Genomic DNA, 72089 nt, shown 5'->3' on the forward strand with positions numbered 1-72089 from the left:
AAAAAAAAAATCCCATCAAAAACTAAAAAAATACTCCCCCCAAAAATGGCAAAGCAGATCCAGAGGAGTCCATGTGGAAATCTATATTTTTGACAGGAAACATTTCTGCTTCTGCAGAGATGGTTTTTAAACACGAAAAGGAGAGCTGTTATTATTAATGCTATAAATCTCTCTTCCCCTCATACAGAATTCTGAATTTTCAAACACTCTAGGAACATCACTCTGGCCAGTTCCTGCCATTTCTTAGCCGCTTAAATGATAGCATTCCATCTTCCAAGTGAAAACAAAAGCACTTGCTCAAAATAACCCTTAGCGTTTCTGAAACTGAGTTTGGTCACACAAAATGCTAATCAATCTGAAAAATCCTGGCAATCTTAGCGGATCGTGAAAGAAACCATCAGTTGCTCCTCTTTCATGCTTAAGAGCAAATGTTCACAACATTAATTAACAAACTGCATTGTATCGCACTGAGAACTCTAAGTTGACAAGATGGTGGTGCTTGGGTGCAAAACAGGATTTAAAAATTGAGAAAAAATTAGGATCTAGCATAGAAATTGCTTCTTGAGCCTTAAAGTGATCAAATGTATAAGTCCTTTATTAGGTATAATGACACATATATTTTACATTTTGTGTCACAGTCTTTGTATTTTATGCCTAGCCATCCTCCAGAAATTTAAGTTATTCTCCAAATTTATGAAGAGCAGTAAAACTAGTAAATAGGTTTAAGGTTTTATCTGTGGAATTGTTATTTCCCAATTTCACTCGTATTACTGCTAGAAAAGTATCCTCTTATTTCTTAAGCAATATTGCCATCTCGTGGCCAAATTCATACAGTTCCCAGGAAAACTCCAGGCCTACAGGAATTAAAACCAAAAAACAAACCAAAGCCAGTGCTGTCAAGTTGATTCCGATTCATAATGATCCTATAGGACAGAGTAAACTGCCCCATAGGTTTTCCAAGATGCAGCTGGTGGATTTGAACTGCTGACCTTTATGGTTAGCAGCCAAGCTCCTAACCACTGTGTCACCAGGGCTCCACAGGAACTAAAAAAAAAAAAAAAAGACCCCCAATAGCACCAAAGATTGGAATTCACTTATGTCTAGACTTTCCTCCAATTCTGGATCAAGTTGCTTAGGGAGGGAGAGGTCATCCCAGGAAATCATATTATAATTTTGCTCTCCAATACTCAATATCAGTTCTTCTTACATTACTGCTTTGGCTATTCAATGAAGAAAAGCTGATTTCACGGTAGGAAAACAGTACGAAAAAAATCTGTCATTTCCACCAATGAAATGATCTTTATTAGAACTATTAGCCTTGTATTTCAAATCCTGCACACTCAACCATGGATTACATTTGGCCTTTCTCTAGCAATATTTCTTTCCTAGAGATTTTCAGATGGAACCTTTTTTCAACACTTAGACTGCAGTGGTGAGAGATTATATTTGGCTCTTTCTCTTAAAAAAAAAAAAAAAAGAAGAGGAAGGAAAAGGGAAAAGAGAAGGGAAAGGAGAAGGAGGACGAAAACAGCTTCAGGTTTCCTGAATGGAAATTGAAACAGGTTCATTTCCAGTCTTCTCTTTGGGACATTTGGTACTTGGCCAGGTAAACAAAAAAAGCCCAATTTTTCTCCTGTATTCCAACATTTGGGAAAATTCCAGTGGAAACAGGCTACCTGTGAGGTCTAATATTTGGATGTCAGCTTCACTCTAGAATTTTCTCTAGAGACTTATAATCATAAGACGTTTCCAAATCATCCAGGTGACTCCACCTCCCTTTGGCGGATGACAGTGACTATGCAAACTATGGCTGGTGGGGATTCATTATTCCTGAGTCTAACTATCACTCCATCTTTCAGTCATACACAGTGAACAAAGATCTACAGAGTGGAAGAAAAATGATTTATGAGTTTAGTAAGAAATACATATTTGACAGCTCGATAAAGAAGCTGTCCAAATACGAAACCAAACCGTCCAAATACGAAACCAAACCAAACCCCTTGATGTTGACTTGATTTCAACTCATAACGATCCTACAGGACAAAGTAGACCTGCCCAATAGGGTTTCCAAGGATCAGCTAGGGGATTCAAACTCCCAACCTTTTGATTATCAGGCCACCGGGGCTCTAAATAAGATAGATACACAAGAGAAAAATTTTAATCTCTAGAGAAAAGAAATAAAATTGTTATTCTTTAGTTTTTCATCTTTCTGTTTCTTACATTAACAATTTAATGACATAACCCACCATCAGCCAAATATTTATATGTATGTATGCAGATAAAGACTACGTATACTAAATATACTAAATTTTCGGTAATTCAGCCGTGTTTGGATTTTAGAAGATAATTTAATATTTCCAGAGGTTTTAAAATTAATACATCATTTTCCATTTAGAAATTTAGGGGAATGATTATAGAAGTAATCAATTATTTCTTTGATATTCTTTTTGTGGGTCTTTATGTCCACGGTCTAGGCCAGTATTTTCCAGGTTTGTCTGATGAGTTAAAAATATAGATGCTCCTGGAGGTTCTGACTCAGTACACTTGGGGTGGGGGGGTCCAAGAATCTATCTCTGATAAACATGCCAACTGATTTTCATCACCAAACAATTTGGGGAAATACTTGTCTAGGTATCCTACTGAAGTGGCTTAAGATGTAAATATAATCTGGCAATCAACTTCTGAAAAATCAGCCCCTGAAAGAAAACCTATGGAGCAGAGTTCTATTCTGACGCACATGGGGTCACCATGAGTTAAAATCAACTTGACTGCAGTTTGTTTTTGGTTTTCTAAAGGTGAATGTAAAGTCCCTTGTGCCTTGCTTTCCGTTTTCAGCCCAGTATTTAAGCTGCATACTGGATTGTTTTTGTGTTTTCTCTGATTCATTCTCATTGTATGTTACACTGAGCTGAGAAAACTGTATGAAACCCCAAATGAGTTATCACGGGATGCTAAGTCTGGGTGACGGTGCTGTGGGAGACCTGGTTCAACCTACCATTAACCAGATGGACTTAAAATTATCTCCTTAACAAGAGCTCGGTAACCATTAATCACTACCCCATCTTTCAGAGAGATCACAGACTCACAGATAGACACTGCCAAGGAGTGCTGAGAGTTTTCTTGCCAAATTGAAAATTTTGCATCCCCAGCACCTAACCCAGTGCCTGGAACATCATTTTAAAAGCATTAATAAATGCTTGTTAGATGAATGAATGAATGGACAAATAGCTTTCTTCCATTCTCACTTCAACTTGTGACCCACAGAGCTGGGCCAATCCTGAAGTTTATCATTCTAAGGGATGGCTTTGAAACTTGCTCCGTGGTCTGTGAAGATGAGAAGTAGGAGGGGAGCACCATGTCCCATCCCCAGCATCTCAACAGCAGAAATCAATTGCCAAGGGTCTAACTCATCAAATGGTGCTCCAAGCTCTCTGACAAATGTCCAATTGCTCCACTTTTTAAAAATACAGTTCACAGATTTTAATGCATTATTTCAGTTCTATTACTAAATTCATGGCTAAAACTATACAGAAATCAGCTTGTAATTTACCCACTTGTCATATTCATTTATTGCTCACTCAACAAAAAATAGAAATAGCCATCCAATTTTGATATGCAATGCCTGTGATACTATGGAAACTATGATGTTCATGCTGGCACCCAGCGGACATTTTTTAAAGAGCAAAATTGTCTCGTCACGTTTTGTTTTGAAAATAGAAAAGTAATTCATGGTTCATTTTCGAGGCCCCAGCTCACTCATTTTCCAAGGTCAACACACTTCACAGGTTTGGTATTTAAATGTCATTTATTCATATGGTTCCTGGCCTCACATTTCCATGACCTAATGCAGTTTGTAATAACACCAGCTTCTTAACAGCTCCAAAACACTTTACCCCTAATTACAGGCATAAATTTGCTCAAAGAAATACTTCTAATACTACTTGGGTACTATTTAACCCAGACTTTACAGAATGCTATTGGCAGCAATCCCTGCCTTACAAAAAAGAATTTGTGGGGTGCCTAAAAGAGTAGAATGGTCTGAAAATTACCCTGTCACTTAGGAACATAGCAGGTAGAACACACGGCTGTGGGAATGGTACCTGTTAGAATTGATCTCAGGAGCATTTCCCCTGCACTCCTTTTATTATTAGTGACCCTTGGATTACAAGCTCAGCAGATATTTGTGAAAGGACTGAGTAGTTCACCGGCGACTGAGATAACTGAATTACATTCTCATGTGTAGTTCAGGACACTTCCTCTATCGACTTTCATAGCTTTCTTATATACAGATATTTGCCCCATAAATCAATGTACTTAAATTCTTCGACTGTATGTGATATTCTCTTTTTAAATTGGCCGTACTCCATTTTTTCCTCTTTCTTCGTCATATCTTCTCTGTACGACAGGAAAATCGCTAAGGAGTGCAAGTGGACATGACATTAAACTCCTCAAGAGCTGGAACCCTGTTTACTACTATATCCCTAGGAGTGTGTACTGTGTCTAGCACAGAAGAGGTCCTTACTAAGTAATTAGTTAGTATATGAACAAATGAATGAACTCAGGAAAAAATAAATAAATAAACAAAAGAACTGGGGAGTCCCTGGGTGATGAAAATGGTTAATGTGCTCGGCTGCTAACCAAAAGGTTGGAGGTTTGAGTCCACCCAGAGGCACCTCAGAAGAAAGGCCTGGTGAACTACTTCTAAAAAATCAGCCATTGAAAACACTCTGGGGCAAAGATCTACTCTGACACAGATCGTGTCGCTATGAGTCAGAATCAAGTCAAAGGCAACTGGTGCTATATGCCATGAAGGATAGAATATTATTGTGAAATAGAAGACTGTACAATGTATTAGACAAATAGGTCCTTTACCAATATAACATGGGAGACTCTTTCTAGATTTGTCATTAGGAGCAACTGAAACAAAAGAAATGAAAGCTCCTTGAAAACGGTAAAGCTCTACTCAGAGAAAGCATCTTGAATGTGATGACAATGAATTGCAGACAAATTAAAGCTAACCCATTAAGCTAGAGCATGGAATTGCAGCAATCACAAGGTCAAGTCCAGAGCAGGACACAGTCAATATTCACTGCATGAATGTGTGGTCCTGGTTCAGGCCTCACAGAATCAAAATGGGTGAAGGACATCATTGAACTTGGGAATCTGAAAGAACCAACGGTTACAGAAGCACTCTTTTTCTTGATTTTATTATTAGATGTTAAATTCAATAATACAGAAACTAACATTTATCCAAGTTACAAAGTAAGAGCTTTTCATTTTTCAAAGTCTCTAAAGTTAAGATATATGCCCAGATAAAATAATTATACGCCAGCCTCCTTTGGTTGCATGGATTCTTTCCAAAAATTATTCTAGATGATTGAGCTTTCCCTGTGTGGTTCACTCCAAAACTCAAAAAATGACAAGCAGTCAAACAGGGTACAGAGCAGATGAACTGAGGTACGTGTGACCTTTCCCCAAATCAGGGCATGCATTTAGCCCTGATTCAAGAAATTCTGATAGGAAGGCTTTCTCATTACTCAGTGAGATGCAGAAAAGGCCTATTTCAGTTGCTAATTGTCAGAATTTTAGAGCTAAGGAGATCTAGTTCAGTGTGTCTCAATGGGAGTGGTACTATACTCCTAGAGAGCATTTTGGAAATCTGTGAGGGTGTCTTTCAGTCCCACAGGTTCAGAGGTCCTTCTGGCACTTAGAAGGCAAGGGCCACGGTTGCCAGACATCCTACAAGGCTCAGGACAGACTTGCACAGTGACGAATGTTCACTTCTATCATGGGACTTTCATATAGGTTTAAAAAAACAAAAACAAAAACTATGGATAATTATCTGAGCCTAGAACCTAACACCATCTAACATGTAACACAAAGTAATTGTTGCATGGTTTCAATATATGCTGAATTTTCCATGAGCGCCATTACTGTGTAAATCGAGGCAAGACTAAGTTTTTTGCTTGAAACTTTACCAGGCATTATCCGCCATTTCCGAAAAACATATCCAATGACAACGCTGTTTGCGATTTTATGTTGCCAATACAACACATGTTGATTTGTATTTGCAGCTGGTGATTCTACATACAAGCATAAACATCTAATTACTTAAGTTTATCTTCTAGGGTGGTTATGCTCAAGCTTTTTTACTTAAATACATTTTATTTTATTAAAAATTGCTCTTTTTTTCAGCTTTCTATTAGAGATATGGCACTATACTCATTATTTAAAATTACATGTGCATATAGGTTATATTAACTTTGAATTTCATTTCAGATTATCCAGAATAATATATTTATTATAAAAAGGCATATTGAGTCAGGTAGGGTTGAGAGAACCGTTAACCTCATTCAAACTCCTCACTCTCTAGTGAGGAAACAGGCTCAGAGAGGTGAAGTAACTTGCTCAAGGCCACAAAGCAAGCTGATGACAGAGCCGGGGCTAGAAGTAACCACTAGAAGTGGTCACCTAGTGTTCCTTCCAGCACACAGCCTTGCCTCAAAGTGATGACTAAATAAATGTGCAAAGAGGAGAAAAATTAACTTTACACTTCAGAATGAGTTGGTGAACGTTAGATTCCAGGGGCAAGGACTGATGAGGTCTTTCTTTCCATCTCTGCCGCCTACCACAAGGGGCGAGACACTTGAGGGAAGTATTTTTTTCACCTGAAAAGCACCAGGTGCTGGTGTTAGCACTGAGCTTATGTAACTTGAGCTACAGCCAATTCAGAGCTTTTCTCGGAAAGGTACATGGATAGATCAGTCATTTCTGAGGCTTGTGTGTTAAGGCTGACGTTAAAGTAAGAATGGGCAGAAAGAGCTGCATTAAGAAAGCACCATTCCATTATTATCCTGAACTTGAACTTCCAACAGTACTTCACAGTGAATAAATCAAGGGATATGCACTCCACTTCAAATCAATAAATGGTGCCCCTAGTTTTAGGCCTTGAGCTTAGTTATTACTAGTTAGATGGAGTTTATAGGAAGTCTGGATTTGCAAACAACTAGGTGGAATAAAACCAAAAACCAAAACTCATTGCCGTTGAGTTGATTCTGACTCACAGCGACCCTATTGGATAGAGCAGAATTGCCCCATTGGGTTTCCAAGGAGCATCCAGTAGATTTGAACTGCCGATCTTTCGGTTAGCAACCGAACACTTAACCACTGTGCCACCTGGATTCCAGGTAGAATAGGTAAAGGGCATATCCAGGTAGGTTTATATTTAACATGTGCATTAAAACAATATGGAACACTTGCAAAAGATAAACATGAGGTAATTAACATTTATCTCAAAGCTGGATTCTACCTAAAACATTGCTCTGCATTCAAGAAGCAAGAAAATTCTCTCACTTATGGCTCTAGGCTCACCTACTGGCTTCAACATATGGTACTCAACTAAGCCAAACTGGGGACTCTGAAAATGGGAACACAGAAGCAAGCCAACTACCTTCTCTTAAGTCATCATCTTTCTACATTTAGCCTTAAACCACTGCTACTGGTTTATGAGTTCCCCAACCTGAGATTAGGGCTATCTTTCAAATCTTAAAAAAAGAAAAAGTGAAAGCATCCAATATTGTTTTCAAAATTAAGCTAATACCAACACTGATGATCAATCTTCAAACTAAATTGACCTGTTTTATCTTTTGGACTCTGTGTAGTAAAGATTTTCCACTTCTGTTCATATAGTTTGCTGTAAAACAGCCTAGTATTTCAGAATGGAAATCCTGAACCTGTATAATGGACTTTGCTTTGAATGAATATGATCCTAAATGCCTATGTAATCGTTTTTATCAAATTAATAGAATCTGTATCTATAAAATAAAGTAAAATGCAGTACATCTAAAGTTACAAATGCGCTCAGCCAAAACATTTAACTCTGTGTGGAGTGATACACAGAATTGCCTTTTCACATTATCTTAAGTGAGGTCTGAGGGAGGCAGACACAGGAGGCAGATGGAAGCACTGGGGAAGTTGGCTCTTGCAGATGTTCTGTGGCAGAGGAGCTTGTCTGGTCGTTTTAAAACCCTAGGGAGAAAAACACTCCGTTAATATGGTCACTTTCTTAGAATGTGTTTTGGAAGGGCCTAAATCAAAGCAGGGGGTTCATCTAGGTTTGTAGCAATATGACCTCTCTATTGGAGGCACCTCCTATGGAATCCATGGGGCCTGGCAAATGACTGTCTGCTAGGGTACCATCAGTCAGAGGGCCCAGAAGCAAGAGGCTAGAGGTGGAGGGAAAAAATGTTCCTCGGGAAACCCCAGTGGTGTAGTGGTTAAGAGTTCCGCCGCTAACCAAAACGTCGGCAGTTTGAATCCACCAGGAGCTCTTTGGAAACCCTACCAGGCAGTTTCACCCTGTTCTCTAGGGTTGCTATGAGTCGGAATCGACTCCACAGCAGTGGGTTTGGGTTTTTTCGTTTTTAGGAAGCAAAACAATCATTTTGCTGCACAATGCTGAATACTAAAAAGAGCATTAAAAAGCAGAAAGTGTTTTTGTGATCCATTTAAAACATTTCACTTACTTGGCAATCCACACCTTATTGGAGAAGGGCTGCGACTTCGAGACAGCTGTAAAATATAAAAATGTAAAACGAGTTACACAGTAGATGGAGCTCAGGGGCTGAATCCTTCCAGCATGGTTTTTTGTCCTAATACCAGCTAAATGGTTTCTCTTAGGCGCTTTAGAACTACGCTCCCTCCTCCCGCCCCCTGCCGCCACCCCCAAGTCTGACTATTGTGATGCCTTTGATACTTCCTGAAATAAACAGGAATTCAATATGGTTTAAATTATATTATTAATTAAAAGTTGGGCTCAATGGCCTAAGAGCAGCCATGTTGAATTCAATGCCTTCCAGAAACTAATTATAATTATTATAATAATAAATGCTAAAATTATAAAATACTCTCTGGCAGACATTTTCTGTATGCATTATCTCATGAGTCCCAAACCCCATCCTATTAAGGAGGGCCACGAGGCAGCCAGAGAAGAATCATTGTCCAATTGTCACCTTTACTTTCACTGAACAAAAGCGACCACAGCATAACCACAATTCTGTCAGGGCTCAGAAATAACTGATAACAAGCCTCATTCTTGCACTGAGCTTTCCACCACTTTAGGAAGTAGATGCTAACAAAGATAGAAGCTGTTCTGGATATACTAAAGCCTCAAATAAGCCAGAAACACAGATTAACCAAAACTGTTGGTAATTGACTTTAGAAGCCTACAGAGTCATCTAGGAAGACAATGAAGAGACAGAAAGTTGGCAGCCGTTTCACCTCTGAGAATATACTTTATTCTAGTCTAAAATTTAAATTACTTTGTTCTCCCTGAGCGCAATGTGGGAAAGAGTGAAGTAGTTCAAACATGTACAGTGGCTAGTGATACAGCGACATTGCCACGGATAAGCCTTCTAATGAGAGCCAAGAGCAGAAATTGTCCATGGATGTAAGAACGACAGGTGCCTTACATGGCTCTTCCTTCTGATATGCTGTCTCCCCTTGGAATGGGAAGAACTGTGATTCTCCTAGTATAAAACGCTCAAGATTTCCTTTTTATTTATCAGTCCACTAAATGCACTACCCTTTTGCTTTTACCTATTGTAAATATTTATTCATGAAAAAGGATAGCTGAGTCATATTAAATCTCCAGAAGTGAAGGGACGGTGTCAGATAGCTAGCTGCCTTTACCAGACAGTTCTTTATTTTCCACTTCCCCAATATCTCTCAGGCCATTTCCTTTACCTGGAATATTCCCCCTGAATTTCCCAGCCCACTGAAATTTCGCCCATTCTAAAAGGCCAGATCAAATACCACCTCTCCCATGAAGCTCCTCCTCACCACCAAATTTAGAAGTAATCCCTATCTCCTCTGCTGGCTCTAGCCCTTTGTGCTTCTTTTATGGACTGTAGCATAAGCCACATACCGTCAATCTATTTAAATCATATTGATTTTGCTTTATTGAAATCCATTTAGGGAGGAGGCAATATTTTAGTCATTTTTGTTTTCATCCCAAATCTAGCACCCATCAGAACCAAAAGGAATACTTGATAAGGAACATGCTGGAGTAACAATAAACCCATTGCCGTCAAGTCCATTCCGACTTATAGCAACCTTATAGGACAGAGTAGAACTGCTCCGTAGGGTTTCCAAGGCTGTAATCTTTACAGAAGCAGATTGCCACTTCTCCCTCAGAGCAGCTGGTGGGTTCAAACTGCCAACCTTTCAGTTAGCAGCCAAGTGCTTAGCCACTTGGAGTAACAATTGAGCTCACTAATCTCAATAAGACATTGGTGGTTCAGTGGTAGTACCATATTTTTATGCAAATAACACACATCTTCTATATCTGTTTGCCAGCCACGCCATCCCTGCCACCCCTGCACAAGGTATTTTCATAAGCATGCTATGCTATTTTTTTTTTTTTTACAGCAACATGTATTCTCGCCTTCCATGTGGGAGACCTGGGTTCAAGTCCCAGCCAATGCACTTTATGTGCAGCCACCGCCCATCTGCCAGTAGAGGTTTGTGTGTTGCTATGGTGCTAAACAGTTTTCAGCAGAGCTTCCAGACTAAGACAAAGGAGAAAGAAAGTTCTGGCGATATATTTCTGAAAATGAGCCCATGAAAACCCTATGGATCACAATGGTCCAACCTGCAAACCAATTATAGGGATGGCACAGTACCAGACAGCATTTAGTTCACTTGTTCAGTTGCACATGGGGTCACCATCAGCCAGGGGCCAACTCCGAGGCAGCTAACAACAACAAACTCAGTAAGAAGGGTGTCTTGGTAACTGCAGGGTTTTTTTGTTTGCTTTTTTTTTTTGCTGAGGGGTTTTGCAAGTTTAGGGCTAAGGCTGCTTTCCTAGAAATAATTTTGGAGAAGTGGAGCATTGCCTGACGTGGTTCTCCTTCTCCACCACTCTGCCTCTCTTCTAAAACAAGGTTGGAGAAAATATTTAAAGGATACTGACTTGAAGAAACAGCAAATTACTAGTCTCTCTGGCACTCACGTGTCTTGGTCCAACCCTGTATTCAAAAGTCATTGACCAAATATTGATTGAATCAATGAACAGTGGTAAATCATATGATGTTTTTTAGGGATGTCGTCTCCATAGTTTTCAGAGATATTTTCCCTGTTGTTAATTTTTTCTTTAACAGAATTATTAGTAAACCTCCCAAGAGCTAATAAACAAACAGATTAGCCTTTTTCTTCGTGCTTTGAAGTTGGGGAAAAATTGATACCCGCAATGTCCTTTATAAAGTACGGAAATCCAGACCATCTGAGCAATCTCTCCAAACTCGTACAAGAAGTTCTAGAGGAACCAAGGACCTGGTCCCAGGTTTGTTGACTAAATTGTCCCTTTCTCTGTTCAGGGGACTAACTGATCTCTAGCAGTCTGTTTTCATTGAAAGATAAAAATTAAACTATGAAGTAAATAAAAGTGTAAGATTTAAAAAAGAATCTATGCTTCCTTCTTTCTGAAATGATGAATTCCTTGGCCCACCAAAAAAAAACCCTGTTGCCGTAGAATCGATTCCCACTCATAGTGACCCTATAGAACAGAGTAGAAAACTGCCCCATAGGGTTTCCAAGGAGGAGATGGTGGATTCAAACTGCCAGCCTTTTGGTTAGCAGCCCAGCTCTTAACCACTGCACCACCAGGGCTTCCCTTGGCCCACAGTAGTATAAAAATTAATTTGCGGTTAGTGTTGTTGAAACAGGTTCTCTTTCTACCTATATACTTGTAACCACCTCTTTTATAGGCGAATTTTGAAACAAAGAAAGTGTCAACCATAGGATGATTTTGTGTAATAAATGATTAGACAGATATGTACCGTGCTTAAACAAATACGGCTACGAGGGTAAACAGGACTTAAACTCCGGCTTCGACATCGAGTTACAGGCCGCACCGAATTCCACTAAACAAAAGAGAAATAAATAGTCATTTGTGAAAGTTATCATGGCTAAAAACAAAGTGTATATCTCATATAAAGAGAAGTTTTACTAATATGATTACCCCTGGCCATTATATCGGAATGAGGTACCCTCCTTTCATTTCATACTTGCCCCATATTTGACAATAACTTTAGAGTATTTCTCAAAATCCCATTACAATGAACTTTGGGACATAAAAATCCTTGGTGCTATTTTAATTTTGTTTTGATGAGCAAGCTGTTGGAAATTACATTCCGAATTTGCCAAGAGTTGGAAAACATAGTAAGTTTAATGAGGGTAGGCATTTGTGTCTGTTTTGTTCAATGAGGAATTCCCAGCACCTTAGTAAGTGAACCAATGAATGAAACTGCAGCTGCTCATCTACTCCAACAAAACTAATATACAATTAAACCATACTCACTATAATGAGATTTTACCAGTAAAACCCTTCTTATAAATTCCCTTTCATTTGCCCCTTTCCTTTTCCAAGCTCCTCTTTTTAGGGTATGTTATTTTAAGTGTTTAAGCTTGGGCAAATGTTGGTGCTATACTTGATGGGAGAGGAAAAGGAAGTTAAAAGGCTATTGTTATTTGATGTTAGAACGTTGGAATAATGGCTATTTCTTCTCTCTCACTCCAAAACTGCACTTCAGACAGTATAAAATAGTTTTCCTTAACAGGGATTGGCTGTTGTAGGGGCAAGAAGGATGTTTTATAAGATCATTCACTATAGAGCGTCTGTTATTGTCAGAACAACAAAACCCAGTTTCTACGAGCTCAACTTCCACAGCACAAAACACTTTATTGAGATAGTGCTCACTCTAATGGGATTTTTGACCTGCAAAAACCCTTAAGGTCTTTTAAAATAAACTACTCCCCCCCCTTCTTTATGTGCAAAAAGCTACCACAAAGCACTTCCCCTATTCTCTTGGTGAAAGAGAACAGGAACAGAGACCACCCAGATGGTGGCTTTGCTCTAAAGAGTTTCACCTCACAATTTGCTTAACGCTTTCTAGGAAAAGGGAAGGGGTAAAAACTACGTAATGTGAACTATAAATATCTAAGCACCTGCGGCCACCAGTTCCAACACCCGATCCCCACCTCAGTACACGTGTGCACACACACACACACTTCCTTGTGTACCTAAGATTCCAATTTGAAGGCTGCCCAACTCCTAAAACTAAGCACATGTTTAAAACATCCTACCACCTATATCCCAGAGAAATAAGAGCCTTTACATGAACAGATATATGCACACCCATGTTCACTGCAGCACTGTTTACAATAGCAAAAAGATGAAAGCAACCAAGGTGCCCATAAACGGATGAATGGATAAATAAATTATGGTATATTCACACAATGGAATATTATGCATTCATAAAGAACAATGATGAATCCGTGAAACATTTCATAACATGCAGGAATCTGGAAGGCATTACGCTTAGTGAAATTAGTTAGCTGTAAAATGACAAATAGTGGTATAAGACCACTATTATAAGAACTCAAGAAATAGTTTAAACAGAGAAGAAAATATTCTTTGATGGTTATGAGAAGGGGGAGGGAGGGAAGGAGGAAGAAGGGTTCTCACTAACTAGATAGTAGATAAGAGCTATTTTAGTATTTTAGGGAAGGGAAAGACAACACCCAATACAGGAGAGGTCAGCACAACTGGACTAAACCAAAAGCAAAGAAGTTTCCTGAATAAACTGAACACTTCGAAGGCCAGCATAGCAGGGGTTAGGGGGCTTGGGGATGATGGTTTCAAGGGACATCTAAGTCAACTGGCATAATAAAATCTATTACAAAAACATTCTGCATCCCACTTTGGAGAGTGGCATCTGGGGTCTTAATTGCTGGCAAACAGCCATCTAAGATGTATCAGTTGGTCTCAACCCACCTGGAGCAAAGGAGAATGAAGAGCACCAAAGACACAAGGTAATTTTGAGCCCAAGAGGCAGAAAGGGCCACATAAAGCAGAGACTATATTAGTTTGAGGCCAGAAGAACTAGATGATATCCCCGCTACAACTGATGACTGTCCTGGCAGGCAACACAACAGAGAATCCCTGAGGGAGCAGGAGAGCAGTTGGATGCAGGCCCCAAATTCTTGTAAAAAGACCAGACTTAATGGTCTGATTGAGACTAGAATGACCCCGGAGGTCATGGTCCCCAGACCTTCTGTTAGCCCAAGACAGAGCCATTCCCAAAGCCAACTCTTCAGACAGGGATTGGACTGGTTTATGGGATAGACAATGATACTGGTGAAGAGTGAGCTTTTTGGATCAAGTAGACACATGAGACTATGTTGGCATCTCCTATCTGAAGCGGAGATGAGAGGGTAGAGGGGGTCAGAAGCTGGCCGAGTGGACACGAAAAGAGAGAGTGGAGGGAAGGAGTGTGCTGTCTCATTAGTGCGAGAGCAATTAGGAGTATACAGCAAGGTGTTTATATATTTTTGTATGACAGTCTGACTTGATTTGTAAACTTTCACTTAAAGCACAATAAATATTTAAAAAAAAAATCCTACCACCAGTGTACATAGGAAGCAACCTTCCAAACTTGTTGGCTCCTCTCTCCCCACCTCCTCTGTCCTTTGTTTCTCCATTCCTCCCCTCCCCCACACATACAAAGGAGAGAAACACAGGGTACATTCATAGTTTCCAAAAATGGAGAATTTTCAGTAAAAAATTTTCCAAAATGTTTCCAGAAAGTTAATCGATCATTTTGAAATGCTTAGAACTATGGAGGGCCACCAATAAAATGAGTTCAAAGGGCTTTGCCCTTATAATATTGCAAGTTTTCTAAGATGGAGGAGGCAAATATGACTAGTTCCATCTTATAAATGAAGAAACAGGCAAAGACACCACTGCCAGGAAATTATAAAATATCAAACAGAAAAAAAAAAAAAAGAAGGCCTGTTCTTTCCCAGCCAGGCCCATGTACAACACACTTCCTCCCCTTTGTATGGAATCTTAACAAACAACTCTTTATAGACTTCTTTTACAGAATCTTTGGGTTTATAAATGTTCTCGAACTTGTGAAGCAAACACTTGGGATGAATGGTCACTATGCAAGGCCACCGTACAAAAGCCCCTCTCTTGGTGACAGCTTCTCCCTTCATAATGACACAATCATTCTCCATGAGAGCAGGCCACACGTGGTAGAAGACCAAGGGAGCGGTGAAATCGGAGTCATAGCTGCGACGGTACCTATTTTAAACACACAAAAGAACAAGAAAGAGAAGTTACGCCATTCTGTAGCATCTCTGCGGCGGGGGGCGGGGTGGGTAACATTTCTTATCTGGACAAAGAGCAATCCTGATTCTGTTATTAAAGAGACGATTGTGGCTCTTAAAACAGGGGCCATCGATAACTTGGACCTAGCACAGGCTCATGAAGAATAAGTCATGTCAGGCTAATCCTGTTTCCTTTCTGCTCAGGATTACAAGAGTTAAAATTCAGGAAAATGCTAGAGATGTGTCACATATAGCTTCTTATGAGATTTCTCATCATATTTTTGTGGACAAAGTAAGAGAACTATGACCAATAGCCAGCTGCCATTGAGTTTACACAGATTCATGGGGACCGCCAGTGTGTAAGAGTAGAGCCATGCTTCATAGGGTTTTCAATGGCTAATTTTTCAGAAGTAAATCACCACACAACCCAAAAATACGGGTGTGGTATGTGAGTAAACGCACATGCGAGTAAATGCACATGCAAGTATAGGTGTATCTGCAGGCATATCTATATACATGTTGGTGTGTGTTGCATATATATCTACATATATAACAAACCACATGGGGAGAGTTATGGAGGCTTCCTAGACATATCCAAACAACTCAAGGAATTGGTTTACTGGGTTAAAAGGCTTAGGACCGTAGTCTCAGAGGACAACTTAGTCAATTGGCATCACACAGTTCACAAAGATGATAATGTTCTACATCCTAGTTTGAGTAGCATCTGGGATCTTAAAAGCTTGCAAGCAGCCATCTAAGATACAACTATTGGTCTCTACTCACAGGGAGCAAAAGAGAATGAAGGAAATCAAAGGCTTGAAGAAGAAACTAGCCCACAGGACTAAGAGCCTGCACAAACCACAGCCTCTTCTAACCTGCGACCAGAACTAGATAGAAGGTCCCAGGTAGAATGGAAGAAAAATGTAGAACAAAACTCAAATTCCTAAAAAAGACTAGACCTACTAGACCAATAGATACTGGAGGAAACCCCAAGACTATTGCCCTAAGATACCCTTTGAACTTGAAACTTGGAATTGAAGCTATTTCTGCAGGTCACCCTTCAGCCAAATCATAGATTGACTTCTAAAATAAGCAATATCACATGTAGGCAATGTGCTCCTTTAAACGATTAACTATATGAGACCAAACAGTCAACATTTACCCAAAAGCAAAGATGAGAAGGCAAGGAAGGTAAGCTAGATCAATGGAAACAGAACAAACAGAATGGAAATATTGAGAAATCTGACACATTGTAAAAATTGTAACCAATGGCACAGGACAATTTGTATAAAAATCGTTAAAGGGGAACCTAATTTCCTGGGTAAACTTTCACCTAAAACACAATAAAATATTAAAAAGAAAAAGAAGAAGATCACCACATCGCTCTTCCAAGGCACCTCTGGGTACCCTCGAACTTCCAACCTTCTAGTTAGCAGCGAAGGGCTTTAACTATTTGCATCACCCAGGAACTCCAAGGTTAACAAGCTAGGCTGCTAACCAAAGGCTGGAGGTTGAGGTTTACCAAGAGGGGCCTCAGAAAAAAAGCCTAACAGTCTACTTCTGAAAAATCGGCCATTGAAAACCCTATGGAGCACAGTTCTACTCTCACATACACGGGGGGTCTTTGTGAGTCAATGTTGGCTTGACAGCAACTGGTTATAGATGGATGATAACTTAATTAGGTGAACTGGAAACTTGTTGAATGACCATATCCAAAGTCAGGGTGGAGGAGGTAATTAATGGATCAATGAGAAGCTGAATTTACGTGCTGAGGGCTCTCTCTCGATCTTGTGATAAGTCATGATTTTTATCAATGACTTATAAGAAATATAGGGAACATGCTCAAAGGTATGGGGTGAGTAGTAAAAAAAAAGCACTAGATGACGATATTTAAAATAACTCAGGATACTTCTTAGGCATAACCAATCACCTCATGGGATTAGTTTTCTTGGTTTGAAGACTTAGGACCCTAGTCTCAAGGGACAATTCAGTCAATGAGTATAGTATAGTTCATAAAGCTTATGTTCTATATCCTAGTTCGGTGAGAAGTGTCTTTTGCAAGTGGCCATCTAAGACACAACTATTTGTCTCCATTCATCTGGAGCAAAAGATAAAGAAGAAAACCCAAGAATCAGAGAAGCAACTGGACTACAGGAATAATTATTTCCATGAACCATGGCCTCCTGTACTTTGAGACCAGAAGAACTAAATGGTGCCAGGCTACTGCTACTGAACATTTTTATCAGGGTCACAATAGATGGACCCTGATAAAAAGAGAAAAATGAGGAACAGAAATTCAAATTCTCAAAGAATCTAGACTTACTGGACCCATTGAGACTACAGGAATCCCTGAGACTATTGTCCTGAGAAACTCTTTAAACCTTGAATCAAAACTATTACCTGAAGTCACCTTTTAACTAAATAGCAGGTTAGCACAAAAAGTAAAGAATGCCACCCTTGAGTACAGCGCTCTTAAAAAATTATCTATACGAGATCCAATGGATAACAGTTACTCCGAAGCATAGTTGGGGGGCAGTAAGACTAAGTCAATGGGAATGGATGAACTAGAACAGAAATAATGACAGTGTTGACAAAATGTGAAGAATGTAACCAATATCACCGAATATTATGTGTAGAAATTATTGAGTAGGAACCTGTTTTGCTGTGTATACTTTCACCAAAAATACAATATAATACTTAAAATATATATACATATATATATATATGAAAATGTTGGATAACTGTATTATACAACTGTAACAGGTTTTTGGTTTTTTTCCCAGAACAAATCAAAACTGGCTAGCATAAATGAAAAAAGAAATGTATAATCTGGTTAATAAAATTGCAGCCACAAGAAGAGATTCAATTCCTCTTGGCCAAATTTCAATTGCTCATTAGATAAAAAGCTTGAGCTAAAGCCAAACAGCACATGATGTGGTAGAAAAAGAGTTCCTCTAAGATAAAGAAAATTGATTAATAAAAAAAAATAACTCAGGAGGTTGGAATGATAAGCTGAATTTAATAAGATAAAATGCAATGTATACACATATATCCTGCAAATTAGTCTAAAAACTCAATTTAACTGCACAAAGAGAGGCGATATATGAAAAAATAACAACAGGTGTTAGTTGAACTCAAAATGAGTCAACAATGTTATAAGGCTGGGGGGAAAATTACTACAAATTAGATGAATTAATAGAGAATAAGAATGAAAAAAGGGTGTTAGTCTCTCTAAGCAGGTCAGTTCAAACCAGAGACCTACATTCAGTTCTAGATACTTTCTTTAAAAAGAATATTCAGAAGAACATGGAGCACAGGTCAGGGGAAAGGAGCCACTTGTTACTAAGTCTCAGACTACCTTCATATGAAAATAATGTAAGGTCATCAGACCAGAAGAAGGAGGATTCAAATAAAAAATGTGCTGCTGTCGAACCAATTCCAACTCATAGCGACCCCACACAATAGAGTAGAACTGCCCCATAGAGTTTCCAAGGAGCAGATGGCGGATTTGAACTGCTGACCTTTGGGTTAGTAGCCAAGCTCTTAACCACTGTGCAACTGCCTTTGAAAGACTGCCACGGTAAAAGAAGGTTAGACTTGTTCTGTGACATCCTGGAAGTAGAACCAAATTTGATCATTATTAGGCATTCTGGTTTTAGCTCCACAGCCATTCAAGAGTGCAGGCCATAGGATGCCCCAAGAAGCAGAAGGTTCCCTCTGGTTAAAGGGACTTGCCAGAGATCTCCCTCCATGGGTCCCTTCCTACTGTGAAATGTACAGATTCTATAACACTAAAACAGGTGAACATTTCTGAGTATTACTATGACTCCTCTAATGGAAAAAGGAATAAAGGAAGAGGTATGAATATACTATATTCTATTAAGGGAATCAAAAAGACCCAACTGGAGTGTAATGTCCTAATACCCAACTTTTCCATGAGTGGACACATGCTGTGAGCAGTGATTTGAAAGAAACTAAAACTAGAACAAGGACAAGAAAATACAACCCATTAAAAGGCAATTCCACCACCAAGTCTGTCGGTTTGTCATATAGTGGTGGCTTGTGTTTTGCTATGATGCTGGAAGATATGCCACCAGTATTTCAAATCCAGCAGGGTCACTCATGGTGGACAGGTTTTAGCAGAGCTTCCAGAGTAAGACAAAGAAGAAAGGCCTGGCAATCTACTTGCAAAAATTAGCCAGTGGAAACCCAATGAATCACAACAGAATATTGTCTGATACAGTGCTGGAGGATGAGTCCCTAGGTTGGAAGACACTCAAAATACAAAGTGGTCACAATAATGGGCTTGATCATACCAATGATCATGAAAATGGCATAGGACCAGGCAACATTTTACTCTGTTGTAGATGGGGTCACCGTGAATTATAGCCAACTTGAAATCAACTAACAACAACATAAGGCAATTTGAAACCCCATCACTGCTTTGACTTGCATAAGTGAACGATATACGGTCTCTGTTATCAACAAGTTTGCAGGGGTATTGGGCCACCACCAACCCATAACTCTACAGCCTGAACAAAGACCTGAAGCTAATGTTTTCTGAACACTCACAACACACCAGACAGCATTTTAAGTGCTTTATCTGAATTATCTAACCTCCTACGGCCCTAGGAAGTAGTACAATAGAGAAAAAACCAAGGCACAAAAAAATTAACATGCCCAAGATTATACAGCTAACAGTGATGGAGTCACGAATCAAACCTAGGCAGCTTGACACCAGAGTCTGGGTTCTTAATCACTAGCTTGGCCTCTTCCCAGAAAATCTCCAGCTATACATAGGGTCCCATGAAATTCTCAATAAAATGTTTAATATTAATTTCCTCTAATTAATAAGAGAAATATTTACCACTTAAAACTTGGTAGAAACCAATGGTCCTAGACAGAAGAGTAGAGCAGTAGTTACCAACCATTAGCTTGCATAAAGAACATCTGGGAGTTTGTTAAATTATCAATGTCAGAGACCTACTACATAAAATACCATGGAGTGGGGTCCAGAAATCTGCATTTTTAACAAGCACTCTGAGTAATTCTGATGCAGGTGATCCACACACCTTACTTTGAGAAAACTGGCCTGGATAATGTGATACAAACCCAAAAAAAAGTCATATGCATTTGTATTTATATAGTACCTTTCTTTAAAAGTACTCCAGGCAGGCTTCAGGCACTCATTAATCCCTTCCAAAGACCAATATGCCCAATGGAAATCATAATGTGACCTCTGATTTACACTTTGCCTAGAAGGAAAATGACTCTGGGAGACAGCTCTGCCCTGTAGCATGGAGAAGCATACGGCAGGGCCTGGAAATCAGATAGTGTCTGTTGATTTCCCCACCCAGGATTCTTTAGCCACTAGTACACTTTCTCCTAAATTGTTCCCAGCAAATATGGAATCCCTAAACTTCTGCTCCAGTGTCTCTTACTTGCAATCATTGAAAATTTCTCCATCAGCCCCAAATGCAATATCTAGAGGTGGGTCTAAGGTTTGCATTGCAAAGGCAATGCAGCATATCTCCTGGATGAAGTCACTGAGGAGGCAAAAGTCAACTTCAGGAGGGAACGAGATCTTGGGGTTGACGTTCATGGCTCGGATCACATCCTGAAAAACAAAAAGATAGCGTCACCTTATTACCAACTCAACTCTGACATCCTAAGAGCGTTGTGACTGATGAGAGGTGGGAAAAGAGCAGGTAAGTGAAAGTCGGCTAAATCAGAAAAGCTAAAACATGGGCTAAAAGGAGAAAGACCGTATCACTCATAATAGAGGAGGAAAGATGACACCAAGTACAAATGATATATACTCGAGGCCAAGAGAGTGCCCCAAAAATCTAAGGAAAGAAACTTCAGTGACTTTTATTTATTGGTTCTGTTATTTTTCTATTTGTGTGATGTGCCAACACAGAATTAACTTGTTCATAGTCTATAATAATTATTCTAATAGCTTGCTTTTATTGAGTGTTCACTACGTGCCAAGTTTCGTATTAAGCAAATTACGTGCCTTCTTTCATTTAATCCTCTCAGTAACTGTATGGGTTAATGACCACTGTTGCTCCCATTTAAAGATGAGGAAACTAAAGCACAGAGAGGCTAAGTAAATGTGCAAAGTTACACAGCTAGGCAGTGGCACAGCCAGGTGGCAAATCCGTACCTACATTTCCCAAAGCCGTCGCTCTGAAGCACCATGATATTATATCTCCCTACCTTAAAGGCCTATCTAAAGAATAGAATGACAAAGCTCAGAACCTTTATTTCCCATAAAATGTCCAAAAAATAAACAGCCAATAAAGACTGGTGCTACAAAGTCAACTGGATACTGTGCATTTCTGAAGCAATACTCAGCACTGGATGGATTTCTGAGTTACCAGTATTCAATGTAAAGAGTATCATCAGCGAACCAGTCCCCATAGAAGGACTCCAGCACTTACGTTAACACTGCTTTGGGCATCGTAGAGATCGAGATGACAAATGATATAATCCGAGACCACATCTTCAAAGTTATTTGACCCTGAGTGAGACGGTGTCAACGTTTTCCTCACACGGATCTTGAAGTGTCTGAATGCCATTTTAGCTACATGGAATGCCTCCTGCACATAAAAATGCAGCAAATTTATTTGATGGAAGGAGAGGGGTAAAGAAATCCAAAGCAAGGAATTAGCAAGATGTCCAAAAATTCAGCACCTTATCCATCTTCTGATAAATAAACATTGATCAAAAGTATTTCTAATCTGGGAGAAAACACATCTCTATAAAATTTTGAAAAGTACATAAATATTTATAAGACTATCCATGTCCATGAATTCCAAGACAGTCGATCCTTGTTCTGGTAATCTTGAGAGCAGGAAGCAGAAAAATACAGAGGCTCAAGGAAATAAGCCATCTGCAGTCACACAAATACTTGAAAAGTGCTCATTGATGCTATGAAGCCATAAAAAAACCCAAACCCACTGCCATCCAGTCAATTCCAACTTACAGAGACCCTACAGGACAGAGTGGAACTGCCCCATAGGGTTTCCAAGGCTGTAAATCTTTACAAGAGCAGATGGGCACATCTTTCCTCCCGCGGAGCAGCTGGTGGGTCCAAATGGCCAACCTTTCAGTTAGTAGCTTAGCACTTTAACCACTGTGCCACCAGGGCTCCTTATGAACCCGTAGCAATATTATTATATTATATTACATTACATTAATTATATTATATTAATTTATTATATTACATTACATTAATTATATTATACTATACTATACTATACTATACTATACTATACTATACTATACTATACTATACTATACTATACTATACTATACTATACTATACTATACTATACTATACTATACTATACTATACTATACTATACTATACTATACTATACTATACTATACTATACTATACTATACTATACTATACTATACTATACTATACTATACTATACTATACTATACTATTACTATACTATTACTATGCTATGCTATGCTATGCTATGCTATACTATACTATACTATATTACTAGTAAAGAAATAAGAGAAAATTATCAGTTTAGTGTTTACCACAGAGCAACAGTCATGTTTCCTGGCATGTATTAATTACATAAATATTTACTGAATGTCTGCTATGTAGTTGGGACTAGGAAAACTCAGTTATGCAAAAGAGAAATGGTCTCTACCCTTCCAGAGCTTTAACCAACTCAGTAAGTGATTCTCAATTATCTAAATCAGAAGAGTTGGAAAACTTTTTCTGTAAAGAGCCAGACAGAAAATATTTTAGGTTGTGCAGGCCATATACAGTTTCTGTCACAGACTCTTTTTTGTTTTTTACAGTTCTTCAAAATGCAAAAGGATTCTTACATTCTTAGCTCTCAGATGGTAGAAAAACAGGCTGGGGTTAGATATGACCCACAGGTCAAAAGTTCAGTAGATTAACTAATTTTTTTTTTTTTAATTTAACTACTCTCATAATGTGTCTCAGAATGGTAGCCATAGAACAAACCTATTTGCTTTGGGAATTAAGGATTATATATATGTGCCTTTTTAAAATTTTCATACTCGGTAGCTCATTTGTTAGCAGGTTCAGTAACTGTTGTTCTTAGTCGCTGTTGGCTGAATTCCAACTCATGGCAAACCCATGTGTTGCAGAATAAAATTGCCCCATAGGGTTTTCAAGGCTGTGAGCTTTCGAGAGCAGATTGCCAGGCCTGTCTCCCAAGGTGTCTCTGGGTAAGTTCGAACCACCAACCTTTCAGCTAATAATTGGGCGCTTAACTAGTAGTCAACACAATCACAACCTTCTGATGGAAACCAACAGAATGATTGCCATTAGCACTACCATATCCACACCGTGTGTGCACAGACCCACATTAGGCAGAAAATACAGTGCAAATCAACTTAGCATAGACCCATTTGAGACAGTCCTGCAGTTAGGAATACTTCTTCAACAAACATCTGGACAACATAAACATTAACATGTATGAATAGTTGACTGTGAAAATGCTTCATTCTAAATATTTGTAATGAAAGGAAGGAAAGAAGAAACAGAGGGAAGGAGGGACAGATGGGGAGATAAAGGAGCGCCCCCTTCAGTAACCTCAGGATCCACAAGTCTTTTAAAGCTGTGCCCTTCTGTTGACGAAACTACTGCCCCAAGGACCTCCTCTTAAGTCCAGCCCACATGCGTGCACATACCACCGTGGCGATGTATACGATCCGCTGCACCATCTCAGCTTTGTCTATGCAGCGCCGGAGCAGGCACTGTGCATCCAGGCGGGCCTGGGAATAGGCGTCACTGAACCGGGACAGGAGGGCAGCTTTGCGCGCCACGCTGGACAGCTTGGAGCGATTCGGGGACGGGGTTCTAATTTTTGCAACTGCAGTCGAGGGGCTGGCAGACCGGCTGGCAGCCCGGCTGGCCGGCCGGCTTCGAGGGGCAGGGCTAGGAGACCGGCTCCTTAGGGACCTGTTGGGAAGTAAGAATCAGCCAAGGAAACACCTTTATTGACCTCCCCCCGTTGTTCCTAGACTCTGGTTCTTCTCTCCTCATAAACTGCCAATGATACCCAGGAACCACGGGCTTTTTAGATAGGGTAAGCAGCTGCTTTCATGACCTTTCCAGTAGACCTTCAATACTACCACAGCCAAGAAACAATACTCTGTATTTGCATAAGGAGATAGACTTTACAGAGCACTTTCACTCATTCAGCGCCTCAATTTATCCTTTAAACAGCCATGTTTGGTCATGATTGTTAGCCATTTTACAGATGAGGAACGGGAAGCTTACCAAAGTTAACAGGACCATCCTTAGAGTAACACAGCTAGCAAGAGCCAGAGTTACAGAAGTCAGATTTTCAGGATTTTTTACCCCAAATTTGCTTCATAAAAGAGCTAACACCTCATACATGCCTTATGGTATAAAATGGAATGAACACCTATGGAGCAATGAGAAAGATCTGTGTTCTCATCCAGCAACACCATCTCATCTCAGTTGGACCTTTGCAGTAATTTCTCCTCTCCAAAGCTTCAGTTATCACCTACATAATTTTTAACCTTTCTCAGGAGTGGGAATAAAAAAAAAAAGCCATTGCCATCGAGTTGATTCTGACTCAGAGCAACCCTATAGGACAGAGTAGGACTGGCCCCATAGGTTTCCAAAGCTGTAATCTTTACAGAAGCTGACTACCACATCTTTCTCCCTCGGAGTAGCTGGGGGATTTGAACTACCAACCTTCTAGTTAGTGGCCAACACTTAACCACTGTGCCACCAGGGCTCCTTGGGAGTGGGAATAAGGTCTGGAAAACCAGATAAGGTAATACATGTGAAAGTACTCGGTAAACTATAAACCACTGTATCAGTCAAAGTATATTACTACCAAGTACAATGTAAATGATCGGACTGGCTAATCCAAAAGAAATAGGTCACAAAAAAAGAAGTTTTATAGAAGAAACTATGCGGCAAAAAGTAGATAGCACTGAGTACAGTGGTATGCTGATAAGCAGACTCTCTGAATAGGGGGAGCCCTGATATGCAGTTCGCCAATCTTCATGGTGAAAATCCTCCCCACACCCCCCCCCCACCCCACCGTGGCCAATGTCAAGCTACCGATGTGATGTCACTGGAGGAGATGCACAGAATCAGCTCTTGGGAGTGCAAGCCGGCACCAACACAACATGAATGGAGTGATTCCCAAAAATGCAAGACTAAGGTGACACTTAGGGGAATGGGAAGGGGAGGAAGTGGAGGACGGTGGCTTTGATAGACTGAATCAGAGCATGTGGGGGGCGGTGCTAGAGCAGGGAAAATGGAGACTCTAAAGACAAACATCTTACTTTGTCCTCACTAAACTCTCTTAATGACCTCTCTTCACAAGCACACTTACTTGCACATTCCACCAAACAAAGTCAGATCTAAAAACAAATGCCTTACAGTAATATGGACCAGTAATATAGTCACCCTGGAGAGAGAACCCTTAGGTCTCAGAGAAAAGGAGCCTACTATTATAAAACATTCTTGCAAGATGGCTACCGCCATTTGCATTGTATACCCACCCAAATCTGGTTTTAATTAATCTGATTCATTCCTTTCACTTCAGTGTAAGCCCAAAATTAGTAAGTGCCCAAGTACTGACAATCTAGGAGGTGTTTTCTCTCTCTGGGATGGTGCAGTCAGAGAAAACAATCCCTTTACAATTCAAGGTTTCCATATTGTTTGGGTTTTGGTTCTAGGTATCATTTTACTTTTTTTCTCCAAGCCAGGCTTTTACCACTAACTCAACCAATTAGGCATCAAAAGGAGCTTAAATAAAAAGATTTGAGAGTTTGTCAGACCTTCCTTGGAGCACATTCTTTTCAGCAGACAGAACAGCTATCTCATCCTTGAGCGTTCGGAGTTGTTTCTCATAGTCAGATATCACTTCTGGGTTCCGCTGGTCCGTGCTCCGTCTGTCTAAGTTCTTCAGGTCCATGGACCGTGGCTCTGAGCCTCGGGGTTCTGAGCCCCGTAATTCTAAGCCCCATGGCTCCGAGCCCCGTGGCTCCGAGCCCCGTGGCTCCGACCCCCGTGGCTCCGAGCCCCGTGGCTCCGACCCCCGTGGCTCCGAGCCCCGTAGCTCTGCTCCCCTCAGGTCTACACTCCGCAGGTCCACACTCCGTAGGTCCACACTCCGCAGGTCCACACTCCTGTGGTCTATGCTCCTACCCCGCTCTCCACCCCGGTAGTCTGAGTAGTAGTCTGAGTTCCTGTGGCGGGACTCCTCTTGGGATTGAAGAGATTTAAGACTGAACAGTAAAAGACAGAGGGAGAGAGAGAAGGAGGGAGGGAAAAAGAAGGAAGGAGGGAGGGAGAAAAAGGTCAGGAGGGAGAGAAGAAAGAAGGAGATAAATAAGCAACAATTGGCATGTTTGTTTAACAACAAAGACCACTCTACTATGCCATTATTGAACTGGAAAACTCTGATGGGGACACACATGAACAAATGCAAATTAGCAAAACAGAACTGACAGACTGCCATGAGACCAAAATTGGATGGTGCCCAGCTACCATTACTGAATGTTTTGATCAAAGATTCTATAGACGAATCATGATCAAAAGGGGGTGGGAGGAATGCAGAACAGAATTTCCAATTCTCATGGAATTCAGACTTTCTGGAGCCGTTGAGGATGGATAAACCCCCAAAAATATTGCCCTGAAATAATCTTTAAATTTTAAACCAAAACTATACCCTGAAGTCTTCTTTGAACCAATCAATTGTTCAGCTTAATTAGTAAAGTACGTCGTCCTTGAGGATTGAGCTTTTTTAAAGAATTATCTACATGGAATTAAACTGACAACAGCAACTTGAAAAGTTAGATGAAAAGCTTAGAGGGCAGTGAGTTTATGTTAATGGTGGTAGACTAATGTAGAAAAGGATAGCCAGAATGGTTACACAACTTGAAGAATGTAATCAGTGTCACTGAATTGTACATGTAGAAATTGCTGAAATGCTGTACCTTTTGCTGTGTATATTTCACTGAAAAAAAAAAGTAAATTAATTAAAAAAAAAAAAAATGCCAGAAGGTTAGGGTGCCCTGCAGGTCAGCAGCTTTCATGGAAAATGGTTCCTGAAAAAAGAATGCTCATGCAGATCTTCTAGAAAAAGCAGAGTAGGCCTCTAGTCATAATAGTCTAGTCTATTGTACTGATGGTAACTGCCCAAAAAACTAAAAGCAATTGGCCTCCAAAACTCAGTCCAGAAGCTGGCCTAAGATACGGTCTTCTACCCTCGCTAGCTCTTTGATTCTCTGAACAAATGGAATATGGGGAAAATTACAATGGAAACTGAATAATATCCACAAGACTAGATGAAAGTGTGGACCTCTGAAAATAATGTAGTACAAATACAAGCAAAAATAACTTTAGAAATAAAGTTGGCATCTTCATCTATGATTTAAAAAAAAAAGAAAAAGAAGGCATGGCCACCATAAAACAGGAGCAAAAAGGTTTAAGAGGAGAATATGCTGCAATGAAAATAACAACGGTGTAAGACGAAAAGGTAAAGGGTAAAATTAAGAAGAATGTACAGAAGCTAAAAATGCAATAGCAGAATTAAAAGTGGCACTAGAAACAGTAAAGAACAGGATCGGTGCTATAGGAAATCAATAAGTAATATGAACGAACAATGAATTTGAAAAGATACACCAAAAAGGAAATAAGAAATTAAAATGATGAGAGGGAGGACAGACGCGGAAAACAGAACAGAGCTGTAAGCTAAGATTTACAGTTGTTCCCTAAAGATATCAGAACAAGGGGAACATGTACGAAGGCAACAGAAAGGCATTTTCAGGTGATTTTTTTTTTTTGCCAAAAAATACACCTCCACCTGCTCTTTTTTTTGGAGAAACAATCAAAATTAAGAAAAAATAAATTATAACCTGCTTCTTTCACCTTCTAGAAATTTATCTTTAGGGCATAATCTGACATTTGAACTAAGATTTGCCACAAAAATAATTATCACAGTGTTATTTTAATGTTTAAAATGAGTATCAAACTAAATATTCATCATTAGGGAAATCCCTAAGTGATGGCATATTATGCACCTATTTAAAACTAAGCTCTGCAGTATTTTTCCTTAGTGATAGAAGAAAACAATGTTAAGTGAAAAAGTAGGGCCCAAAACTGCATCCTTATATACTTCATTCTGTAGTCTTAACTTTTTTTTTTATTGTGCTTTAGGTGAAAGTTTACAGAGAAAATTAGTTTCGCCTCCAATAATTAATACACAAAGTGCTCTGTGACATTAGTTGCAATCCCCGCAAAGTATTGGCACTCTCCCCATTTCTACTCTGAGTTCTCTGTTTCCATTTGTCTGGTTTTTCTGCCCCTTTCTGCCTTCTCATCTTTGCTTTTGGGCAACTGTTGCCCTTTTGGTTTCGTATAGTTGGTCATTCTAAGGAGCACTTTCCTCACAGGTATTATTGTTTATTTTATAGGCCCGTCTATTATTTGGCTGAAAGGTAGTCTGTCTGAACTTTATTTTGAATATATGTATTGGAAGAAATATCAACATGGCAACTGGTCCTGGAATTTTGAGATGGCTTTTGGATTCCTTTATACTATGTTGTACTTTGAAAATTTTGTACAACCTAGGTAATGTTTTTATAGTAAGAAAATAAATATTACAAAACATTAATAAAAATACTGCTGCCTTTCCTTTTTGCACGTGAACAGGATCTTTTGTATTGCAATGGAGCACCAAAAAAGCTAAATTCAAAGATTAATCAGCAGGCTGCAATAATTTTGCCATTTTTTTTCCTTACTGCTTTCTTAGCTGATTTATTTCCTCCTCTGCAGCCAAAAGGGATATGGCCGATCTGTTCTTGGTTTCTTCAAGAGTCTTTTCAGTTTCAGTCAGACTGTAAGAGAAATCAGTAACTAAAGACAGATTTTTCAAAATTGGCAGGCTTTCTAAATCAAGGCACAGGCTCTCTAAGGCACTTGTGGCATATGACATGATATATTGACACATGATATAAAAGCAACATTTGCCTCCCCTTCTCCTGAGTTCCTCCAGCACTTGGCTCACATTTTTAGTCTCATTAGAAACACACTGTGAGCCGCTTGAGGGCAAGGATTCAACATAAACAAGATCAAATCATTAGACATCTGTATTCAATCGTATGATATTGCAAATATAACAGAGGACTTGAATGCAAAAACATGCTAGCATCCTTTGCTCAGTCTCAAACTCTTACAAGAAATTACAGAATTACTATCCCTAATAGACTATAAAAATCATTACTATTAGAAAGTAAAGAACAACGAAGCTTGTTTGTCTTTCTTTTCACCCTCTAAATTCATCCACTCTAATTACACCAAATCCCAGATTGTCTCTCTCTATAAAATCTACATTTTTCTGCAACATACCAATATCTGTTCTCATGACTTTGCACTGTGGGGCTGCATTTAATTTTCCAAGACTTCCTAAACATAAAAAGCTTATTTTTCCACCTATAAAGAAAGTCCTCCACAATTACACTCGACTACCAGGTTTTTTTACCAGGTAGTTCGTGTCTTGTCTCTGACTTCCACCACCTCTTAAGCACAATTTTCCTGAATTTTCAACAAAGCTCAGTCACCATCAGTTTCAAGGGCTCTCTTCATCGTAGGCAAATTGTAACAAATCATGCTCTTTCTTTAGGTCTATCTAAATTTTAAAAGAAATGAGAATGGGATGGATGAAACTGGATGAAGAGCAATGGTTCAGAATTAAGTTCCCCTAGTTTTTTTTTTTAGTACCATGAGAGATCATGGATTGGCAAAGGTGTCATGACTTCTCCGACTCTGCCTCCCTGAAATATCCAGACGCTTTAAAAAAAAAAAAAATTGCTTTTTGCTTTCATCACAGTAGTCCTGAGGCTAAGAGTGCAATTGCTATTGAGACTCACGCCAGTCTTCTTCTTTACCTTTAGATGGAGGAACTGAGGGTAGGACACTGGGATCCTCACCTAGAGAGTGAAGCAGACTAAGGAATAGCAAGATAAACCCATTGCAGTTGAGTTGATTCCAACTCATAGCGACCCTACAGGACAGGAGAGAACTGCCCCATATGGTTTCCAAGGCTGCAAATCTTTATGGGAGCAGACTGCCACAGCTTTATCCCACAGTGCAGCTGGTGAGTTCAAACTGTCGATCTTTCGGTTAGCAGCCGTGCAGTTTGACCGCTGCACTACCAGGACTCCAAGATATAACGAGCTAACAAGACTTCTATCAAATCCCAACAACAAATGCCAACTAATCAGATACTTACAGGAGGTGGTGAAAGTTACCCAAAGTTCCATCCCGTCCCCTCCTCCTCCTCTAACAAATGCTCACTCACCCAAGTGGCACTCCAAATGATCCCCCCGACTCTCTCAAGCAACATTTGCCTCACCTTCTCCTGAGCTCCTCCAGCACATGGTTCACATTTATAATTTCATTAGAAACACACTGTGAACCACTCGAGGACATGGATTTTGTCTATTCCTCTCTTTGTCCCTAGCACCTAAAGTAATGCCTGTCACATAGTGGACATTAAAAAAAAAAAAAAAAAAAAACAAGGAATGCATGCATGAATGAAATGCTTTAAGAAAGCAAAAGTTGCAATAACTTCTCAATGGGGTTACTGGAGGTTGAAAAGAAATTACTGTGAATATGTTAACTGTTTTAAAAAGAATATATGGGAAAACAAGCATTGTAATCAAAAGAACACTGGAGAAGGTTAAAAGAAGAAAATGGACAAAGAAAGGAAGGGGAGTATAAAAAAGAATAAAGAAGGGGATATTTTTTTTTCTCAACACAGCATGCATGTGTGAGACATGCACATAAAAGAGAACACATGCTAATTTGGCAAGCGTGGATGACACACAGAGAGAAGGATGGGAGGGACATTCACATACCAAGCATTGTTTTCAGCAGGTTAGCATATTTTATTTAACATTTTGTTAGGGCTTTATTCATTTATTGAGCAAATTGTTGAGCACTTAATATGTACCAAGCACGGTACTGGGTGCTGGAGATACAATAGTGTCAAAATAGCAATACAAGAGAATAACCCTTTGGAGTTCCAGTCTAGTGGAGGAGATAGATCCTCAATATGCAAACAAATCAAATTCTAAAAATCTCATAAGTGCTATTATGAGAATAAACAAATCATGGTGAAAAAGTATTAAGGGAAGAGCTTTCACCAAATGGCAGTCAGAGAAGGATTCTGAGAAGGTGACATTTAAGCCGAAGTATGAAGGAGACTAAAGATGCAGGCAAGCAAAGAACCAGTGGAAGGCTGTTCCAAGGAAATGGAAAAGCCGAGGCAAAGGCTGCAAGATGAGAAGTGGACAGTAGGACAGTAAAACTGAAAGAAGCCCACTGTGGCTGGAGGAGGCTAGGTGAGCGGAGACTAGCATAAAATGAGGGTAGAGAGAGAGGGAGGGCTAGACCACTCAGAGCCTTGAAAGTCTTGGTGATTCATCTGGAATTTTTCTCTCAGAATAAAAAGAGGCTACTTAGCTGTTTTTAAGCAGGGAGATGACTTGATACAATAAAAACAAAAATTGGTGTTATGTGGGAAATGGATTGTAGTAGCACAAGAAAAGATGGAAGGAAGCCAGTTGGAAGGCAACTGGTCCAGGCAAGAGATGTCAGAGGCATGAACTAGGGCAGTGGTAGTGGAATACAAAGAAAAGAACAAGTGTAAGATGTTTAGGAGGTAGATTTAACAGGACACACTAATAGACTGGATATAGAAGATGAGGGAAAGAGATTCATGACCAGAATCCAGGCATAAAATCTAATGGTTTTCCTTTGTCTAGGTTTCCCTCAACTTGCGACTCTGGAACTGAATCAAACCAGCCTCCACGAGATTAGAAATGGGGAACATCCTGGGGTGAGCCATTCATTCTATGGTATATAACACCCTGGCCCTAGAGACACGTAGGCAGACTAAGTGAAGGAAGAAGAGAGCTGGCTACCATGTTGTTGTTATCATTATTGTTGTTGCCATTAGGTGCCATCGAGTCAGTTCCGACTCATAATGACCCTGGTGTATAACAGAACCAAACACTGCTGGGTCCTGCACCATCCTGACAATCGTTGCTATGTTTGAGCCCATCGCTGCAGTCACTGTGTCAATCCATCTAGTTGAGGGTCTTCCTCTTTTTTGCTGACTCTCTACTTTTACCAAGCCATAGAATACAGGAAATATACTACATTATTTTTTAATGCCTTAAATTAAACAAAATAGAATAAGACACGGGTAGGTTAAAAAAAATTAGGAAATCCAATGGAAAGCAGAAAGCAGCTTCATTTATACAACTTTCAAATGGTTCTGGGGGTTAGGGAGAAGCATGTATACAGAGGGAAGAAAGAGGGAAAGAGCACAAATAGGGCAAAGGGTATGTGAAACAGTATGTGGGTGTTCATGGTACTATCCTCAGTTTGATATTATTTCCAAATAAGGTGAAAAAAGTAGGAACCCATAAAGTTTTGCAGTCCATGATGCCTCTCATGGGTAACAACAGAACCGCAGAAGCAAGAAAACCAAAAAACAAAGCAAAACCCATCGCTATCAAGTCAGCTCTGACTCATGGCAATCCTGTGTGTTATGGAATAGGGTTTTCTTGGATGTAATCTTTTTATGGAAGCAGATCACCAGGCCTTTCTTCTGTGGCACTTCTGGGTGGGTCCGAACTGCCAACTTTTAGGTTAGTAGTTGAAAGCAAAACATTATGCCACCCAGGACCTTTAGTAGCAAGATGGGGAAGTGGGAAACCCTGGCATTCACTGGTGCTGAACCAGGCAGAGCCTGGAGTCTTGAAGCACTGACTCACCACCAGGGGCAAAAGGAGGGGCCTGGTCATCAGCAGTGATTGCCTGCTAATGCCCCAGGAGACCTAACTCTGACCAGCCACAACTCAGCATCCATCCGCTCAAGACACTAGTGCCCAGAGGGAATCAAGGCCAGCCAGAGCCCACAAGGCAGTACAGGACCACAAGCTTCTCTCCTCCAGCACCAGGAAAGCATGCAAGCGTCCCTCTGCCCCTAGATGCCAATCTAAAAAGGAGAAAGGAAGAGATCCCTTGAGGGGGCAGAGCCGGCCCTTAACAGGCAGCTTGAACTTGGAATTAACTGAATATTTGCACAAAAGGGACTACAATAAACCAGCAAATCCTGAGTTACCTTAAAACTGCAAATTTAAGATCCCCCTCACTCCATCATCATCAGTTGACATTAACTGAAATAAGTTGTAGAAATTTAGGGAAATCATGGTTTTTGCACATTTGTAAATTTTGATTGCTACCGCTATAAAACGGCTCACTATGATTTCAATTGCAAAAATGAGTAGGTATGCGTGGAAGGGTGCGTGTGTGTGCACACATGTGTGCACGCACATGCATACAAACATGTATACAGAGTAACATATACCAAAATGTTAACAGGATTGGAATACAAGGTAATTTTTCACTTTCATGTTTATATTGAGAGGGAGGCTTGAATTACTGAATGACAAAATTAAATCAGTAGGGGTTTTTTCCCTTAGGGTATAAAGAAGGAAATCTCACCAGAGAAAAAGGCAGGGTCAGAGACTATGCCATCAGCAGCCTTAACTAGTTAAAAATAGGATTCCTTGCTATTGCAAACACGTCAGCCACGGAGCAAAGCGGTAGTAGGAGAAACACCTCATTGACGGGTGTTTGTTAGGTATGCTGAATACAGTTTCATACACAACTGTCTATCTTCCTCGAGTACAAACCCAAAGTCTGCAATGTTCTTTGCAGGGATTCCTGAGCCCATCCTGGCTGTGCACATAGCATATATCTGAGAAATGTTTTTGCTTAGCATCGCTTAACTTTTTTACAATGTATTTTTATACTTACTAGTTATTCCAAAATCTTGAGTTGTTCATTCTTTAAGACTCTGACTTAGTCAGGCATATATGCCTCCACCAACCCCAACGAGTACAACTGGCAGATGAATGCAGCCGGCTCCCTTTTACTTTTGCCCTTACTTGTAATTTTCCACTTTACCTGATCTTGCACCCTTCCCTTTCTGTGTCTTTTTCTGTTTTCCTCTCATCTAACAATAATGGGCCTATGGAGAGGAAGGTACTCCAGGACTGAAGCTGAGGGGACTCCAGTCTCGGGGACCATAATATAGATATCCTGTCCCCAAATTGAGAGACATAGACTCTCAACTCCATCCCACACCCATAGACACAAAATCATATGACTTATTTGCAAATGTCCACATTGTACAAAAGCCGTTATTCCTTTTTCAAACTTAATTGAGAGCAAATAATTCTTTTTGGAAAAAGATAACTTGCATTCCTCTTACTCGTCTTGAACCTGTTTGGGTTGATTACGAATTGAGCCCAATTCAGAATCTAATTGTAGGTCCTGATCCCGAAAAAGAGAATTTCTCTCCTTATCAAATGTGTCCTGAAATTTAAAAAAAAAAAAAAAAAAAGTCAGAATACATGAAAACAACATGGATGAACTGCAAAAATATTATGCTGAACTAATGAAGCCAGGCACAAAAGAACACATAGTGCTGGCTCCATTTATATGACATCCTGATCCTGGCAAATTAGTCTATGGTGATGAAAATCTGAAGAGTGGTTGCCCTGGGGGTGAGAGGGGGTGCCTGGGAAGTGGCAGAGGGGAATGATCTGGAGTGATGGAAATGTTCTCTATCTTGATAAGGGCATAAGTCACATGGGTATACGCATGTATCAAAACTCATCAACCCGTGGATTTCACTGTGTGCAAATTGTATCTCAATTACACACACACATAAAGACTTTGAGACATCATTTTACATCTCTTTACCCACAATAACACCCACTGGGGTCGGGGGGTAATCTGAGAAGTATACAAAAATCTTCAGGAAAAAATATTGCTTAATTATGGCTGACATCCATTGAGTACTTACTAATGTGCTAGGCCCCGTGCAAATTGTCTCGAGTGCTTATCATGTCTAATTGTCACAAGGACCCTATTAGGTCAGTAAAATCATTGTCCCCATTCAGCATGTGAGGAAACTGAGACATAAGACGTTAGATAATTTACCCAGGGCCACACAAGAGAGACTGGAATTCTTCCCCGTGATCTCCAACCAGGAAGCCTTCAACCACTATCTCAGACGGCCCTCTTGCTTAGAACAGCATTTTCTAAATGCTTCAACTTTAGAAAGGAATTTATGTATCCATAAAAATGTTTAAAAGTGAGATTACTAGTATGTCAGCCTTGAGCGGTGTGCTCTTTTAAAGAATTACCTAGTGAGCTAAAACTGACAACAGCAACTTGCAATGTAAGATGAGAAGCTTAGGGAGCAGTGAGTTTCAGTCAATGGTGGGTGAACAATTTGGAGGAGGACGGTGAGAATGTGTGCACAACTTCAGGAATGTAATCAATGTCATTGATTGGACATGTAGAAATTTTTCAAATACTGTATATTGTTGTTAGGTGTTGTCAAGTCAGTTCTGACTCATAACGACCCTGTGTACAACAGAATGAAACGCTGCCCAGTCCATTGGTTGAAACCACTGTGTAAATCCATGTCATTGAGGGTCTTCCTCTTTTTTGCTGACCCTCTACTTTACCAAGCATGATGTCCTTCTCCAGGGACTGGTCTCTCCTGATAGCATGTCCAAAGTACATGAGTCGAAGTCTCACCATCTTCACTTCTAAGGAGCATTCTGGCTGTACTTCTTCCAAGACAGATTTGTTTGTTCTTCTGGCAATCCACGGTACTTTCAATAATTCAAGGGCATCAGTTCCTCTTCAGTCTTTGTTATTCATTGTGCAGCTTTCGAATGCATGTGAGGCGATTAAAAATACCATGCCTTGGGTCAGGTGCACCTTAGACCTCAAAGTGGTATCTTTGCTTTTTAACACTTTAAAGAGGTCTTTTGTAGGATCCAAATAAAATGAAATCCTTGACAACTTCAATATTTTCTCTGTTCATTATAATGTGGCTCATTGGTCCAGTTATGAGGGTTTTTGTTTTATGTTGAGGTATAACCCATACTGAAGGCTGTAGTCTTTGATTTTCATCAGTAAGTGCTTCAAGTCCTCTTCACTTTCAGCAGGCAAGGTTATGTCATCTGCATAATGCAGGTCATTAATGAGTCTTCCTCCAATCCTGATGCCCTGTTCTTCGTATAGTCCAGCTTCTTGGACTATTTGCTCAGCATACAGATTGAGTAAGTATGGTGAAAGGATACAACCCTGACACACATCTTTCCTGATTTTAAACCACAAAGTATCCCCTTGTTCTGTTCAGTTGGTCTATGTACAGGTTCCACACGAGCACAATTAAGTGTTCTGGAATTCCCATTCTTCACAATGTTATCCACACTTTGTTGGGAGCCACACAGTTGAATGCCTTTGCATAGTCAATAAAACACAGGTAAACATCTTTCTGGTACTCTCTGCTTTCAGCCATGATCCATCTGACATCAGCAATGATACCGCTCATTCCACACTCTCTTCTGAATCTGGCTTGAATTTCTAGCAGTTCCCTGTTGATACCCTGCTACAACCATTTTTTAATTAATATTAAGCAAAATTTTACTTCCATGTGATATGAATGATATTGTTTGACAATTTCCACATTCTGTTGGGTCACCTTTCTTTGGAATGGGCACAAATATGGATCTCTTCCAGTCAGCTGACCAGGTAGCTGTCTTCCAGATTTCTTGGCATAGACAAGTGGGTGCTTCCAGCATTGCATTCTTTTGTTAAAATATCTCAGTTGGTATATGGTTAATTACTGGAGGCTCGTTTCTCACCGATGCCTTCAGTGCAGCTTGACCTTCTTTCTTCAGTACCACTGGTTCTTGATCACATGCTACCTCCTGAGATGGTTGAACATCGACCACTTCTTTTTGGTACAGTGATTCTGTGTATTGCTTCCATCTTCTTTTGATGCTTCCTGCTTTGTTCCATATTTTGCCCATCGAATCCTTCAAAATTGCAACTCGAGGTTTGAATTTTTTCTTCAGTTCCCTCAGCTTGAGGAACGCTGAGCGTGTTCCTCCCTTTTAGCTTTCTAACAATTTACTTTGTCTTCTCAAGCCACCCTTTGAAATCTTCTGTTCAGCTCTTTTACTTCACCATTTCTTCCATCCACTTTAGCTACTCTGTGTTCAAGAGCAAGTTTCAGAGTCTTTTCTGACGTCCATTTTAGTCATTTATTTCTTTCCTGTCTTTTTAATGACCTCTTGCTTTCTTCATGTATGATGTCCTTGGTGTCATTCTACAACTCATCTGGTCTTTGGTCATTAGTGTTCAATGCATCAAATCTATTCTTGAGATGGTCTCTAAATTCAGGTGGGATATACTCAAGGTCATACTGTGGCTCCCGAGGCTTGTTTAAACTTTCCTCAGCCTGAACGTGAACTGGAATATGAGCAATTGATTGTTTGTTCCACAGTCAGCCCTTGGCCTTGTTCTGACTGATGATTTTGAGCTTCTCTATCATCTCTTTGATTTCATTTCTGTGTTTTCCATTTGGCGGGGTCCACGTGTATAGTTCCTGTATATTTTATTGATGAAAGGTATTTGCAACGAACAAGTCATTGGTCTTACAAAATTCTACCGTGCGATATCTGGCATCATCTCTATCACCAAGACCATATTTTCCAACTACTAATCCTTCTTCTTTGTTTCTCACTTTTGCATTCCAATCACCAATAACTATCAATGCATCCTGATTGCATGTTTGATCAATTTCAGACTGCAGAAGTTGGTAAAAATCTTCAACTTCTTCATCTTTGGCATTAACGTTTGCTGTATAAATTTGAATAATACACATTAATGCTTGGTCCATAAATTTGGATAATAGACCTATTAACGTGTCTTTTTTGTAGGCATATGGATACTATCCTCTACTGAGGCCCTTGTTGTTGTTGTCATTGTTGTTAGCTGCTGTCAAGTCAGCTCTACTCTTGGTGACCTTATATACAACAGAATGAAACGTTGCCCAGTCCTATGGGATCTTCAGAGTCTTTGATATGCTTGAGCCCATTGTTGTGTCTATTATGTCAACCCATCTCTTCGAGGGTTTCCCTTATTTTCACTGACCCTCTAACTTACCAATATGATGCCTTTTCTAGCTATTGGTCTTTCTTGATGGTGTGTCTAAAGTAAGCAAGACAGAGTTTCACCACCCTCACTTTTAAGGAGCATTCTGGTTGTATTTCTTCGTAGACTGATTTTTCATTGTCCATGGCATAGTCAATATTCTTCGCCAACACCACAATTCAAATACATCAATTCTTCTTTTTTTTTTTTTCATTGTCCAGCTCTCACATGCTTATGGGGAAATCTGCTGTAAAAGACCTCTTCAAAGTTCTGAAAGGCAAAGATGTCACTTTATTTCTTGACTGCTGCTTCCATGGGCACTGACTGTGGATCCAAACAGAATGAAATCCTTGACAACTTCAATTTTTTTCTCCATTTATCATGATGTTGTTTATGGGTCCAGTTGTAAAATTTTTCATTTTCTTCGAGTTCCAGTATAATCCATACCAAAGGCTGTGGTCTTTTACCTTCATCAGTAAGCACTTCAAGTCATCCTCATTTCTGGCAAGCAAGGTTGTACCACCTGCGTGTCACAGGTTGTTAATGAGCTTTCTCCCAATCCTGATGCTGCAATCTTCATATCGTCTGGTTTCACACCTTATTTGTTCAGCATACAAATTGGATAAGTAAGGTGAAAGGATACAACTCTGGCACGCTTTTTCTGAAGCTCTAATTTTCTGGGTAACTAATCTGTCACTTAGAAGTTACTATTTAGTGTCTATTGTGTGCCAAGCAGTGTCCCAGATGTAGATCACTACCATGTCCATTTTACAGCTAAGGAGGCAGAGGCTCACTGATTTGCCTGAAGTCACACCACTAATAAGTAGGCAAAGCAGAGATCTGAATGCAGCTGTCTTAAGAGCAAACTCAACCCATTATGCTACATTATACAGAAACTCACCAGTCATACCTGTGCCCCAATTCCCCAACTAGAGTTGAGTCCTTCACTAGTTAGAAGCCATATGTTACATGTGTTTGAGTTCCCAGAGCCGGGTTAGGATGCTGAAAGCCAAGGGTTATCCCTTAACATCATACCTGTAGAGAGGGGACTGTGCTGTCAACAGGCTTTCCCATGGAAGCAGCTGTAAAAGAAGCCTCCAGCCAAGGCAAAAGGCGCGATTTGATTATTTCCACACCAGCATAATGTCCTCCTAAAAGAATACATAAATCAGGTCAGCAGGAGAAATCCAACCACACCAACTGAGTCACAGAGCACAGAGGCTAAAAGAAAGGGGGAAAAAAAGAAGGGAGAGAGCCAGATGCGAAAGCACAGGCCATGCTCACCCTCTTGGGCTGCTGTAGACAGGATTCCAAAGAGTTGTCCCTGCAGCTTGGCAACTTGCTCAATGAGTTCGAGGCAAATATTTAGATTTTGGTCACATGAGTTTGCCTGCAAAGCCAAAATAGCAGGCATTAAAGCAATTCCTTCACTAAATTGTTTTTTTTTTTTATGACCCAATGCAGACAGGCAAGGGCCTTACAAGGACTGACTGGCTCCAGTATGCCCCCAGTGGCAGACCCTGCTATGTGTTCACCAAAACCTAGGTCCCTGCCCTCCTGGGCACAGCACTAGACTACTTCCCTGTTTTCCCAGGAGTTCATGTGGCCATGTAACTGAGTTCCTGTCAATGGGATGGGAAGTGAGGTGTGCCACTTCCAGGCCTGGCCTAGAAGAAAGCTTCTTGAGACAGTCTCCTCTTTGTCTTTCCCCATCTGCCTGCTAAATGCAGACAATCCAGCAGAGGGCCCGAGGACATAAAGTTGGTGGGACCACAAGAATTGGAAGGCTACTCACTGAACACCTGCGTTGAACTGTTTGTTGAGAACTAAAGTGTGTGTGTGCTAAGCCACTGAGATTTTGGAGTTGTTTGTTATAGCAACAACCCTGACTCCCTACTCTGTGGAACTCTGCAAAAAACTCTTTTTTTAAGTGAATAGACGTTTTGTAATACAATACCAAACCAAATAAAGAAATAAGTTGCTGTCAAGTCTATGTGTTGCAGAGTAGAGCTGCACGCCATAGGGTTTTGATGGCTGTGAACTTTGAGAAGCACACCAGGATTGCCTTCCTAGCTGCCGCTGCCTGGGTTCAAACCACAAACTTTTTGGCTAGTAGTTGATCATTAGCCATTTATACCACCCAGGGACTGTGTAATACGATACACTACATACTAATTTATCTGTTTTATTAGTTCTCATTCTTTACATAAGTTCAATGTTTACATTACATGTGCATAAAGAATACTACTTGTTAACAGTAATAAGGCATTGCTGGGTTGAGAATACAATGGAAAATCAGACAAAAAAAGACAGGGCCTAGGAATTTATGGAACTTCCAGACTCTTAGAGAAGACAGGAAAGTAGACAGTTAACCTGCAGTGAAATAGTAAGTCCAGTGGCGTAGTGGTTAAGAGTTCGGCTGCTAACCAAAAGGTCAGGAGTTCAAATCCACCAGCCGCTCCTTGGAAACCCTATGGGGCAGTTCTACTCTGTCCTAGACGGTTGCTATGAGTTGGAATCAACTCAAGGGCACACAACAACAACAATAACGTGCACGAGGTATTGTCAGTGCTTTACATATAGAAACTCATTTAATCCTTATATATATGTGAGGATTAATCCTTATGTAATACATGAGGATGAAATGAGCTTATATATGTAAAGCACTATGAGATAGGAGTACTAGCATTCTCATCTCCATTTTCAGATGAGAAAACTGAGGCACACAAAGATTAAGTAACTTGCCCACGGTTACCCAGCTAGAAAATGTCACCTGAAATTTGAACTCATGGCCTGGTTCCAGAGCCGATGTTCCTAACTACTGAACTACACTGATTTCAGATTAGTGCAGGGAGCAGAGGGAGAGCTGGATGATGTGATAGTGAACCATGAGGGCAGTCAGGGAAGGCTTCTCTGAGGAGGTGATATTTGAGCTAAGTCCTGGATGATAGGATTCAGTAATGCAAAGTACTAGGGGAAGGGCTGGCTGCAGCGGAACAGCAAGGGCAAAAGCTCTGAGGCAGAAACAAGTCTGGCATCCTCGAGGACTAAAAGTAGGTCAGTGTAGCAGAGAGGTTGGCAGGACTGGCCTGGAAAGGGGTCTGGATGGGATGGCCTTGTTGCCATGGAGAGGACAGCTATTTGCTCTCCATCCTTGGCAAATAGTAGGTGCTTACTGCTCTGCTGTAGCCATTTGTTTCTATGCATCACCCTTCTATCCCCTCCTCCCAAAAAAGGCCAAAGGACTGCCTTTCTCATGTTTGTATCTATTCTCACTAGTATCCATAACAAATTAAAGGGTCCGAACATTGATGAATGAATGAGTAGTTTAATAGCATAATGCTTATATGGTCCAACATTTGGAAACCCAGAGCCTTAACAGGCATCTGCACTCCTTCCTCACTGAACCAGTAGCCCTTTGCCCCTGCCGTTTTATTCCTGCCCTTATCACCAAAAAACAAAACAAAATAAAACAGTTGCCGTCAAGCCGATTCCAACTCATGGCAACCCCACGTGTGACAGAGTAGAACTGCGTTCTATGGAATTTTCAATGGCTGGTTTTTCAGACGTAAATCTCCAGGCCTTTCTTCAGAGGCACCTCTGGGTGGACTCAAACCTCCAATCCTTAGGTTAGCAGCTGAGTGTATTAATCATTTGTACCACCCAGGGGCACTTATCATGTTGAACTTCGATCCTCAGACTTTTGCCCTCTGGCTAGATCATGCCAAGTGCTAAGTAGATAGAAGGGCTTGGGAGTCAAGCAGCCCTGAGTGAGCGATCTTTTTTTTTTTTTTAATTTATTTTATTGTGTTTTAGATGAAAGAGTGAGTTATCTTTGCTCAGCTACTTGCCACAGTTCTGTGTGATCCTGTACAAGTTACTTAACCTCTCTGAGCCCATTTCCTCTCTAGTAAAATGAGGATAATAATGCCTTGTAGGGTATTAGGAGAATTAAGTCAAAATAATGTATGGGTATCACCTCAGAGGCAAAAGGCATAAAATAATTGATACTTATGAGTTTTTTTTTTTTTTTTATGAGGTGGTATGCAGTACTGAAAGAAGCAAGGGGCTTAGGCATGAGATAGCCCTTGGTTCAAATCTGGTTTTGCCATGTATTAACTCAAAAAAAGTGTTTGTTTCCTCTTATGTAGGATGTGGTTAGCACCTGTTTCACGAGCTAACTCAGGTGCAAAGACTAGCATAGAAGAGGCACACAGTAATTAGACGTACAATATTGTTGTAGTATTATTGCTATCTGCTCCCATGTCTTGCCCAATGCTTGGTACATATTGGGGGCCTAAAGTAATGTCTGTCAAACAAGAAAGTGTACATAATTTAAATGACAGTAGAGGATATACTGTGTCACATAGTTCCTTTTCCCAGGAAATGTCACAACATGCTGAAACTTCCAACACAAAGCACTGTACCAGATACTCAAATTGCAACAAGGTCACATTGTTCTACTAAACACAAGACAGATACATCAAAGATAGGAATTAACTATACCGTCTCTTAGTTCCAAAGCACAGATTCTCCAGATTCATTCATTCAGGAAACACTGAATTCTTATTTCCGGTGGCCCTGGAAACAAAGCTACATGAAAAAAAAAAAAAAAAAACAGCTGCCTGCTGTCAATGAGCTCAGTGCTGGGGAAGTAGGACAGAGAATGGGAAACAGTGGGTAATGACTAATTACCTTAGAGTGTATTAAGTGTTCTGTTCGGATAGTGTGCTGTCAAACCTGTTGCCATCAAGTCAGTTCCAACTCATAGCCACCCTATAGCGACCCTATAGGACAGAGTAGAACTGCCCCATAGGGTTTCCAAGGAGTGGCTGGTGGATTCGAACTCCCAGACTTTTGGTTAGCAGCCGTAGCTCTTAGCCACTACACTACCAGGGCTCCAGTGTGCTGTAGAAGCAGCAAAAACTCTCTGGTGAAGGACATTTCAAGAGGCAAGAACAGCAAGTACCAAGGGCAAGAAGCAACAAGGCATATCAGGGCAAAGTGAGTACAAGGTTCAGATATCAAATAATGAAGTACTTTATTTGCCACATTCAAGATTTCAGGCTTTATTACCTCATCATCAAAGGATTTAACAGGGCAGATGGGGGAGCATGGCTATGACATGGTCAGACTTGATTTGCTTTTTATAAAAATCACTCTGGCAGGAGCAGATCAGATACGGTTTGGATTAGAGGGCGAGTCTGGTTGGGAGGTACAGGGTTGCTAACAGTCTGTCATAGAGATGTTAAGGGCTGTGCAGACATGAAGGGTCCATTAAAGCTCCTTCCCAGCCCCAAATCACACCTGTGTCAGCCAAGCTCCTACTGCTGCTAGGTTAAGTAATTGGGAAGAGACAAAGGTTGAACTGGGACCTAAACCCATTCCCGCAGCCTCCAGCACTGGAGCCGGAGCTCTGAAACATGCTATACCCAAAAGCAAATGGAAAATAAGTCGGAGCTCAGAAGAAAGATGGGATTGAACGTGTGGCTTTGGAGGTCTTCAGCAGATGGGAAAGAATAGACATCGTATGTGTAGATGAGGTCATCAGAGAGAGTGTAGAGTAGAATAGGGAGAGGGCTGAAGGCAGAGTGGAAGGCAATCTTGCTGTTCCAGAAGTGGGCTGAGGATGAAGGGCCAAGGAATGAAAAACAAAACATTAAAACAAGAGCAGCAAGAAGTGAGAGGGCAACCAGGAAGAAAGACAAAGAATCAGGAAGCCAAAGAAAGATGGTTTTAAGAAGCAGGAGAGAATGGTTTACTCTCGGCTTTGCTCATGCATTATGGTCTCAACAAATCTCTATGGAGAGGAGAGATTTGAGAAAGATTTAAAAGGTTGAATCCTCAAGGCTTAATGAACCCATCGTGAGGTGTGACAGAGATGGAAAAGAAGGAGTCCCAGATCTCTGACTTGGGCTGCAGGGTGGATTGTGATGCAGTTGCCCAGCCAGGAGCCACAGTAGAAGAACAAGACTGTAGAAGTGATAACCAGTTCCATTCTCTGGGTTAAAAGGGTCTTGGAACAGCCACATGTCAGGAGCTCTGGAGAAAGCCCAAGCTGGAGACAGATTTGGGAGTCACCAGCATCTGGAAAGTAGCTGAAACCATAAAATTTGACCGTATTGCTGCAGAGAAATCAAGCAGATAAGAACTGGAAAAAAAAAAAAAGAAAGAAAGATGTGACCTACTACCAGGTGGCCTCTAGTGATCATTACAGGAGCAGTTGTAACAGAATGGTGTGGAGAGAACTTGAGGCATCTCCAGATTGCGCTGGGTTGAGGAACAAATGGGAGTTGAAGCAAAGGCAATGAAGACAGACTACTCTTTCAAGAAGTTTAGTAGTTTGAGTAAGGAAAGCAACAGGATAGTGGCCTTGTTCCCATCCCCTCAATGTCACCACTCACTTGCCCAAACCAAAGCTCCTAATCTGTTTTCCCCTCTGCTCTGCTAGAGTGACTCTCTCCACACCAGTCACTATTCTGCTCTGCTTTGTACTCCTGGGGCGCCTATCCAGAGTGAACACCAATCCTTTGGACCCTTTCATTTCCTGTTACTTCTGAGCATTCTCCACCTTATTAACAGGCTCTTTCCCCTCATGAGAGCCTGATCAACCAAAACTCTCCACCCAATGGTTCTCTTATTCGTATCATTCTATTCTTACCTTGAGTCTTCTCCACTGGATTGACCCTTTAATTAAGGATCTTGACCCTTAATTAAAATTCCTATTAGACTTCCTTTTTCCATAGCTCATTGCCTATTCTCCTTAAATAGAAAACAATGATGTTGTTTACATTAATATAAAAATAAGAAAAGTCAAATTTAAAAAGTTGGTAGTCTCTCTCTTAAAAAGAAAACAACTCCCCTTAATCACTTGTCAATTTCTTTCATTGTCATGAGTTCCAACTTCTAAGCTAGTAGTTTAACGTTGAACCTTTGCCACCACCCAGGGACTCCTTAAAGTTAGATAGGTGCTGTGTAACAAATTCTGGCCAAGGGAAAATGAGTGGAAGTGATACGTGTATTTTAAGAGCAGTACAAATTCTTTGCTCTTTGTCTGTCTTCCTCTGCAGCTAAGCCCTTAAAGCTCAAGTGATGAGATAGCTGCTCCACAGAGGGCACCTGGAAGCAACTCGCTGAATGAGAGCTGCCGTCAGACTTTACATGAATGAGAAAGAACTTGTTATGTTAAGATACTGAGATTTGGGTTTAATTCATTACTGCAGCATAGCCTGCCTAGTAAAGAGATAAAGAAAATCATTCTCTATAAATTTACTAGTTAGATTAAACCCTCAAGAATGTAGAAGTACGTTGACGAAGGGAGGAGGAGTGAAGGTGGGCAGAGAGTCTGTTTGAACACACCATAGCAACTACAACAACCCTTTGGAATCAGATATATTTTGGCATAGAGGTAGCATTTACTTCAGCCACAAAGATTTCCTAAGACAAACAGAAGAGATACCTCTTTAGGGTCTCATTTTATGTGTTGGTTTTAATACGTTGTTTTCACTTGTTAGTGCAAATTTCTGTAACACAAGAGCAGAATAATGCAAGAGGAAGCAGTACCAGTCCTTCCTACCATGCCCACTCGCATACTGAGCAATCAAAAGCTTCGAGATTGTAATGTCCTGGCGTCTATTATTTTACCTTAAGAAATGCAATCTTATCCTAGGTTAAGGATAGAATTTTAAGGGTATAGAAAATTCATACCATTTACTACTGTAACTACGGAGCCCTGGTGGCGCAGCGGTTAAGAGCTCGGCTGCTAACCAAAAGGCTGACAATTCAAATCCACCAGCCGCTCCTTGGATATCCTATGGGGCAATTCTACTTTGACCTATAGGGTTGCTACAAGTCAGGACTGACTCAACAACACCTAACAACAACAACTGTAACTACACAGAGTATACATTTAAAAAAAAAATCTCAGCGCACGTGACCCAGGTTAACTCCCTACTCCACAGGGCCCTGAGGGCACACAAAAGCATCTCAGAGGGAGGAGAGTTTTGGCCAGAGTTGAACTACTCCAGGCATTGCCAACATGTTAACATCTTAACATCTCTGTGGAGTTACTAGGTGATCAGAATCCAGTTCTGCAAATAACCAAGCTCCAAGAAGGTTATTTGACCCCTTTACACCCCTTTGTTGATCAACAAAGTCATACGGATGTTGCCTGATAAATTTAAGAATCTGGGGCAGCATGATCTTACATAAACCTCAAAGTTTTTTACTTTGTTTACCAAATGTGCCAGAGTAGCTTACAAGAGGTTGACATAGTCTTTTGGCTAAAGTATGGTCCAACCTTGTCTGTTCTCCAGTTTCCTGGTTATGCTACAGCTAATGTTGTTGTTGTTGTTGTTGTCAGGTACTGTCGAGTGGGTTCTGACTCATAGCAACCCTATGTACAACAGAAGAAAACACTGCCCGGTCCTGTGCCATATGCACAATCGTTGTTATGCTTGATCCCATTGTTGTAGCCACCGTGTCAATCCATCTCATTGAGGGTCTTCCTCTTTTTACTGACCCTCTACTTTACCAAGCATGATGTCCTTCTAAAGAGACTGATCCCTCCTGACAACATGTCCAAACTTGCTTCTAAGGAGCATTTCTGGTTGTACTTCTTCCAAGACAGATTTGTTCATTCTTTTAGTATTCTTTGGTATATTCAATACTCTTTGCCAATACCACAATTCAACATGACACAGCTAAGGTAAACTTTCTAAAATGTAATCCAAACATGTCTCTTCCCTGCATAATGCTTTTAGTTTCTCCCCCTTGCACTCAGGATAAAGTCCAAACTCCTTAACACACCATTCCCAAGGCCCATCGCCATCTGGCCCTAACCACCCAACCTAATCTCACTTCCACTCCCTGCACTGAACCATTCACAAAAACCCAAAACCTGTTGCTGCCGAGTCAATTTCGACTCATAGCAACCCTATGGGACAGTGGAACTGCCCCATAGGGTTTCCAAGGAGCAGCTGGTGGATTTGAACTACTGATCCCTTGCTTAGCAGCCGAGCTCTTAACCACTGTGCCACCAGGGCTCCTGAACCATTCACAGGCCCTCCCAAATATGACAGCTTTTTCATGCCACCCTGCTTTTTTTTTTTTTTTTTTGGAATATGCTGTTTCCTCTATCTCCCCCAGTTGGAAATTCAGCTTTAAGAGGCCCAGAACCCTCCTCCCCACCCAGAGGTCAGGGCGACAACTCGCCTCTAGAAAAGCAAGAGCTATTCTCAGCAGCTAGCATAGACATAGGCATACAGTAAGCTCTGAAAAAAATTTTTTTGAATGAATAAATGCAGAAAGCTAAAAACTGTCAATAAAGGCAGAGTGCCTAATCCAGGGTTTTATACAGAGTAGAAGCTTAATAATCATTTGTTGACTAGATTGTTAAGCTCTTGATAATTGGCTTGATTCCTGGTTGAAAAAGAGGGGATGCTCTATGGTGCTTTCACCCACAGTCTCAACCACAAAAGAAGAAAACAAATTCTGAAAGTATGTGTTCAAACCAAGCTGTCCCTTACATCCAGTAAAACTAAGGTTTAAGGGAAAGCCCTCATCAAAACTTGGGACGGTCTTGCACTTGAGTGCAAGAAATTGAGCCAGCAATGTCTGCTACTATTTTATTATTTGTTTCTCTAGGGGTTTTTAGAAAATATCCCTTCTCGGAAATTTAAAAATAATCAAGCAAGGAGTGTTTCTGAGGGCTTAGGACCCAGGAGGGAGTTCCTGGGTGGCACATATGGTTAAGCACTAGGCTACTAACTGAAAGACTGGAGGTTCAAGTCCACCCAGAGACTTGAACTAGGAAGAAAGGCCTGGCAATCTACTTCTGAAAAATCAGCCACTGAAAACCCTATGGAGCACAGTTCTATTCTAACATACATGGGGTCGCCATCGCGTTGGAGTCCATTCAAAGGCAACCAGTTTATTCTACTCGAATTAATTAGAACTAAATCAATGTAGTCACAGCCAGCAGGTTAACCATTCTAGGACTGTTGAGTAAAATCAACCTTCCGTGGCAAACATCATTTACGGCTTTTAATAGTTCTTCACAACATTTTTACAAATTCATTTTGCTACAACGAATAGTCTTCCTCTTATGGTTTCAAGTCGAAAGTCCTTAGAACTAATAAAACGAACCTTGTAGTATTACAGGAAAGCTCTCAGCAATTCAGTTGAAACCAAACAATAGATAAGAAGATACATAATAAGTTTAGATTTAAGTTAACTTTTACAGTAGATGGCATATATTTTCTCATCTTTTTAGAGAGAACAAGACTAATTGTAAATCAAAAGCATTTGCATCCTCTCACTTGTGGCCCTAATTGGAAACTGCAATTTCCATTTTCAATTATAATAAAGACTGAAGCTATCTTGGGGATTTGAAATTCTAGACTGGATATAAAGGTTAAAGAAGATACATGAATCAAAGAAACTGTGTGTCTGGGAAAAGGTGGTGGCAATCATTCAATCAATATTTGTTGAGCAATTACTAGGTGTCAAGCTTTGTTCTAAGTGCTAGGAATACAGCAGTGAGCAGAACAAGACAGAAATCCCTGCCCTCTGGAATTTACATTCTAGTGGGGTGAGGGTGGAGAAATGCTGACAGTAAAAATAGATGAGTAAGTAAAAATTAGGTGTGGGTATTAGGGAAGAAATAGAGCAGGGAAGGAGACAGTGAGTACTAGGGATGAGGGTATTGTTTGGTATGCCACCGATGCCAACTCATGGCAACCCCATACTGTCTTGCAGAGTAGAACCGCCCCATAGGGTTTCCTTCTTTATGGTAGCAAATTGCCAGGTCTTTTCTCCCTTCGAGTGGCTGGTGGGTTCAAACCGATGGCCTTCTGGTTAGCAGACAAGCTCTTAACCATTGTGCCACTCAGGGCTCCTTAGGGATGAAGGTAGGAGATTGTAAATAGGATGGTCAAGGTGGGACTCTCTGAAAGGATGACATTTAAGCAAAGACTTGAAGGAGGTGAGGAAGCTAGGAAAAGCCTTCCCAGGCAGAGGGTGCAATGAGTGCAAGTGTCCTGAAGCAAGAGCTTGTCTGGCATGCTCTAAAACTATGCTGTCCAGTATAGCAGCCACTAACCATATGTGACTATTTCAATGTTAATTAATTAAACTTAAATAAAATTAAAAACTCAGTTCTGTGGTTGCACTTGCCACATTTCAAATGCTCAGTAGCTACCATATTGGACAGAGTAGATATAGAACATGGCCATTGTCATAGAAAGTTCTATTGACAGCATTCTTCTAGAAAGAGCAAGGAAGCCAGTGTTACCGGAGCAGACTGAGCAAGTAATGGACAGAGTAACAGATGAGGTTAGAGAGGTTAAAGGGGCACAGTTGTGTAGGATCTTGAAGACCATTGTAGAAACTCTGGCTTTTATTCTAAGGAAGCAGAGGGTTTTGGCAGGAGAGTAACTCGATCCAATTTTACAATTAAAAGAATTACTTTGGATTTTTTTTTTTTTAAATAATCTAGGAGGAAGGTAGACAAGGGTGATAGCAGTGGAGGTGGTATAAAGTGTTCAGATTCCATGTGAATTTTGAAGTTGGCACCAATAGACTAGGCTGATGAAAAGGATATAGAGTATATTATCAGGAAGACAATTAAAAGAGGTCTGTGGCTGGGTGTGGGAAACGGTGAGTTCGATTTTAGACTGATTTGACTTTGAGATTACAACAGCACTCACAACTGAAAATGTCCAGTGGGGCAATTGGAGAAATGAGAGCTAAGAAAAAATCAGGCCCTGAATACAGATTTGAGATTCATCGGGATACATGTAAGAGTCGAAACAAGAGTAGAGGTTGAGGAGAAGACTCCTAAAGTCTGGCCCTTGAATTTGAAGAACAGTCACAAGAGAAGGGTGGGTCGGGCAGAGAGACAAAAAGTATCAGAGCCTTAGGAGAAATGGGGTGTCGATAGATAGCCAAAAGCAACAGAATGCCCAAGAGCTCAAGAAGATTGATGTTGCCTGGGAAATGGCCACAAGATTTGGAAAGTGAAGTCTCTACTGTAGAGGGTGAGGAGACAAGACAGTGAGTACAGAGGGACCACAGGTACTGAAAGTAAAAGTGTAATAAACTGTGGCATTTCTCAAGACTTACTGGTATTTTCTAAAACTATCGTTGAAATTTGGTCCCATCAAAAGCTAGCGTCATTTTTGTTAAATGTTATCCTGTGACCATTTGAACATATATATATATATTTTTTTTAGTTCAAAGTTTATGTAAGACCCAGGGTAGAGAGGTAGTTTTAAGAAGGGTGAATGCATATATTAGCATTTGTTGTTCTCAGTCTTCTGAGACTGAGTAGTAATTATGAAGTTTTAAGGGTGATGAGGAGTTCCTGGACAGTGCAAATGGTTAAGGTGCCCAACTGCTAACTGAAAAGTTGGAGGTTCGAGTGTACCCAGAGGCACCTCAGAAAAAAGGCCTGGTGATCTACTTCTGGAAAATCAGCCATTATGGAGCACAGTAATACTCTGACAGACATGGAGTTGCCATGAGTCTGAATCGGATGGCAACTGTTGGTAAGGATGGTGGGAAGACCCAGTCTTTTTTGTGATAAAGACATTAATTTTCCTGCAATCTTGATGAGGAAGAAAGAGTCAATGCTAATGGTATAAAAGGGGTGGGCTGGGGGGTACACATTAAACACTAGAAGTGAAGGCTGAGGAGAAAGCTGCAGCTGTCCTTGAGCTCCTCTCCACCTCAGGAACCCAGATTAAAGGGTGAAGAGGAAACCCTCCGGACTCACGACACCAGAAAGTTGCACTCTTCCTAATAAACTGTTGCTGTCGAGTGGATTGTGACTTATAGCAACCCTATAGATCAGAGCAGAACTGCCCCATACGGTTTCCAAGAAGCAGCTGGTAGATTCCAACTGCCAACTTTTTGGTTAGCAGCCAAACACTTAACCACTGGGTTCTTCCAGTAGGATTTCAGAACAAAGCTGATCTAGATTTTAAAAAAACTGGTATCTGAAAAGGAACTTTCCATATCATCTAGTCCAATCCCTCCCATTTTACAAAGGAGGTGACTGAGACCCAGAGAGGTTAAATGTATTGCCCAAGGTCATACAGCTGGTCCTGTGCGGAGCCAGACCAAGAAGGAGGGAGGCAGGATCTGATTCCTAGTCCATAGGTCTTTCACCTGTCGTCTTTATTTGCTATGTAAGAATGGGAACCTCCTTTTTAAGGTGGATGGAATGTAAAGTAAATTTGACACTCAGATTCTACTTTTAGTGTGTAGGAGGTTACTGGGAGCAGAGGCGAGGGTGGGGATTAATGGGACTTGAAATTTGATGACAGAATATTGGTTTATTACAGACGTAATCAGCCTTGGTATTGAAACACTGCCTTACTTTCCACGCTAATCAGTACATATGTGAAACCCGCAACGCTGACAAGTGTGTTTCACTGACACTTGGATGTATTTTTATAAAAATCCACTCTGAGGTTTACCTGCAACCCCTGGGTACCCTCAGAGTGGTACACTTGCAGAAAGGAAGGGGCAGGGGTGTAGCAGGAAGGCGTGGAATGAACACACGGAGGTGGGGAATGAACGGCGGACTAGATCTCAGACCCAAAACGGACTGCCGGGCGCCTTGTTGCTAGGACCGCCAGCGTCCTTGGTTACCGCTCCGGCAAACGCGTTCTCTCCTAGCGGAGGAGTTCCAGCCCCGCCCAGCCCAGCGGAGAGAAAAGCGCACAGACTGACACTTGAGGTAGCGTCCCGGCGACCAGCGTCGGAGGCCGCGATCCCCTTTAGGAATCACAACCGCCCGGGCTTTGCAAAGCAGCCACCCCACGCCAGCCCTAAAAAAATCCCGCCTAGGAAGAGAAAATGGGGAAGGGGGTTATTGCTTAAGCTGTACAGAGTTTTTGCTTAAGGGTGATAAAAAAAAATCGGAAACGTAGTAGTGATTGTTGCACAACATGGTGAATGTAGTTAATGGCACTGAATTGTACACGTAAGAATGGCTGAAACGTTTTGTTATAGATATTTCACAACAAGTTTCTTTTTCTTAAAAATAATAATAAAAAGAAACCGCCGCCCAGGACTGCGCGGGAAACTGGACAGAAGGCGGGCCCAGGGGATGCCCCACCCAAACTCACGTTGTACTCCCTCAGCCAGGAGTCGAGCTTCTCCGGCAGTGATCGTAAAAATTCGTTGGAGACTATTTTCCTCAGATTTTCTGCCATCGCTCGCTTTTCCGCTGGCCCGGCTCTGAGAGACTGGGAGGGGCCGAGCCGGGGGCTTCCGCGGGAGCGCAGGGTGGAATGGCGGAAAGGGTGTTATCTTCCTGGGAGGCTCAGAGCGCGGCTGCTGTTTCCATCCTCCCCCTCGGGTCGGACGGGGCAGGGTTCGGGAAGCCGGGGGGAGGTGCCCTGGGCCGCAGCCGCCGCGCCTCATCCGCTGCCCCGCGCGCTCACTGTGCTCCCCGGCGGCCGCCCGCTAGCCCCGGCCATAAATACCCCGCGATGATTAAACAAACCCTGACGTGGGCGGCGGCTGCCAGGGACGCGCGCGTCCCGAGTGCCGCGTCCTAGCAACGCTCTCGCCCTCCCCTCCCGCGGGCCCTCCCGGAGCCCTCCCACGGCCTCCCCTGCCCCGGGCACCCGCTCGAGCGTGCCATGTGGTTGCTGCTGCTGCCGCTGCTCCTCTTCCTCCTGCTGCTGTTGGTACTGCTGGTGATTGAAGGCGAGGGCGCCCGAAGCCACTGAGACTCTGGGCTGGGTGGGGGCCGGAGGGTGCCGAGACCCCAGACGCCGGCGGCAGCGGGTCTGGGGGAGCCGGAGGCCCAGAACCCTCCTCCCCACCCGGAGTTCAGGGCGACAACTCGCCTCTAGAAAAGCAAGAGTTATTTCTCCATAGAAGTTTTTGGTTGGGCTCTTAGGAAAGTTCCTGTTTGGATCCTTTCTTTATTCTTTCCTCTCTCACACTTTTAATTAAATCTTCATTTGTAGCACCCAAGGGCTTACTTGTATGAAACTTATTTAACTAAAAATTTCAGTTCTTCCAGCTTCTATCTTTTGCCTTGTTCCTTGGTCCTGGGTGGGAACAAGTGGATTTTAGCTCCAGGATGTTCACAGATGAATGTCAATTCTTTTGGCAGGACTTGATGGTACATTTTTTAAATTATTGAGCTCTATAAAGCTTTTTTTTTTATAAAGCTTCATTAAATTTTCAATTCTGTAATTAAAACTGAAAGTTCCAGCCCGGTTTGTCACTGTTTAAAAAGGGTGTATTAAAGCACAGTGATAACTTGAATTAAAATGAAACCATTTCAACCATCCTTAAGAACTTTAGAAGCCCTTGTTTTGAATACCTTGATTGATACCCTGATTGCAAATCATTGCTATCTACTCATTAAACCATTGTGGGTGGAACAGGGTCTGGTTTATCTGGTTAGCTCGTTTAACTCAGGTTTATTTTGGGGGGTACTTGAAGATATATGAACATTGCATATATGTGAGTACTGTAAAGTTTAGAATTTTCAACTCTTTATTTCTCTGAATTACAGTGGTTTTATTGTCCTTTTATGAAAACAAAAGGTTCATTTCTAAAGCCTGCGTTTCTGCTATTTTTTTTATAGATCACAAAATAAGGGCTATAAGGATACATAATTGTTATTGTCATAGTAAAAGATTACTAAAGTAAAAAAAAGAAAAGGAGCCCTGGTGGCACAGTGGTTAAAAGCTGCTGCTGTTTATCAAAAGGTCAGCAGTTTGAATTCACCAACTGCTCCTTGGAAACCCTAAGGGGCAGCTCTACTCTGGAATCGACTTGAGGGCAATGGATTTTTTACAGTAATGGATTTATCAAAAAAAAAAAATCTGCTAAACAATCATTAGATGTCTTCTTCCTCTTAAAAAAAGAAAGGGAAGAAGAAATGGGAGGGGGAAAAACCTCACAGATTTCTTAATTTGGAGCCAACAAGTGCCTACAACAATTGTGATCTTCCAACAGTGCTAATTTACTTACTCGTGGAAAACAAATTGGAGCATTTGTTTATGTTACAAAAATTTGAGGTTAAATCTTGATTAATGTCTCCCAGTGCTTATTCTAGGAGCCATGGTGGCACAGTAGTTAAGCACTCAGCTGCTAACTGAAAGGTCAGCTGTTTGAACCTACCAGCCACTCTGTGGAGAAAGATGTGGCAGTCTGCTTCTATAAAGATTTACAGCCTTGGACCCTGTGGGGTAGTGCTACTCTGTCCTATAGGGTCACTATGAGTCCAGATCAATTCGATAACAACAGGATTTGTTTAGGTTAGTGCTTATTCTTAGCTGTAGACACCTTAGTTAGCTTCTAAGCCTTGGTTTCCTCATCTGTTAGAGACAATAGTTCCTACTTCATAGAAATATTGTGAGAATAAATAAGATACTTCATGTAAAGTACTTAACACAGTGCCTGAAGAATACTATGATCACCATTACTAAGAATGTCGATCGCGGTATTATATTTAATAGAGAAAACTTGGAAACAGTCTAAATCTCCAACAACAGGGGTGAGCAAATCATTCAAGGAAATGTTGCACAATGAAATTCTTGTTACTGAAGAATATCTAGGCTATAGAAATTCTCATATAATGTTAGGTGAAAAAAATAGGACACTAAGTTGTGTATATTGTGTTATGTTGTACTATATGAATCCAAGGCATAATTATTGATGATTTTAATTTGCCCCTTTACACTTGCCTGATTTTCTAAATTTCTACCATGAACATGAATTGCATTTATACAAATTCATTCAGAAAAAAAAGTGACAAAAATGGCAAACCCAAAAACTTTACCACCTTAGAAAAGCGTTTGCCAAAATATCAATATTTAAACTGCTGATCAAAAACAATATGCTCTGACCAAATTTCTACACTACTAATTTAGTAATTAGACTCATAGTCTTAGGGTAGAATGGGCCTTTGAAATCACCTTAGACTGTAACATCTGATATATCTACATATGTCCTAACCCTACAATTACATCCAAGACCCTTCAGGCCTCTAGTCATTTCGTAAACCTCTTAGTTTCTGTAGAAACCAGGAGCATGTCTTCTTCATAGCAGCAACTTTGTGTTGATTGATAACAAAGAAGCATTGGGTGTCTACTCAGTGACTAAAAACAAAGCAAATGTTTTATGTATTTATTCATTATGTATCCCCACTACTTCCAAAAAGTAGTAGGAAGATCACCTAGGAAGAAAGGCCTGGCACTCCTGAAAATCAACTAATGAAAACTCTATACGTCACAAACCATTCTGGGGATGGTGCAGGACCAGGCAGCATTTTCGATCAGTTGTGCACAGGGTCGCCATGAGTAGGGGGCCAGTGAGGGCAGCTAACAACACCAACTTCTAAGAAAGGATCTGAGATGGCTTGGAGTAAAAGATTTGTTAGAATAGGATTTTTTTTTTTTTTTTTTGAGAGAGAGAGACAACACAAATAAGCCCCAAATTTAAGCTTGTGTGTATGTACTAAGAGTGAACTTCCTTTTACACTCGTCTTTGGGCTTTGTGGAAGCCAAGGCAGAAAGGAAAAGGAGTTTTATGATTATTATTTTTCATTAGATTTTAGAAGTACACATGTCAGTTCTTTGGAAGATATTAAATAAGTAAAGATTCTGTTTAGAGGATATTTCGATGTTCTAATTTTGTCCCGGGGGCAGTGGCAGTTCAGTGGTTGAATTCTCACCTTCCATGCAGGAGACCCTGATTCAATTCCTGGCCTCGTGCTCAGCCACCACCCGTCTGTCATTGGAGGCTTGCGTGTAGCTATGATGCTGAACGAGCTTTAGTGGGGCTTCCAGACTAACAAGAAAGGCCTGATGATCTACTTCTGAAAATCAACCAATGAAAACCCTACAGATCACTAACGGTCTGATCCTGTTGTGCTTGGGATCGCCATGAGTCAGAGACCAACTCAATGGCAGCTAACAACAACAACAATTTTGTCCCAATATGATGATTTTAGGATACTCTCAACTAGATGATTTTTTGGAAAGAAAAAAATAAAAATAAAACCTTTCATTTGTGCTACACCATCAGCTATTCTTGGATAAGCTGAAAGAACACTAAACTTGGGATGGGAACACCATTGCTTTATCTCACACTCTGCAGTTTGTGTTTTCTCATGATATTACATGAGTCTTTAATCCCTCTGAGCCTCATTTTTTCCATCTATAAAACAAAAAATGTGTGCTAGATCTCTTGCAGTTCTGACATTCCTTAATACTGTTTTTAAACACGACTAGGTTCAGGGTTGAGCAAATCTTGCCCTTTGTTTCCATTTCTGGCTCACAGTTCAGTTCAGGTCAAGATCTGATTCCAAGTGATTAGAGCCCTGGTGGTGAAGTGGTTAAGAGCTCAGGTTCTTAATCAAAAGGTCAGCGATTTGAATCCACCAGCCACTCCTTGGAAACCCTGTGGGGCAGTTCTCCTCTGTCCTAAAGGGTCACTTTGGGTCGGAATCGACTTGTTGGCACACAACAACAACAAAATTCCAGCACCTTTCTTGAGTACAATTTTTCCAAAGTATTGCTGGAATAACTAATATTCCTAACCTCCAGTCAATAAACAAGGACTTCTCTGCAATTGCACTTTAAATACATTAAACTTAGCTTAAACTGACAAACTTTCCCTAACTCTCCTAACCCCTCACAGCTCTTCACACTCTTCATGTTCTCAATCTCTCTCTTTAACTTTTGGACACGTTAATATTGTTGCTCCTGGTGGCGAAGTGGTTAACCAAGAGGCTGGCAGTTCTAAACCACCAGTGGCTCTCAGGGAGAAAGATGTGGCAGCCGGCTTCCGTAGAGATTTACAGCTTTCTAAACCCTATGGGGTTGCTATGAGTCAGAATCGACTCTTCTGCAGTGGGTTTTTGCAGATATCACACTATATTATACATACTATTGTTGCAGTTATCACACTACATTATACATACGTATCTGCCCCCTTTATAAGCTTGTGAGCTTCTCGAAGGAAAGGACAGAGGTTTATTTGGTTTTATACTTTCAGCACAGCACCTGACACATACTAGGCCTTCTATAAAAGTTAGCTAAACTGAATTGTTAAAAAGAAAGAGATGAAGGAAGGGAAAGAGGGAGGGAGTAAGAAAGGGAGGGAGTAAGAGAGGGAGGGGGAAGGGAGGAAGGGAATGACTGGCTGCTTTATATCTGATGTCATAATCCACTGAAGTAAAAGAAAGCAAATTTAACAGCCAGTTAGTTGTTCTCTTGGTGTTATAATTCTACCAACCAGCCAGGAGCCCTTTGTTCTAGAAAAGTGCAATTCCAGATGGAATAGGCTTTCTGAATTGCTTAATTTTGCCCCCTCTAAATTTTACCTATATCAGTCAAGGGAGAGATTTTTTTTTTCATTTGGGATTTTAAGAAGCCAACAAAGATTGAGCAAATCCACTCAGTGAAGTATGTATGTAGTTCACATTACACTAAACAAAAATATACGCGATAAGCTATGAGGATATATGGTGGGATCCTCATTGTCATTTCCAGGCCATCCTCACTCAGGACAGTTGCAAACCCTTAGCCAGCGTAGCTAAAGGAATAGTCTGTGCTCTGCTCTGGCCTGGATTCCTTTTCAGACGCCTTAATCCTCTTCTGCGTGTGCCAGGCTATTCTTGCCCCACAGCTGTCTGCGTTAACATCTTGAGTCTTTGGATCAGGGCCTATATTATTATTTAAGGAAGTCTTTTAGCCTTTGCTGACCCACTTGCATGGAAAAAAAGAAAAAAAGCATCGCGGTCAAGTCTGACTCATAGCATCCCTATAGGGAAGAGTTGGCCTGCCCCATAGGATTTCCAAGGAGTGCCTGATGGATTCAAACTGCCACCCTTTTGGTTAGCAGCTGTAGCTTTTAATCACTATGCCACCAGGGTTTCATTTAAATACAGTCTCTATCAGTGGTGTTGCTAAGGTACTTTGTCTGCACTTGTCAGGAGCAAAATGCTAGCTGCTTGATGAGTACCCCAAAACAGCTTCTTTGTCCGTTTACTCAATGTTGTCTAAACCCAGTGCTGTATGCTCTCATTTTATGAGCTTCATTTTGTCCTTTGTTTTGTTCAGGACTTGGCACAAACACAGAAATAGTAACATATGTTCCCTGCTTTGTAAAGAACTTGAAGCCTAATCAGGAGTAAAGTATATGTGCATGAAAAATAAAATAACACAAGGTAGTGTGTAATTCGCCATCTGCTTCTGAAAGGTCACGGCCTTGAAAGCCGTATGGAGCAGTTCATTATCAAATGGGTGTCAAATCAAATCAGTGTAATAACAGGTGAAAAGAGAGAGTAAGAACAAGTTATAATGATCAGGAGGAGATGGGACTGAAATTGGTTCTTAAAGATTGGTAGAATTTGGAGAGATGAATTCGCAGACATGTAAGGCAGATGAGCAAGTAAATAAACAATTTCAGTGTAGTGTGATACATATGATCCTCATGCAAAATGTGCTTGAGAATCACAGAGAGGGGCGCAGAAGCCAGAAATCTGTGATATGGAGAAGGATCAAGAAAGACTTCTCAGTGGAGATATCCCTTGAATGAGTTGTTAGTGGACAAGCAGGAGAATAGCTGGATTAAAAAAGGAAACGTTATCCACATAATGCCTGCAAAGTTACAGAGGCATTATGAACTCGATGGGTTCAGGCAAAAAGATGGGAACTGCGAATTTTGCACATGGCTAGAATGAAGGATAAATTCGTGTGAGGGGCCGGGAAAACATGGCTTAAAGGATGTAGACTGGAACCAGAAGGTAAAGGGCCTTATGTGCTAATATAAGGAATTTGAATTTTATCCTGGAAAGGATTGGAGAATTTTAAGTATCAGGATGGTGAATGACATGATCAGATTTGTATTTTAGAAAGATTACAGTAGAAACTGAGGAAACAATGTAGGGTGCCTGAGAGGTTTCTGGCTGGGTGATGTATGATTCACTGAGGGAACACATGAGAAGCAGACTGGGAGTAGAGTCTGAGTTCGATTTTTTGATGTGTTGAGCTTGAAGTGAATGAAAGTCTTCGTAATCTGACTAGTACTCCAGTCTTGGAGGCTCTGCTTTGTACTTCTAAGTGCTAATGATATGCAACAGGCAAAAGGAAGTGGAGAATTAAAGATTATGCCATATGGTAGAAAGAGCAAAGACTTTAATCAGATGGACTTAGGTTCACTCTTGGTTTTTTGTTCGTTGAAAACTTTGTCAACTATTTAACCTCTGTTAGCCTTGATTTCTTCATTTGTCAAAAGGGGTAATATGACCTATTTTATAAGACTGTTGGGAGAATTAAAGACACATTGCCAGGCATGCAGCGGACTCTAAATATCATTATTTTAGAAAACAAGTTTGAAGATAATACATTTGGGAATGATCCACAATAGACAGTCACGTAAGTTTTTTTTGAAGAGTACGCTAAACGGCATCAAGGAGAATAATGGGGTGTCCTCTTAGAGAGACGGAAACCAGCTATGGGTTATCCAGGAGAAGGTGATAGCCAGGACCATTTGACTTCAGGAAAATCAGTTACCAGGTATCTCACCACTTAAGTGGGAGGGAAGTTGGCAAAATCAAAGGCGAGGCTTCTCTTCCTAGAAACTGTGGTATCAGGCAGATTTCTAAGACATTTATGAAGTCTCACTACTGTGCCAAGCATTGGAGATAAAACAATGAGCAAGATACAGACCTTCCAAATAGAGCTCATTATCTTTTAGATGAAGTCAGATAGGTAAACAGATAAAATGTGGTTCCAACATTGGGGAAAGAAGATATGCAGGTTAAGGTTCAGCTAGGTACTGATGTTAGCCAAAATCAGGGAAGAGAAAAGATTACTAGGGGTTTTGGGTTTTTACTAAGTGCCAAACGAAAACGAACCCGTTGTGTCCAGTCAATTCTAACTCATAGTGACCCTGTAGAACAGAGCAGAACTGCCCCCATGGGGTTTCCTAAGCTGTAATCTCTACAGAGCAGACCGACACATCTTTCTCCCTCGGAGCAGCTGGTGGGTTCCAGCTGTCAACCTTCGGGTTAGCAGCAGAGTGCCTTAACCACTGTGTCACTAGGGCTCCTTTACTATGTGCCAGATTATCCAGTTTAAGCTTCACAGCAATCCTCTGACATAAAGTAGGCAGAGTAGCGAGAAAACTGTTTCAGTTACCAAAAAGCGACACCTAGTTCCTAGAGAAAGGAAATCTTGGCCAGCTGGTCCCCTTGGTGCTTCCGGCGGACTTGGACAGCTCTAGGGCCCATAGGGGAAACCCTGATGGAGGAGTGGTTAAGTGCAACGGCTGCTCACCAAGGGGTTGGCAGTTCAAATCCGCCAGGCGCTCCTTGGAAACTCTACGGGGCAGTTCTACTCTGTTCTGTAGGGTCGCTATGAGTCGGAATCGACTCCACGGCACTGGGTTTGGTTTAGGGCCCATAGGTGTTTACTAGGAGTGATTTCAGCTCGATGAGGAACACTAGCACCTTGGTTGCTACTGCCTTCACTGCATTTTTTTTTTTTTTAAAAAGAAGATTAGTCTATTGTATTGACGACAAGCAGCAACTAAGCTGTATTCGAGCGACTAGTACAGCTGAGTGGCTTCCTGGTGTGCAGTATATACCTGATAAATTAGGTTCCCAAGGATATACATTGTCAACACTACTTCCAACACCAAATGGTAATCTCGCCCCCAATACCACGGAAAACAGAAAAAGACTTCATAGTCCCTTCAAAGTTAAGAGGGATTCAATCTCCTTCTTGAGGACTCTTTCAAGATCTTAGCTGCCTAATTTGCAATTTGTTAACTTCTGTCCACGTTATCACCACCCCCGTCCTTGACCACAGGTATTCTCCATAACGCCCCTTCTCACCCTAGCCTGGGAGACCCTGGCCCGTGAGGCAAGGAGGGCGCTACTGCTCCGGACGGCATCAGCCCTCAGTGATGGGGGCTGGAAGAGAAAGGGAGAGATGTCCTCTGTATTTTGAGGGCTCCCTTTCGGGAGAATTCCGAGGCGGCCTGAGCTCGCGTGGAATCCTCATCAGGCCCCTTCGGCAAGACGCACCCCGAGGCCACGGTCCTGGGCCCAGAAGCCGTGACGGAGCCTGAACCCGCACTCCTCACTGGCTCCGAACCTCCTTCCCGAGGGCAGGGGGCGTGAGCGGCCGGTGTTCCCCTCCCCCCCGTGTCCCCCACCCCACCCCCACCCCACCCCCACCCCACCCCCACCCCACCCCCACCCCACCCCCACCCCACCCCCACCCCGCCACACCACCGGGGCGCAGGCGCAGGCGCGCGGGCACTGCCCCGCGGGGAGGGCGCGGCGCTGCGGGCGCGGGAAGATGGCGGCAGCGGCGGTGGCTGCGGCGGCCGAGCAGGTCTGTGAGCCTCGCTGTACTCGGGATTAGAGGAACCGGGGAGACCCGGGTCCTGCCCCTACTGGCGCGGTACGGCCGGCCGACCGGCCAGGCCAAGAGGGCAGGCCGAGGCCAAGCTGCTCTGAGCCGGCGGGCCGGGAGGTACCGTTAGCTGTCAGCAGCCCGAGATGCTGTCAAAGCCCGCGGATCCTGGGCAGGGGGCCGGCCGGGGGCCGGGGTGGGTGAGGGGGAGCATGCCCCGGTCCTCCGCCTGGCCTAGCTGCCCCCTTGACGAGGGTGAGGAGGGGTCGCCGTTCTCAGAGGCTGGGTGGTGGCCGTGCCAACCCGGAGCCTGCTCCGGGACGTGTCGGGGACATGCAGGGCTGGGCGGCCAGCGCAGATGCCTGTAAAAATAACCTCAGCCCCCTGAGCCAGGAGGCTCCCCTGACACCAGCCAAGAAATGACCAGCTGTTGCCTTTTCTTGTCTCTGTCGTTCCTGATGCCCAGTCATCCCATGTTCCCCCTCCCTGTTTGGTTTTGGAGATTTAGTCACTAGTATAAAACTGTCTCCTGTTCTGTGGTTTAAAATCATTTTTTAAAAATGCTTTAATCAAGTATCTCCTGATTTGCATTGTAAACTTCTAATTTAGAATACAGGCATCCCTCAGGTTACTGACATCCGACTTACAGGACAACTCAGACTTAAGAACGACTGCCTTAATACCTATTAAAAATTTCAGTTAAATATAATGGTTCGCTACAACAATCACATATACTACTTTGACGCTTGTGAAAACATTACTGGCTTGGAAGTGTTTCTTAAGGGTTTATATGCAGTAAATTTTTTTTTTAAGTTCCCTTCGAGTTGATTCTGACTCATAGTGACCTTACAGAACAGAGTAGAACTCCCCCAGAGGGTTTCCAAGGAGCAGCTGGTGGATTCGAACTGCCAATCTTTTGGTTAGCATCCAAGCTATTTAACCACTATGCCACCAGGATTCCATAGAAATGTAAAATATATGCTATGTACTAAGACAAACATTTGACTAATTGACACTAAATGAGAAACATATGTACCTGTTCCAATTTACCTATGAATTCGACTTAAAGATAGACTTAGGAACGGATCTTGTTGATAACCCGGGGACTGCCTATAGTTTAAAAGGCTTTTCCCTCCAAATCAAGCTTTAAAAAAACCTTTTGCAGTGGTCAAGTGGATTCCGACTCATAGTGACCCTATAAGGACAGAGTAGAACTGCCCCCATAGGGTTTCCAAGGAGCGGCTGGTGGATTTGAACTGCCGACCTTTTGGTTAGCAGCCAAGCTCTTAACCAGTACACCACCAGGGTTTCAAGCAAGCTGTACATGTGCATGTATGTGTCTGTAAATATGAATGTACATAAAGTTGCTATTTTTATTACAATAAAAATGGTTTGCGGTCACTTGTTTAAAAAAAAACTATGATAGTTTCTCTAGAAAAAGTCTAATTCTTCAACATTGCTGAAAAAATAAATATCTGATTCAAGTTGCCAAAATTGTTTGACCTTTGGAAAGGTGTTCTTAGATAATTATAAAGACTATTAAATCAATGTCACTGGAGAAGTCATTCTAAGGGGCATAAAAAGTAGAAGACATGAAATCTGCCCTCAAGAAGCTTAAAATCAAACTGCCAAATAAAGGCAGAAAAACCAGCTAAAGATAATAGGCAAGCTGCAGATTCATATCATTAAGGTAAATTGTAAAGGAACAAGTGAAAATGAAGAAGGCAATGCTCCTTGGAGTTGTTGAGATAATACTTGTTCTTGGCTTTCCTGACTTCCCTCTGATTTATCAGCTTCAGTTTTAGTCAGGTTCTTTTTCCATCTACTTCATACATATTAATGTTCCTTGATGTTTTTATCCTGTAGTGTGGAGCCGTTGGGTGAGTTTGAACCTTTCGGTTAGCAGCCAAGTGCTTAACCATTTCCACCACCCTGTTAAAACAGTTACAACCATCCATTCACTTGGTTAACCTAGCCTGAAACTTGGGAGCAGAGCAAGCTTAACATGCATGTGACCTGTCTAGTCCACCTGCCCCATGCTCAGATGAGAACGGTGCTATGTGGTCCCAGTCTTGATATTTGAACAAGGGGCCCCATATTTTCTTTTCGCTCAGGATCCTGCAAATTACGGAGCCAATCCTGTCTAGAGTCATCTTAGACCCCTCTGTATCATCTTTACATCTAATCACTAGGTCCTGTCAGTTCCTTGTAACAGGCCTGTCCCCCATATTCTCTTCATCTCCAACACCATAGTTCAGTCAGGCCCTGCTGTCGATATCTTGGTCTCTAAGCTGTTCTACTCCAGTTCATTTCTTTTTGGTAATTTTGCTGCAATGCAAATCTGATTGTATCACTAACCTCTTTGAAATCTTCAGTAGTTCATCATTGCCTTCAGGATAATGTCCATTGCTCTTGAGATGATAGTTGTGCCCAGTCATTTACTGGCCCTTAATCACATCTCACATTTTTTTCCCCCATTCTTATATCTATCCTCCTCACCGCTCACATAAAGCTACTAGAATAAGTTCCCCTAGAAGATAACTTGTGCTCTGCCTAGAATATCGTTCAGCTTTTTTGCCTGTCTACTTCCTATCTATCCTCCAAGATTCAACTCAACCCTCAGCCTTTCTCAGAAGCCTTCATTGATGCCCCTTGCCTACTAAATGAAGCCATGTTCCTCTTTGGTACTCTTTCAGTATTGTATCCATAGCTCTACTACAGAACCTACCATATTGTACTGCAATTGTTAGTGACTTATCTACCCTACTGGGCTGTAAGTAAGCTCCTAGAGGGTTAGCAATTAAAATTGAGAAATTTTTAGACAAGCACATGTTCCATTAGCCATTAGAGTGATGACGTCATCACATGTAGTCATGTAGCCTCTGGAAAACTCCACGGCACGTTGATGAGAGAATGAGAGTAAAAACAAATGTCTTGGTATTATTTTGGAGATATTTTTGACCTTCCAAACCCCTGAAAGGTTCAGAGGGTCCCCCAGGGCTCCCCAGCCTATACTTTAAGAACTGCTAGTCTATCTATCTATATATGTATAATAAGAGCTCTGGTGGCACAGTGGTTAAGGTGATCAACTGCTAACCAAAAGGTCAGCAGTTTGAAACCACCAGTGGCTCCATGAGAGAAAGATGTGGCAGTCTGCTTCTGTAGAGATCTACAGCCTTGGAAACCCTATGGCGTCACTGTGAGTCGGAATCAACTTGACGGTAGTCTGAGATGGTGTTAGTTTTAGTCAATAGGAGTGATAAACAACAAAGTATGTCAGCCTTCCAAATCCTTTTCATGTAAATGAAAAAAATATATAAGTAAACAAATGAGTAAATAATTAATAAAAAGAAGATTACTTATTGTAGAATGTGCATGTCAACTGTGACAAGAAATGAGCTGTACACTTTGCTGACAATAGGACTACTGGAAGCAGAGCAGGAAGATATGTGATCAAATAGTCACACTGACGGTTCTTCTGTCCTACACCCTCTAAGGACAGTAATGTCCTTACTTGGATCCTGCAAGTCAGTATGACAGGTAGTTTCCATGACTTCCAGTTTATTAGTGGAAAATATTATCACTAACCAATTCAGTTTTCTTTTGTTATGAATTAGCACTTAATAAATAAATGCATCAAAAGGCGAGGGGGTGGCTGTTTCAGTGTGCTGTGTTTTGTTTTTAGCAAAGTTCCAATGGGCCTATAAAGAAGTCTATGCGGGAGAAGGCTGTTGAGAGACGGAATGTTAATAAAGAGCACAATAGTAACTTTAAAGCTGGATATATTCCAATCGATGAAGACCGTCTCCATAAAACAGGACTAAGAGGAAGAAAGGGCAATTTAGCCATCTGTGTGATTATCCTCCTCTTTATCCTGGCCGTCATCAATTTAATTGTGAGTAGATGATATAGAACATCCTTTTTTAAATTACCATGGGCGGTTTTTCATCTGTTTTACAGTAAAATCATGAACTTTGTTTCTATGATTTCTCTCACTACTGTCTTACTTTCTGCTTTCCTACACATATGTTATACCTTTGATTAAACTTTGATAATTATTTTTTATGTAAAAAATCTAATGTACTAATATTTCCATGTGTTACTTCATTTGGGAGAGAAATGTTCATGGATTTTTCCATTTAAAAAACTTACTTTTAATAAGGGTAGTGTGAACTCAATAGAAGAGACATTTGTCAGAATGATTTTATCGCTTTCACCTTTCCTGGAAAGATACAATGCTTTCTGTTTTCATTTAGCTTTTCCTGCACTTAGTCTTGCCTCCTCAGCTAGATTTTAAAATTGGGCAGTGAATGGTTATATTTTGTAGTCCTAAGTTCCTACTGTTAAAGTATGAAAGGATCCGGTAGACTAATTCACACCAAGGTATTGAGGACCTGGTATGTTGCCTTTTCCAAAGAAAGTTGCTTTTTTTTAAAAAAGTAAGGCTTTTTTTTTTTTTTTAATAATTTTTATTGTGCTTTAAGTGAAAGGTTACAAATCAAGTCAGTCTCTCACACAAAAACCCATATACACCTTGCTACACACTCCCAATTACTCTCCCCCTAATGAGACAGCCTGCTCTCTCCCTCCACTCTCTCTTTTCGTGTCCAAAAAGTAAGGCTTTTTAATCTAAGGTCGTGACTATCAGAGGGTTAAATTTGAAAGCCTCTGGCATGTGCATGGCTATATTCAGGGTAACTACTGATATACCTATGACTGATCATGAAAATGGTCTGCAGAATTTCTAAAATGATGACATTTATGTTATTTTGGCTTCTAATATTCTCACAAGGATCCCTGGTGGCACAGTGTTTACATGCTCAGCTGCTAACCAGAAGGTCAGCAATTCAAACCCACCAGCTGCTCCCTGGGAGAAGAGACCTGGCAATCTGCTCCCCTAAAGATTACAGCTTAGAAAACCTATGGGGCCATTCTACTCTGTCCTATGGGGTCACTATGAGTTGGATTCGACTTGATGGCACACAACAACAATAACAATACTCTCAAACCAATCCTTTGCATTTTATTTGCACCCAAAAGATTTGTCTAATTCCTCCCTTAAAATTGGAAAGAGCTGATACTATTCATTTTATAGTAGTACTGTAAATAGCTTTACTAGGAGCACATATCTCAAATGTATTTTATACATTTATTTTATTGGAGACTTCCTGTTTTAAGATGGCAGAATAAAGTAATTTTCTTTTTCTTCTTTCAAAAGCTCATCCCAAAACACCAAGGTCAAGAAACAAAACTATCATTGAGGAAACTGGGAGACAACTGAAATTGAACCATAAAATATGGAGACAAAATATAGGAGGAATGGCAAATAATTTATCAGAGAGGACAGAGTTTAGCTCTAATTGCTTGTGGGTGTGTTGGTGGAAGTGCCTCACACAATCCTGAAAAGCCTTGGGAACTGGAAGTACCAGTACTTTGGAAAGCAGGGGTGAGGCTGAACTGAAAAGAGAGAGCTTGTGTGAAAACTCTCTAAGGAACAGTGAGATCCTCAGGCCTTCCTTCCCTTCCAGTTAGCAGCTGGGCAACTGTTCCTCCAAACCCCATGCAGAACTAGAGGTCTCTTCTCTAGACACGCTGAACCAGGAGGTTTCTGCATGAGGATATTGCACAGAGGGTGGAGGTGGGTTTCCATGTGGAAAGCAGGGAAGTCTGGGTACTGAGCAGTGAGACGGCCTTTCCGGTGCTCCCTTGTCCCATCCTCCAGCTCCAGACCCTGGCAGGCAGGTTTATGTCCCCCAGGCAAGAGCTAGGTGAGCCTTCTCTGGAAAACTGAAGCACCAGAGGGAAAAACTCTCCGAGGCTATTGACATTTGGCAGGTCCCAGTGAAAAAGCCATCTAATCTGCTTACCACAAAGTCACAAACCTAACCTTACATAGAGAACTTTCCATGGACTTTTTGTAGCCTCACTGTTAAATATGAACACCAAGCCAGGGATCCATAGATTTTTGAGGAAAACTGTCAGAATTAAAGAATGATAGAAACCAAAACACTCACACCAGGGGAGGGAAAGTAGGAATTCCGAGAGAGAAAATGAATGGCAGAAAATGCGGGGGAAAAAAACACTAAACTGAACTAAATATCCTCAGGAAGTAAGAGGATATAGTATCCATGAAATAAGAATAACATGCTATTATAAAAGAACAATTAAAGAATAGGATGAACTCATGGAAAAAGTATATATGTATATGTGTGTGTGTGTGTGTGTGTGTGTGTGTGTGTGTATTTATATATGTATATATAACCGGTGGAGCCCTGGTAGTATTAAGTGTTCAGCAATTCAGATCCACCAGCCACTCCTTGGAAACCCTGTGGGGCAGTTCTACTGTGTCATATAGGGTTGCTATGAGTCAGAATTGACTCGCCAGCAATGGGTTTGTTTTGGTTCTGGTTTTATGTAACCAGTTGCCATTGAGTCAGCTTTGACACATGGTGACCCTGTATGTGTTTGAGTAGAACTGTGTTCTGTAGGGTTTGGCTGATTTTTTGGAACTAGATTGCTAGGCCTTCCTTTTGAGGCACCTCTGGGTGGACTCGAACTGCCAACCTCTGGGTGGACTCGAACTGCCATCCTTTGGTTAGCAGCCAAAAACATTAAACATTTGCACCACCCAGGGACTCCATATGAATGTGTATATATGTGTATATGCATATATATATACACACACACATATACTATATACACAATACTGCATACATACATACATATATAGGGACTAGAAGATAAAGAAAAGGAACTCTTTCTAAAAGTTCAACAAAATTAAATTAATTTCAAATCTAGAAATGAATACCAAGCCAGACATAAAGGATTATAAAGACAATTTTAATCAGGCACACTCTCAAAAGAACTTACTTCCGTATGGGCTCTGCCCAAAGAAAACACTAAACCAAGAAAGTTGAAGACAAGGATCCAGGACACTGGGTATCTAGCACAGGAAAGAGACAAAAGGAAATTCTCAGCGTGAAAGCAGGTTCAGAGAGTGACCAGCCCAGATGGGAGCAGGAAGTTAGGGGTTCCAGAAAGATTTCCTAGGGGAGAAATACAAAATTACGATACTACATGAGAGGTTTGGCCTTACAAAACAATTTTCAGAAATGTTGGAGAGTTTGAAAAGATTTAGTCAAAATTTCAAAGAAACTAAGGAGATTAAAAAAAAAAAAAAGACGAATACTAAACTCTATGAAACAAAAAAGTTCGAGAAAGGAACTGTAATCATAGCACACTATTTGGCTTAGCAGCGAACAATGTTTACGTCACCATAACACTGAAAATATTGAGCATGGATTTAACCAAACTTGAGGTTGGAGTTGGGGGAGAGAAGAGGTATAAATACGCTAAAATTTTTATCTGCCAAAATAGGAAATTAGTAGATAGAACTTGAAATTTATGAATGAAGAAATAACGAAGTATATGTATTATTTAGAAATATGGAGATAAATTCTAGACAAAAAAAGCTACAATTGTCAAGATGTGGAGGAGGGTAGAAGAAATAAGGGACTACTCCTTTTTTTTTATTATAGACCATTTAGCACTTCTTGACTTTTAGCTATTTGCATATAATAAATGCTTTGATAGAAATAAGATTGGTTTTGTTGGTATGTCCCATTGATAGGTCATCGAGATGATGAAACATGTTAGAAGCCTTTAATCCCTCTGACTGTGATGCCCCCGCTTCCCAATGGGCTTGTTTTGTTTTCTAGATCACACTTGTTATCTGGGTTGTGATTCGCATTGGACCAAATGGCTGTGACAGCATGGAGTTTCATGAAAGTGGTCTGCTTCGATTTAAGCAAGTATCTGACATGGGAGTTATACATCCTCTTTATAAGAGCACAGTAGGAGGAAGGCGAAATGAAAATTTGATCATCACTGGTAACAACCAACCTGTAAGTTACCACGTTAATTAAAATACAGTAGGAATGGGAGAGGGATAATAGAGGAGAATTCTTTGCAAAACCAACATATTTATTTTATAAGAAAGATAAGTGTTCATTTTTGGAAGTCAGTTATTTTCCTTTACAGAAAATTTATAAATATATTTAACAGTATAGCTGGACTTGTCACCTGTTAAGGTTAGATATGATTGTTAATCATCTAGATTTTGTTCAGTGATAGCATTTTCTGTGACAAATATAATTTGTGTGGGAACACACTGTTTACTCATTTCACCTTCCTACTAAAACTAGTCGCCTTGAGTCAGCTCCGACTTATGGCCACCCATGTGTGTCATAGTAGAACTCTGCTCCATAGGGTTTTCAATGACTGATTTTTTGGAGGTTGATCTCCAGGCCTTTTTTTCTGAGGCAATTCTGGGTGAACTTGAACCTCTATCCTTCCAGTTAGCAGCCAAGTGCGTTAACCATTTGCACCATCCAGGGACTCCACCTTCATACTAGGAAGCCATTGATAAAGCACCTTCCCAGGTAGAATACCCTGTGCTTTCTGGGAGTCTGGCAGAAAATAGGCCAGTCTACTCAGTGGCAGCCCAGGCTCAAGTGGCTCCTATAACACAGGTTTCAATTGAACAGAAGCTCAAGGAGATAGTCTTACTTGCTGCTCATCTTAGACCTTGGGCCATGTGTCATGTGACCCATGCAGAGCAGTATAAGCAAACAAGTCTATAAGCCTTCATTTTAAAGAACTCCTCTCCCTAGAGGGAAACCCTGGTGGCGTAGTGGTTAAGAGCTACAGCTGCTAACCAAAAGGTTGGCAGTTAGAATCCACTAGGTGCTCCTTGGTAACCCTATGGGGCAGTTCTACTCTGTCCTATAGGGTCATTATGAGTCAGAATCGACTCAACAGCAGTGGGTTTTGGTTTCTGCTTTTCTCCCTAGAGAGTGAAGAGGGGACGGATGCTGTTAAAAGTATTTGAAGTTGGTCTGTTGTTATAGAATGTTTTGATAATGTTCTCCATGAATTTTGGTTGCAGTATTCTTTGAAAACATACTCACAATAAAGTCTTTTTCTGAAGATTGTTTTTCAGCAAGGGACAACGAAGCTCAGCGTAGAGAAGAACAAAACTTCCATTACTAGTGACATTGGTATGCAGTTTTTCGACCCAAGGACTCAGAATATTTTATTCAGCACAGACTATGAAACTCATGAGTTTCATTTGCCAAGTGGAGTGAAAAGTTTGAATGTTCAGAAAGCATCTACTGAAAGGGTATGATTTATTTTCTTTGCCTTTCCTTGGAATAACATTTTAATGTTAGAAAGTTATTGTCCAGAGTCGTGCTGGGTGGGAAGTTTCACTGTCTTATAGTGAAGTGAAAGGATATATTCCAGAACAGTGGAAAGGATTAGTTCTGGGTCTGTCATCACCAGATCACACTAATCTGTGATTATTATCAAGCCATTTCTCTTTGTCTCAATTTCCACAGCTATAAAATATAAACAAGAAACACTTGCCTCTCATATCTCATAGTTGAAACTCTTATTTCTCTTAATCTGTGCTAATAATTCTCATATTAATTTAGAAACCCTTTCGGCACTTTTTTTTTTTTTAATATTTCAGATTACCAGCAATGCTACTAGTGATTTAAATATAAAAGTTGATGGACGTGCTATCGTGCGTGGAAATGAGGGAGTATTCATTATGGGCAAAACCATTGAATTTCGTATGGGTGGTAATATGGAATTAAAGGCTGTGAGTATTAAGAGTTTGAGAGAATTTAATATGTATATTCATATAATAATGCATTATTGGATAGATAAGCAAATCTAAAACATTTTTATGTTTTAAGCAAATCTATATAGTTCAATAGTTTGCAATTTTTTTTTATATAGTTCAATAGTTTGCAATTATTAAAATGATGGTATAGTTGCATATTTTTTGACATGGAAAGAAGCTCATAATAGGTTGTTAAGTGAAAGAAAGTTACGAAACAATTTGTGAAATACCCCATTTTTATTTTAAAAACACACGTATGTTTATAAAAACATTGAAGAGTATGCCAAATGCCAACACCAGTTAGCTATGAATAGCAGGATAACGGATTATTTTAATTTTATTTTTATTTCTGCTTGCCAGTATTTTCTAATTTTTTCCTGTAATGATCACATGTATAATTTAAAAAGGAAAAAGAATCCATCTAAAACAGAATTCTGGAAGATCAAAGTTAAGTATCTATGCCCTGAATTTTTTTTTTTTGATTGAAGATTTTCATATCCCTTCTTGGATTTCATAGCCAGTGTTGTGAAAAAAAAAAAATAATTAGCAAATGGATAACATGTATTTTTATTTATAGTTCTGTTATTAATTGTAAAGGAAAAAGGTTTTGCCTTTATTTTGGCTATTAAGAAGTGAACATTTTTTTGTGCTTCAGAGATTATATTTGAACCTTAATGAGTATCATATTTCATATAAAGGAGCCACAAGTCCCAAGTACTTTGTATCT

The 72089-nt window shown here is 40.9% G+C and overlaps 2 protein-coding genes across 4 annotated transcripts in view; one reads left to right on the plus strand and one right to left on the minus strand.

The window, feature by feature from the left end:
* Positions 1-3667: 3667 nt before the first annotated feature.
* On the minus strand, positions 3668-52733 carry SPATA18 (spermatogenesis associated 18). Of its 3 annotated transcripts, XM_049886254.1 has the most exons (13): positions 52402-52733; positions 39551-39656; positions 39302-39417; positions 34515-34618; positions 28966-29061; positions 25999-26448; positions 23863-24133; positions 21615-21773; positions 20613-20788; positions 15022-15145; positions 11838-11921; positions 8526-8571; positions 3669-8028 (listed from the first exon to the last, which is right to left on the minus strand). In XM_049886254.1, exons 1-13 carry the CDS (start codon positions 52486-52488, stop codon positions 8021-8023), a joined length of 1827 nt encoding a protein of 608 aa, XP_049742211.1. In that variant the 5' UTR covers positions 52489-52733; the 3' UTR covers positions 3669-8020. The 3 variants fall into 3 exon arrangements, 2 of the variants coding, with proteins under 2 accessions (XP_049742212.1, XP_049742211.1); XM_049886255.1 differs by lacking the exon at positions 28966-29061 and having other exon boundaries at positions 3668-8028; XR_007517672.1 differs by lacking the exon at positions 3669-8028 and having other exon boundaries at positions 8527-8571; positions 14972-15145.
* Positions 52734-61595: 8862 nt separating this feature from the next.
* SGCB (sarcoglycan beta) overlaps positions 61596-72089 on the plus strand; it is a 16614-nt gene continuing 6120 nt past the window's right edge. Inside the window, exons 1-5 of the mRNA XM_049886257.1 lie at positions 61596-61653; positions 65360-65569; positions 69393-69578; positions 70664-70855; positions 71207-71338. Coding sequence (XP_049742214.1) covers positions 61618-61653; positions 65360-65569; positions 69393-69578; positions 70664-70855; positions 71207-71338 — 756 coding nt within the window. The 5' untranslated portion in view covers positions 61596-61617. The remainder of the gene's footprint in view (positions 61654-65359; positions 65570-69392; positions 69579-70663; positions 70856-71206; positions 71339-72089) is intronic.

The sequence above is a fragment of the Elephas maximus genome, chromosome 5 (genome assembly GCF_024166365.1).
Source record: "Elephas maximus indicus isolate mEleMax1 chromosome 5, mEleMax1 primary haplotype, whole genome shotgun sequence".
NCBI classification, from domain to species: domain Eukaryota; kingdom Metazoa; phylum Chordata; class Mammalia; order Proboscidea; family Elephantidae; genus Elephas; species Elephas maximus.

Bases quoted from the DNA above. Each gene is read 5' to 3' on its own strand.
- SPATA18 (XM_049886254.1), bottom strand. From the start codon at position 52,488: ATGGCAGAAAATCTGAGGAAAATAGTCTCCAACGAATTTTTACGATCA. The intron at 39,657-52,401 runs GTGAGTTTGGGT...TTGGCTTTGCAG, and splicing joins CCTGGCTGAGGGAGTACAAC to GCAAACTCATGTGACCAAAA. The intron at 39,418-39,550 runs GTGAGCATGGCC...GTATTCTTTTAG, and splicing joins GTCTACAGCAGCCCAAGAGG to GAGGACATTATGCTGGTGTG.